General features: G+C 38.4%; 5 protein-coding genes and 1 non-coding gene across 6 annotated transcripts; 4 read left to right on the plus strand and 2 right to left on the minus strand.

The window, feature by feature from the left end:
- Nucleotides 1–2005: 2005 nt before the first annotated feature.
- On the plus strand, nt 2006–27482 carry LOC130963080 (putative receptor protein kinase ZmPK1). The gene is made up of 3 exons (XM_057889230.1): nt 2006–2625; nt 19804–19892; nt 25174–27482. The coding sequence occupies exons 1-3, from the start codon at nt 2006–2008 to the stop codon at nt 27480–27482; spliced, it is 3018 nt and encodes a 1005-aa protein (XP_057745213.1).
- On the minus strand, nt 10544–10647 carry LOC130965116 (small nucleolar RNA R71). The gene has a single exon (XR_009081169.1). It is a non-coding gene; the product is annotated as a small nucleolar RNA R71 (small nucleolar RNA).
- A 1042-nt stretch (nt 27483–28524) lies between the features above and the next one.
- On the minus strand, nt 28525–32656 carry LOC130960326 (cytochrome P450 72A397-like). Its single transcript, XM_057885705.1, has 5 exons — nt 32079–32656; nt 30229–30446; nt 29797–30041; nt 29259–29646; nt 28525–29165 (listed from the first exon to the last, which is right to left on the minus strand). Exons 1-5 carry the CDS (start codon nt 32362–32364, stop codon nt 28740–28742), a joined length of 1563 nt encoding a protein of 520 aa, XP_057741688.1. The 5' UTR covers nt 32365–32656; the 3' UTR covers nt 28525–28739.
- A 2275-nt stretch (nt 32657–34931) lies between these two features.
- On the plus strand, nt 34932–36911 carry LOC130963081 (uncharacterized). Its single transcript, XM_057889231.1, has 4 exons — nt 34932–36129; nt 36235–36439; nt 36539–36669; nt 36754–36911. The coding sequence occupies exons 1-4, from the start codon at nt 34932–34934 to the stop codon at nt 36909–36911; spliced, it is 1692 nt and encodes a 563-aa protein (XP_057745214.1).
- An 11866-nt stretch (nt 36912–48777) lies between these two features.
- On the plus strand, nt 48778–50174 carry LOC130963082 (protein FAR1-RELATED SEQUENCE 5-like). The gene is made up of 3 exons (XM_057889232.1): nt 48778–48810; nt 49271–49330; nt 49434–50174. The coding sequence occupies exons 1-3, from the start codon at nt 48778–48780 to the stop codon at nt 50172–50174; spliced, it is 834 nt and encodes a 277-aa protein (XP_057745215.1).
- A 626-nt stretch (nt 50175–50800) lies between these two features.
- LOC130963083 (protein FAR1-RELATED SEQUENCE 1-like) lies at nt 50801–60513 on the plus strand. The gene is made up of 3 exons (XM_057889234.1): nt 50801–51263; nt 51308–51741; nt 60130–60513. Exons 1-3 carry the CDS (start codon nt 50801–50803, stop codon nt 60511–60513), a joined length of 1281 nt encoding a protein of 426 aa, XP_057745217.1.
- The last annotated feature ends 11248 nt before the right edge of the window (nt 60514–71761 follow it).

The following is a 71761-nucleotide window of genomic DNA, read 5'->3' on the forward strand; positions in this document are numbered from 1 at the left end:
ATAATGATTATTTCTGTCCATTATAAGATTGGTAAAATAAGTTCAAAAATTATTAATAATAAGATAACTATGCTACGAATGTAATATATACTATTTGTTACGATGGGTAACCGGAGATTAATAAGATGGATGGCTTTGGTTGGCCCAATCGTCCGCGGATGGTGGCTTCCGAGCTGGTTTGCGTGTTGGAGCCTCCTTCCGACTTGTGATCGTGCGTGAATGGGGGGTGGTACCTGCAAAGACACTACTCCGATGCCTAAGTTAGCAAGGGTGTGAGCAGGTCAAGAGAGTATTGGGCTTAGAGATACCTGAGGGGTGTCAGTGTATTTGTAGTGGTGAGCCAATAACCACCGTTAGAGTAGTGCCATATTTTTAGGGTGTTAACCGTCCCATTATCTTAGGGAGGTTAAGATATGGCTTGATTAAAGTAGTTAGAGAGATTTTAGGGGCAGTTACTCATTTGAATGAGTGCTTATCTGCCAACTATTTTCCGTTCCGACTTCTTGGGAGTAAGTCGGGTTTGACACCGACTTCTAAGTGTGAAGGTTGGTGTTTAGTAAGGCTCAATCCTCTGGACTAGGCCTCTTATTTGGACCTGGGCCTTTATTATTGGGCCAGGGTAGGAACAGTGCCCCTACTTGAGCCCAAGATCTTTATAGGACTTGGGTTCAAGTATTTTACTCGGGATCGTAGCCGACTTGTTGGAGGACCGACGTGATTTTCTGAAACCGACGTGACTTTCCGTGTCTCTTCGGTTCTGACGGTTACGTCTAATCGAGCGTCGTGTCCGTTAGTGATGTGTGTAGACTTTGGTAACGGTGCATTCTCATTAATGACTGCCCCGCTTTTACCATTATGCCCCTTAGTATGTTTATAAATACTTTCCCTCTCTTTCATTTTTTCGTTTCTGCAATTTTTCAAATTTCTTCTTGCTTTGTTCGTGCTTCATTCTTGCATTCGGAGACCTCTGCTTCTTTCAACCTTCGGATAAAGGTTAGCGTTTTACTTTTATGACATGCTTTGTGATTGCATGCTTTTATTTTCTTTGGAGAGGGAGAAGTGACGTTGTAGGCTTTCGTATCCCCTTAGGGACTCTCATTTTTTATTCTTTTTCCTTTTTCCTTTGTAGGTTTTCGTCGTGTTTTTAGAAAATGTCTTCTGTAGAGGCTCTTTCTCAATGGGTTGATGTCACAGTCCTAGGAGAGGAACCTTTGGTTGATGCGGAGTTTATTACTCATCTTCGTACTCAGCACAGGATTTGTGTTTCTGAGGATGACGAGCCGAAGTATGAGTTGGTAGTCCCGGGTCCAGAAGACCGGGTTTGCTTTGGGAGGGCCAATGAGGCGTCTTCTCATTTCTTCTTTATGTATGAATGTATGATCACCCGTCTGGGTGTCTTCCTTCCTTTTTCAGATTTTGAAATGTCTGTTTTGCACCACTGTCGAGTTGCCCCTACCCAACTTCATCCCAACTCTTGGAGTTTTCTGAAAATTTATCAATTTATTAGTCAAGCTCTGGATTTTCCGACTTCTTTGAGGATTTTCTTTTTTCTTTTCCACATGACTAAGCCCTTTAGTGGGCTAAACAACAAACAGCAATGGGTGTCCTTCCGAGCCATACAAGGTCGGAGGATTTTCACCCTTTTTGACGAATCCTTCCATGACTTCAAAAATTATTTTTTCAAAGTGCAAGCTGTAGAGGGTCACCACCCCTTTTTTCTAGATGATAACTCTTCCCCTCGCTTTCCCTTATATTGGCTGGAAGCCTCCCCTTGTGAGAAATATGGTCTGGATGACCTGGATGAAGTAGAGGCTGCCATTGTGGGGTTCCTCCGAGAAGTGTGGGGGAGGGCCCCATATTTGGATACTAAGAAGTTTTCTCTAAGGGTCTCCGACCTTTGTCCAGGCGCAGCTAGGTAGCTTTTTCTTTGTTTTTGAATTTCCGACTTATCAACTGATCATTCCGACTTGTTTGATTCTTTAGCTATTGTTTTTCTCTTTCAGAAATGGCTAAGACAAATGCTCAAGAATCTTTCCAAAGAGTCCAGGAGGCCAAGGCCAAGTCTCGCGCTCGGGCCGGTGGTGCCAGGGTTATCTCTCCTCCTCCTCTTCCTCGGAACGTTGGGACTCTTTCCAAGCCTATCGTAATTTCTTCTTCAGCTCCCCCTCAGTCGCTCCCCGTTGTCCGACCTTCCCCTGATCCAAAGAAGCGCACGACTTTAGAGTATGGTGCTTCTGAGGTTAAGGCGGATGCTATTGAGTTTGTCCGAAAGAATATCTATCCCCATGTTCGTATAGGCATGGATGATATGTCTGTTCGGGGCCACCTTACCACTATGGTCGAGGAGAGTCTCAAGGCGGCGGGGGTTTGTGGTAAGCTCTTGGATATCTTTGAGAAGGCTCCCCTCAGCTCTTTAGGGACGACCTCGAAGGTCGAGGAGCTAGAGGGAAGGCTTCGCTCATATCAGGAGCATGAGGGAGAGTTGAAGAAGGAGATTGCCAAGCTGAGGGAGGAGAGAGATACCTTCCGGGAGAAGGGGAAGGCTTTGCAGGCCCAGTACAACATGGAGATGGAGTTGAGGAAAACGGCGCAGGCCAGCTATCAAAGCTTATTCAAGGATCTTGTGTCTGTGAAGAATGATCTGCTGAATTCTCGGAAGGCATATGATGAGTTGGAGGACTCAATTGCTGATGGCGCCGAGGAGTCTTGGAGGATTTTCTTGGAGCAAGTCAGGGTGATTGCTTCCGACTTGGATCTTTCTCCTTTACATCCTGATAAAGTTGTTATTGATGGTGCCATCGTGGATCCTCCTGCCCCCGTAATTGTTTCCGAGTCAGATTTGAAGACTCGGGGGCAGAGGATTATTGAGTCCCCTCCTCATTCCAAAGACGCTCCGTGTTCTTCAGCAGTTCCTCCTATCTCTTCATCTCCCATGGATACCTCTGGTGGCGCTCCTCCTGATTCCGGTGGTGGTGATCCTTCTAAAAAATGACTTGTGGCTATTTGGGTCCGGCCTGTGGGCCCCCATTTTTTAAACTCTTTATTTATTTCTAGTTTGAACAATTTCCTTTGGCCCTTTGAGGCCGTAAACAAAATATTTTACGCGTGCCCTAATAAGGGTTTTAACTTAACAAAATAAACACCCTTTTTTGGATAAGGGTTTAAGTTACCTTATACGTGTATGATTTTCTGAATTCCCCTTGACCTTTTCTTGAAAACCTTTCTTTTTGCTTTTTTCTGAGCTTTTTTGTTTAAGGGCTTTTGGGACAGCCTTTAAACTTCTTCCTAGGTTTTCCTATCTCTTTTCGTTATCCCTCATACTCAACTTAGTTTTAGTGAGTTCTTATGACTTAGGTTATTTTTGCGATGCGTTTTTCTTCTACTCGGTCCTTTACTCCGATTTATGGATCGAAATATTTCCGAGCTTTTCTACCCGGGATCTCGTTTCGACTTATGAGTCGGATTTGTTCCCGAGTTTTTACGATCGACTTCTTATAACCTCTTTACACCGACTTGTACCTCGTCGTTTTATCCTGACGACCTTTTAGGTCGGTTCATGGGATTTTCACGTTTTGTCGAGCTTAAGTCGGCGCGTTTCGTAGAAAGACTTAAAAAATAAAAAATGAAAAGGATTTTATAAGAGATATCGTAGATGAAAAAATATCTTTATTAATCGAGGAGGTACCTTTTTTGCTACTAAGGGTTTTGATAATCTATTTCCCTTAGCCTCTACTATGATGCCTCGTTAAAAACCCTTCTCCAGAAAAAACCCTTTTGGGAAAAAATCATGAAGTTGGGAAAAGAGTACATCAGGGAGTAGAGTTCGCTTTTAACTATAGTAACTTTTCATATTACAAGCATGCCATGACCTCGGGAGCTCAGTGCCGTTTAGGTCGATTATTTTGTAATAACCTTTTCCTAAAACTTCATTGACTTTGTATGGTCCCTTCCAATTTGCGGCGAGCTTTCCTTCTCCTGATTTGTTGACTCCAATGTCGTTTCTGATTAAGACCAAATCATCTGGAGCAAATGTTCTTCGAATGACTTTTTTGTTGTACCTTGTAGTCATCCTTTGCTTTAACGCTGCTTCTCTTATCTGGGCATCTTCTCGGACTTCGGGGAGCAGGTCGAGCTCCTCTTTGTGCCCCTGTATGTTTCCGATCTCGTCGTGGAGAATTACCCTTGGGCTTTGCTCATTGATTTCTATTGGTATCATTGCCTCCACACCATAGACTAATCGGAAGGGTGTTTCTCCAGTGGCAGATTGGGGTGTTGTCCTGTAAGCCCATAGCACTTGAGGGAGTTCTTCAGCCCAAGCCCCTTTTGCTTCTTGCAGTCTCTTCTTTAGTCCTGCCAGTATGATTTTGTTGGCTGCCTCGGCTTGCCCATTGGCTTGTGGGTGCTCCACCGAGGTGAACTGATGTTTGATTTTCATACTGGCTACTAAGCTTCTGAAGGTAGCGTCGGTGAATTGGGTTCCATTATCTGTAGTGATGGAATAAGGTATCCCATATCTTGTGATGATATTTTTGTAGAGGAACCTCCGACTTCTTTGAGCGGTGATGGTGGCCAATGTTTCTGCTTCTATCCACTTTGTGAAATAATCTATTCCCACGATCAGGTATTTGACTTGTCCAGGCGCTTGGGGAAAAGGACCTAACAAATCCATTCCCCATTTTGCAAAAGGCCATGGAGAAGTGATACTGATAAGCTCTTCTGGTGGAGCCATGTGGAAATTTGCATGCATTTGGCATGGTTGACATTTTTTAACAAATTCTGTGGCATCTTTCTGCAAGGTCGGCCAATAGAATCCGGCTCGGATCACTTTCCTGGCTAGTGACCTTGCTCCGAGATGATTTCCGCAGATTCCACTATGTACTTCCTCCAATACCTCGGTGGTTCACGAGGTCGGTACACACTTTAACAATGGTGTTGATATCCCCCTTCTGTAGAGGATATTTCTCACCAAGGTGTAGTGTTGTGCTTTCCTTCGGATCTTTTTAGCTTCTTTCTCCTCGTTAGGGAGGATGTCGAATTTCATGTATTCAACTAAGGGGTTCATCCATCCGAGGTTTAAACCGCCTACCTCAAGTACTTCTTGTTTATCTTTTATTACTGAGGGTTCTTGGAGGATTTCTTGGATCAGGCTTCTATTGTTCCCTCCTGGTTTGGTACTTGCTAACTTGGATAGGGCGTCTGCTCTGCTGTTTAGATCCCGAGTTATGTGTTTGACCTCGGTTTCTGCAAAGCGCCCAAGATATTCCAAAGTTTTTTCCAAGTACCTCTTCATATATGGGTCCTTTGCCTGATACTCTCCACTTATTTTGGAGGTCACCACCTGCGAGTCGCTGTATATCATCACCTTTGTTGCACCGACTTCTTCTGCTAGTTTTAGCCCAGCAATCAAGGCTTCATATTCTGCCTGATTATTTGAGGCTGGAAATTCAAATTTTAGAGAAACCTCTATCTGGGTTCCTCTTTCATCTACCAATATTATGCCTGCGCCGCTTCCCGTTTTGTTGGAGGATCCATCTACATAGAGTTCCCATGTAGTTGGTTTTTCCTCTTGATCACCTGCGTATTCTGCAACGAAGTCGGCAAGGCATTGAGCTTTGATTGCTGTCCGAGTTTCATATCTTAAGTCGAACTCGAAAAGCTCTATTGCCCATTGGACCATTCTACCTGCAATATCCGTCTTTTGGAGGATTTGCTTCATGGGTTGGTTCGTTCGGACTCTTATTGTATGGGCCTGAAAGTAGGGTCGTAGCCTTCGTGAGGCTATTACTAAGGAGTAGGCAAACTTTTCCAGTTTGTGGTACCTTAGTTCAGGGCCTTGTAGAACTTTACTGCTGAAATAGACTGGATGTTGTCCGACCTCGTCTTCTTTTATCAGGGCTGATGAGACAGCCTTGTTTGCTACGGATAAGTACAGGACGAGGTCTTTCCCAGGTACTGGTCGGGTTAGAATAGGGGGTTGGCTTAAAAACTTTTTGAACTCCTGGAATGCCTCCTCGCATTCAGGAGTCCATTCGAATTGGCATCCCTTCCTTAATAAGGAAAATAGTGGAAGGGATTTCAGTGCCGATCCTGACAGAAATCTGGAGAGGGCTGCGAGTCGGCCATTTAGCTGCTGGACTTTTCTCAAACAAGTCAGACTTTTCATTTCTAGAATGGCTCTACACTTGTCGGGATTGGCTTCGATCCCCCTTTGTGTTAGCATAAATCCTAGAAATTTCCCTGCTTCCACTGCGAAGGCGCACTTTGCGGGATTTAGTCTCATCCCGTGCAGCCTTATAGTGTCGAAGACTTGCGAGAGGTCTGTCAAGAGGTCGTCTTCTTTCTTTGTTTTTACCAGCATGTCGTCGACGTATACTTCCATTAGACTCCCTAGGTGAGGGGAAAAAACTTTATTCATCAACCTTTGATATGTGGTCCCCGCATTCTTTAATCCGAATGGCATGACCACGTAGCAAAAATTAGCTCTGGGTGTGATGAATGATGTTTTCTCTTGGTCTGGCTCGTACATTGGGATTTGATTATATCCCGAGTAGGCGTCCATAAATGATAAGTATTGGTACCCCGAGCTAGAGTCTACTAGGGTATCGATACTTGGCAAGGGGTAAGGGTCCTTAGGACATGCCTTATTTAAGTCGGTGTAGTCGACACACATTCTCCATTTGCCATTCTGTTTTTGACTAGCACTACATTGGCTAGCCATGTTGGGTACTTGACTTCTCTGATGAAGCCAGCTTCCAGGAGCGCCTGTACTTGTTCTTCCACTATTAGGGCTCGTTCTGGGCCGAGTTTGCGTCTTCTTTGTTGTACAGGTCGGGATCCTGGATAAACCGAGAGCTTGTGGGACATGAGTGATGAGCGGATAATTTGTATGCTTTTTGGCATTGTTTTTAGTATGTTTTTAGTATCTTTTAGTTAGTTTTTAGTATATTTTTATTAGTTTTTAATTAAAATTCACTTTTCTGGACTTTACTATGAGTTTGTGTGTTTTTCTGTGATTTCAGGTATTTTCTGGCTGAAATTGAGGGATCTGAGCAAAAATCTGATCCAGAGACTCAAAAGGACTGCAGATGCTGTTGGATTCTGACCTCCCTGCACTCGAAGTGGATTTTCTGGAGCTACAGAAGCCCAATTGGCGCGCTCTCAACGGCGTTGGAAAGTAGACATCCTGGGCTTTCCAGCAATATATGATAGTCCATACTTTGCCCAAGATTTGATGGCCCAAACCGGCGTTCAAAGTCACCTACATAAATCCCAGCGTTAAACGCCGGAACTGGCACCTAAATGGGAGTTAAACGCCCAAACTGGCATAAAAGCTGGAGTTAAACGCCAAGAAGAGTCTCTACACGAAAAATGCTTCATTGCTCAGCCCAAGCACACACCAAGTGGGCCCGGAAGTGGATTTTTATGTCATTTACTCACCTTTGTACACCTTAGGCTACTAGTTTTCTATATATAGAACCTTTTACTATTGTATTTTCATCTTTGGACATCTAGTTCTTAGATCATTTTGGGGGCTGGCCATTCGGCCATGCCTAGACCTTGTGCTTATGTATTTTCAACGGTGGAGTTTCTACACACCATAGATTAAGGTGTGGAGCTCTGCTGTACCTCGAGTATTAATGCAATTACTATTGTTCTTCCATTCAATTCCGCTTGTTCTTTATCCAAGATATCACTTGTTCTTCAACATGATGAAGGTGATGATTGACGCCCATCACCATTCTCACTCATGAACAAGGTGACTGACAACCATTCTTGTTCTACAAGCATCTGAGGCTTAGTGAATATCTCTTGGATTCTTTAATCGGAATCCTCGTGGTATAGGCAGGACCTGATGGCAGCATTCAAGAGAATCCGGAAGGTCTAAACCTTGTCTGTGGTATTCTGAGTAGGATTCAATGACTGAATGACTGTGACGTGCTTCAAACTCCTGAGGGTGGGGCGTTAGTGACAGACGCCAAAAGAATCAATGGATTCTATTCCGATCTGATTGAGAACCGACAGATGGATTCCGCTATGCTGTGACCAGAGCATATGCAATCGTTTCCAATGAGAGGATGGGAGGTAGCTGCTGACAACAGTGAAACCCTACACGAGCTTGCCATGGAAAGGACTAAGAAGGATTGGATGAAGACATTAGGAAAGCAGAGAGACGGAAGGGAAGGCATCTTCATATGCTTGTCTGAAGCTCTTACACCAATGATATACATAAGTATCTCTATCTTTATCTTTATGTTATTTTCGTTCATCATCTATACCCATTTGAGTCTGCCTGACTGAGATTTACAAGATGACCATAGCTTGCTTCATACCACCAATCTCCGTGGGATCGACCCTTACTCGCGTAAGGTATTACTTGGACGACCCAGTGCACTTGCTGGTTAGTTGTGCGAAGTTGTAGTGATCACAATTTCGCGCACCAAGTTTTTGGCGCCGTTGCCGGGGATTGTTCTTGTGTATGGACAACTGACGGTTCATCTTGTTGCTTAGATTAGGTATTTTTCTTCAGAGTTCTTAAGAATGAATTCTAGTGTTTCAAAGTGATGTTCTTATCATCACCAAAGCTGATTGATTCTCATCAATTTAGCTCTTGAATGCAATGTCCTGCTGAAGCTTAGCCGGCCATGTCTAATTCCTTTAGACTAAAGCTTTAGACTAACATTGCATGATTCCTGGAATTCTCATTAAGAATTTTGATACCTTTATTTTCCTTTTCACTTAATTTTCGAAAAAGCACAAAAAAAAATATTTTACAAAATCATAAAATCCAAAAATATGTCTTGTTTGAGTCTAGAGTCTCATCTTAAGTTTAGTATCAATTGCATGTTTCTGTTCTTATTGCATTCATGCATGTGTCCTCATTGATCTTCAAGTTGTTCTTGATGATTTTCTTGTTTTGATCTTTGAATTCTATTGACTTGAGTGTTTTGTGTTTCTCATATGCATTCTCATGTAGTTAGTGTCAATAGTATACAAACTGCTAAGTTTGGTGTCTTGCATGCATTGTTATTTGATTCTTGTTGCATTTCAATTATTAAAAATCCAAAAATATTTTTAATTTGTGTCTTTTCAAGTCAATAATACAGAGAATTGAAGATTCAGAACATACTGCAGAGGAATCACACAGAAAAAGCTGGGCATTCAAAAATGCCCAGTGAAGAAGACAGACTGGCGTTTAAACGCCAGCCAGGGTGCCTGGCTGGGCGTTTAACGCCCAAAAGGGTAGTAGTTTGGGCGTTAAACGCCAGAATGTGCACCATTCTGGGCGTTTAACGCCAGGATGGTGCTAGGGGGAAGATTTTGTTTTCAAAATCAATTTTTTTCAAGTTTTCAAAGTTTTTCAAAATCAAATCTTTTTCAAATCATATCTTTGCAATCAAATGTTTTCAAATTCAATTTCTTTCCTTTTTCAAAGATACTTACTAACAATTAATGATTTGATTGAACATTTTTGCCTTTTCTGTTAAGGAAGGTTTTATGTTTGAATCATATCTTTTCTTGTTAGGCAAGTCATTAATTTTTAAAATCATATCTTTTCAAATTGTTTTCAAATCATATCTTTTAAAATTGTTTTCAAATCATATTTTCTCAATCACATTTTTTTAAAAAACCAATCATATCTTCTTAATCACATCTTTTTCAAAATAGTTTTCAATCAAATCTTTTTAACTTCTAATTTCAAAATCTTTTTCAAAAATCACTTGATTTCTTTCCCACTCTTATTTTCGAAAATCAATTAAGTGTTTTTCAAAATGTTTTCAAAATCTTTTACTTAAATTTTCGAAAATTACTTCCCTTCTTCTCACATCCTTCTGTTTATGGACTAACACTATCCCTTAAGGCAAAATTCGAACTCCATCTTTTTCTGATAAGTTCGAATTTTCTACTTCTGTCTTCTACTCTTCTTTTCCTCTGACACTTAAAGGAATCTCTATACTGTGACATAGAGGATTCTACATTTTCTTGTTCTCTTCTCTTTCTTATGAGCAGGAACAAAGACAAAGGCATTCTTGTTGAAGCTGACCCTGAACCCGAAAGGACCTTGAAGAGAAAGCTAAGAGAAGCCAAAGCACAACTCTCTTTAGAGGACCTGACCGAATTCTTCAAAGAAAAAGAAGACATGGCAGCCGAAAACAACAACAATGCCAACAATGCAAGGAAGGTGCTGGGTGACTTTACTGCACCTACTCCCGACTTCTATGGGAGAAGCATCTCTATCCCTGCCATTGGAGCAAACAACTTTGAGCTTAAACCTCAATTAGTTTCTCTAATGCAACAGAATTACAAGTTCCATGGACTTCCAATGGAAGATCCTCATCAGTTCTTAGCTGAATTCTTGCAAATCTGTGACACAGTCAAGACTAATGGGGTAGACCTTGAGGTCTATAGACTGATGCTATTCCCTTTTGCTGTAAGAGACAGAGCTAGAATATGGTTGGACTCTCAACCTAAAGAAAGCCTGGACTCTTGGGAAAAGCTAGTCAATGCCTTCTTGGCAAAGTTCTTTCCACCTCAAAAATTGAGTAAGCTTAGAGTGGAAGTCCAAACCTTCAGACAGAAGGATGGAGAATCCCTCTATGAAGCTTGGGAAAGATACAAACAATTGATCAGAAAATGTCCTTCTGACATGTTTTCTGAATGGAGCATCATAGGTATTTTCTATGATGGTCTCTCTGAACTATCCAAGATGTCTTTGGATAGCTCTGCTAGAGGATCTCTTCATCTGAAGAAGACGCCTGCAGAGGCTCAAGAGCTAATTGAAATGGTTGCAAATAACCAATTCATGTACACTTCTGAAAGGAATCCTGTGAATAATGGGACTAATCAGAAGAAAGGAGTTCTTGAGATTGACACTCTGAATGCCATACTGGCTCAGAATAAGATATTGACTCAATAAGTCAATTTAATTTCTCAAAGTCTGTCTGGAATGCAAAATGCACCTGGCAGTACTAAAGAGGCTTCATCTGAGGAAGAAGCTTATGATCCTGAGAACCCTTCAATGGAAGAGGTGAACTACCTAGGAGAACCCTATGGAAACACCTCTAATTCTTCATGGAGAAATCACCCAAATTTCTCATGGAAGAATCAAGAGAGACCTCAACAAGGTTTCACCAATAATGGTGGAAGAAACAGGTTTAGCAATGGCAAGCCTTTTCCATCATCTTCTCAGCAACAGACAGAGAGTTCTAAGCAAAATACCTCTGACTTAGCAACAATGGTCTCTGATCTAATCAAAACCACTCAAAGTTTTATGACTGAAACAAGGTCCTCCATCAGAAATTTGGAAGGACAAGTGGGTCAGCTGAGCAAGAAAGTTACTGAACTCCCTCCTAGTACTCTCCCAAGTAATACAGAAGAAAATCCAAAGGGAGAGTGCAAAGCCATAAATATGGCCAAATATGGAGAGGAAAGAGAGGGGGTGGACGCCACTAAGGAAGACCTCAATGGGCGTGCACCAATCTCCTCTGAGTTCCCCAATGTGGAACCATGGGAATCTGAGGCTCAAAATGAGACCATAGAGATTCCATTGGACTTACTTCTGCCTTTCATGAGCTCTGATGAGTATTCTTCCTCTGAAGAGGATGAGTATGTCACTGAAGAGCAAGTTGCTCAATACCTTGGAGCAATCATGAAGCTAAATGGCAAGTTATTTGGAAATGAGACTTGGGAGAATGAACCTCCTTTGCTCACCAAAGAACTGGATGACTTGTCTAGGCAGAAATTACCTCAAAAGAGACAAGGTCCTGGGAAGTGCATGGATGAATCCATCATCCTTGGCAGACCCTTCCTAGCCACAGCAAAGGCTGTGATTGATGTTGATGGAGGTGAACTGATCATTCAAGTGAATGAAGAATCCTATGTGTTTAAGGCTCAAGGATATCCCTCTATCATCATGGAGAGGAAGCATGAAGAGCTTCTCTCAAAACAGAGCCAAGCAGAGCCCCCACAGTCAAACTCTAAGTTTGGTGTTGGGAGGCCACAACCAAACTCTAAGTTTGGTGTTGAACCCCCACATTCAAACTCTAAGTTTGGTGTTGGGAGGTTCCAACACGGTTATGAGTATCTCTGAGGCTCCATGAGAGTCCTCTGTCAAGCTAATGACATTAAAGAAGCGCTTGTTGGGAGGCAACCCAATGTTTTATAGTTAACTATTTTCTTTGTTATTTTATGATTTTTGTAGGTTGATGATCATAAGAAGTCACAAAATCAATTGAAAAAGCAAAAACAGAATGAAAAACAGGAAGAAAAACAGCACACCCTGGAGGAAGAACTCACTGGCGTTTAAACGCCAGTGAGGCTAGCAGTTGGGCGTTTAACGCCCAGTCTGGCACCATTCTGGGCGTTTAACGCCAGAAAGGGGCACCAGACTGGCGTTAAACGCCAGGAAAGGGCTAGAACCTGGCGTTAAACGCCAGAAATGGGCACCAGCCCGGCGTTTAACGCCAGAAATGGCTCAAAACGTGGATTTTGATGCCATTTGGTGCAGGGATGACTTTTCCTTGACACCTAAGGATCTGTGGACCCCACAGGATCCCCACCAACCCCACCACTCTCTCTTCTTCTTCACCCATCCACCATTCACCTCAATACCTCTTCACCACCTTCATCTCCTCCATCTCTTCTTCTTCTACTCTCTTCTTTCTTCTTTTGCTCGAGGACGAGCAAACCTTCTAAGTTTGGTGTGGTAAAAGCATTGCTTTTTGTTTTTCCATAACCATTTATGGCATCCAAAGCCGGTTCAACTGAGAAGGCATGACCTCAAGCCCATCACTAAGAAAAAGATGGAGCAAACAAGAGACCCCTCTCATCATGAGATCCCTGAGATGCACTTTCCTCCACAAGACTATTTGGGAGCAACTAAACACCTCCCTAGGAGAGTTGAGTTCCAACATGGGACAACTAAGGGTGGAGCACCAAGAACATGCCATCCTCCTCCATGAAATTAGAGAAGATTAAAGAATCATGAGAGAGGAGCAACAAAGACAAGGAAGAGACATTGAGGAGCTCAAGCACTCCATAGGATCTTCAAGAAGAAGAAAGAGCCGCCATCACTAAGGTGGACCCGTTCTTTAATCTCCTTGTTCTTTATTCTTCTGTTTTTCGAAAATTATGCTTTATGTTTATCCATGTTTGTGTCTTATGATCATTAGTGTCTTAGTGTCTATGCCTTAAAGCTATGAATATGAATCCATCACCTTTCTTAAATGAAAACTGTTTTTATCACAAAAGAACAAGAAGTACAGGATTTCAAATTCATCTTTAAAACTAGCTTAATTAGTTTGATGTGGTGACAATACTTGTTGTTTTCTGAATGTATGCTTAAACAGTGCATATGTCTTTTGAATTTGGGGTTCATGAATGTTAAAATTGTTGGCTCTTGAAAGAATGATGAAAAAGGAGACATGTTACTGAGGATTTGAAAAATCATAAAAATGATTCTTGAAGCAAGAAAAAGCAGTGAATACAAAAAAAAAAAAAGAAAAACAAAAAAAAGGGAAAAGAAAGAAAAAGAAAGAAATAAAGTTGTGATCCAAGGCAATAAGAGTGTGCTTAAGAACCCTGGACACCTCTAATTGGGGACTTTAGCAAAGCTGAGTCACAATCTGAAAAGGTTCACCCAATTATGTGTCTGTGGCATGTATGTATCCGGTGGTAATACTGGAAGACAGAGTGCTTTGGGCCACGGCCAAGACTCAATAAGTAGCTGTGTTCAAGAATCATCATACTTAACTAGGAGAATCAATAACACTATCTGGATTCGGAGTTCCTAAAGAAGCCAATCATTCTGAATTTCAAAGGATAAAGTGAGATGCCAAAACTGTTCGGAGGCAAAAAGCTACTAGTCCCGCTCATCTAATTTGGAGCTTAGTTTCATTGATAATTTGGAGTCTATAGTATATTCTCTTCTTTTTATCTTATTTGATTTTCAGTTGCTTGGGGACAAGCAACAATTTAAGTTTGGTGTTGTGATGAGCGGATAATTTGTATGCTTTTTGGCATTGTTTTTAGTATGTTTTTAGTATCTTTTAGTTAGTTTTTAGTATATTTTATTAGTTTTTAATTAAAATTCACTTTTCTGGACTTTACTATGAGTTTGTGTGTTTTCTGTGATTTCAGGTATTTTCTGGCTGAAATTGAGGGATCTGAGCAAAAATCTGATCCAGAGACTCAAAAGGACTGCAGATGCTGTTGGATTCTGACCTCCCTGCACTCGAAGTGGATTTTCTGGAGCTACAGAAGCCCAATTGGCGCGCTCTCAACGGCGTTGGAAAGTAGACATCCTGGGCTTTCCAGCAATATATGATAGTCCATACTTTGCCCAAGATTTGATGGCCCAAACCGGCGTTCAAAGTCACCTACATAATCCCAGCGTTAAACGCCGGAACTGGCACCTAAATGGGAGTTAAACGCCCAAACTGGCATAAAAGCTGGAGTTAAACGCCAAGAAGAGTCTCTACACGAAAAATGCTTCATTGCTCAGCCCAAGCACACACCAAGTGGGCCCGGAAGTGGATTTTTATGTCATTTACTCACCTTTGTACACCTTAGGCTACTAGTTTTCTATATATAGAACCTTTTACTATTGTATTTTCATCTTTGGACATCTAGTTCTTAGATCATTTTGGGGGCTGGCCATTCGGCCATGCCTAGACCTTGTGCTTATGTATTTTCAACGGTGGAGTTTCTACACACCATAGATTAAGGTGTGGAGCTCTGCTGTACCTCGAGTATTAATGCAATTACTATTGTTCTTCCATTCAATTCCGCTTGTTCTTTATCCAAGATATCACTTGTTCTTCAACATGATGAAGGTGATGATTGACGCCCATCACCATTCTCACTCATGAACAAGGTGACTGACAACCATTCTTGTTCTACAAGCATCTGAGGCTTAGTGAATATCTCTTGGATTCTTTAATCGGAATCCTCGTGGTATAGGCAGGACCTGATGGCAGCATTCAAGAGAATCCGGAAGGTCTAAACCTTGTCTGTGATATTCTGAGTAGGATTCAATGACTGAATGACTGTGACGTGCTTCAAACTCCTGAGGGTGGGGCGTTAGTGACAGACGCCAAAAGAATCAATGGATTCTATTCCGATCTGATTGAGAACCGACAGATGGATTCCGCTATGCTGTGACCAGAGCATATGCAATCGTTTCCAATGAGAGGATGGGAGGTAGCTGCTGACAACAGTGAAACCCTACACGAGCTTGCCATGGAAAGGACTAAGAAGGATTGGATGAAGACATTAGGAAAGCAGAGAGACGGAAGGGAAGGCATCTTCATATGCTTGTCTGAAGCTCTTACACCAATGATATACATAAGTATCTCTATCTTTATCTTTATGTTATTTTCGTTCATCATCTATACCCATTTGAGTCTGCCTGACTGAGATTTACAAGATGACCATAGCTTGCTTCATACCACCAATCTCCGTGGGATCGACCCTTACTCGCGTAAGGTATTACTTGGACGACCCAGTGCACTTGCTGGTTAGTTGTGCGAAGTTGTAGTGATCACAATTTCGCGCACCAATGAGCTCGGGGTCAATCCCAAGCATGTCAGAGGCCTTCCAGGCGAAGAGGTCGGAATTATCTCTTAGGAGCCTAGTCAACCCTTGCTTTAGAGTTTCCCCTAGGTTGGCTCCTATATGAGTGTTCTTCCCTTCCTCTTTGCCAACCTGTATCTCCTCGGTTTTTCCTCCCGGTTGTGGTCGCAGCTCTTCTCTGGCCCTTGCGCCACCGAGCTCTATTGTGTTAACTTCTCTGCCCTTTCCCCTTAGGTTTAGGCTTTCATTGTAGCACTTTTTTGCCAACTTTTGATCTCCCCTTACTGTTGCTATTCCCGCTGAGGTCGGGAATTTCATGCAGAGGTGAGGAGTAGATACCACTGCTCCGAGTCGATTGAGGGTAGCTCTGCCGATTAGAGCATTATATGCTGACCCCACATCGATGACTATGAAGTCTATACTCAGAGTCTTTGATTTTTCCCCTTTTCCAAAAGTAGTGTGAAGGGGTAAAAATCCTAGTGGTTTTATTGGCGTGTCCCCTAATCCGTATAGGGTGTCGGGGTAAGCTCTTAATTCTTTCTCATCTAACCCTAGCTTGTCGAAGGCGGGCTTAAAAAGGATGTCCGCCGAGCTTCCTTGGTCCACCAGGGTTCTGTGGAGATGGGCATTTGCTAGGATCATGGTTATCACCACTAGATCATCATGTCCAGGGATTATTCCTCGCCCATCTTCTTTTGTGAATGAAATGGTAGGGAGGTCGGATGGCTCTTCCCCGACCTGATAGACTCTTTTAAGATGTCTTTTGCGAGAGGATTTGGTGAGTCCTCCTCCCGCGAACCCTCCTGAGATCATGTGGATATGTCTCTCTGGTGTCTGCGGTGGTGGGTCTCTTCTATCCATGTCGTCTCGCTTTCTCTTTCCGTGACCGTCCGACCTTTCTATGAGATATCTATCAAGCCGACCTTCTCTAGCCAGCTTTTCTATCACATTTTTAAGGTCGTAACAGTCGTTTGTGGAGTGACCATATATCTTATAGTACTCGCAGTAATCGTTGCGGCTTCCCCCTTTTTTATTTTTAATGGGTCTAGGGGGTGGCAATCTCTCAGTGTTACAAATCTCTCTGTATACGTCCACTATAGAGACTTTCAGAAGAGTATAAGAGTGATATTTTCTTGGCCTTTCGAGACCGAGTTCTTCTTTTTTCTTGGTTTCCCTTTCCCTCTCTTTTGTTGAGGGAGGGGGTCCGGGTCGCCAACTCAGTTCTCTTAATTTAGCGTTTTTCTCCATGTTGATGTACTTTTCAGCTCTTTCCTGTACATCACTCAAGGAGGTGGGGTGTCTTTTGGATATGGACTGCGAGAAAGGGCCTTCCCTAAGTCCATTGACTAACCCCATTATTACTGCTTCGGTGGGTAGGTCTTGAATCTCCAAACATGCTTTGTTGAACCTTTCCATATAGGTTCGTAAAGATTCTCCGACCTCCTGTTTTATTCCCAGGAGGCTCGGTGCATGTTTCACTTTGTCTTTCTGGATTGAGAACTTCATCAAAAACTTCCTCGAGAGGTCTTCAAAACTAGTAACCGACCTTGGGGGGAGGCTGTCGAACCACTTCATCGCTGCCTTTGATAGAGTGGTCGGGAAGGCCTTGCATCGTGTGGCGTCGGAGGCGTCAGCTAGGTACATCCGACTTTTGAAGTTGCTCAGGTGATGCTTCGGATCCGTGGTCCCGTCATAGAGGTCCATGTCAGGGCTTTTGAAGTTTCTCGGAACTTTAGCCCTCATGATGTCCTCGCTGAAGGGATCCTCCCCACCTAAGGGTGGTTCTTCTTGTTTATCGCGGGAGTTGCGACTTTTGAAGGAGGATTCCAACTGTAAGAACTTTCTTTCTAACTCTTTTCGTCGTTCCATCTCCTCTTTTAGGCTCTTTTCAGTTTCCTTTTGTCGTTCTCGCTCTTGCTCTAATTGTTCCAGGCGGCTATGGACTAATCCTATGAGTTCAGTTACATGGGGTGGTCCTTCTTTTTCTGATTCGCGCCCTTCTGAGGAGTTCGCCTTCGGATTCTTTATTCCGGAAGTGCCTTCCCTGTGTTGATTATCGATTTCTCGGTGGAGGGTGAGGTCCACATCGTTGTTGCCTGTGTCTAGATTCTCTTGTTCAGAGTCTGTCCCCACATGGCCTTCTTCGTGGGATCTATCTGCCATCGTTGGATGATCTCTCAGGTCCCCAGCAACGGCGCCAATGTTACGATGGGTAACCGGAGATTAATAAGATGGATGGCTTTGGTTGGCCCAATCGTCCGCGGATGGTGGCTTCCGAGCTGGTTTGCGTGTTGGAGCCTCCTTCCGACTTGTGATCGTGCGTGAATGGGGGGTGGTACCTGCAAAGACACTCCGATGCCTAAGTTAGCAAGGGTGTGAGCAGGTCAAGAGAGTATTGGGCTTAGAGATACCTGAGGGGTGTCAGTGTATTTGTAGTGGTGAGCCAATAACCATCGTTGGAGTAGTGCCATATTTTTAGGGTGTTAACCGTTCCATTATCTTAGGGAGGTTAAGATATGGCTTGATTAAAGTAGTTAGAGAGATTTTAGGGGCAGTTACTCATTTGAATGAGTGCTTATCTGCCAACTATTTTCCGTCCCGACTTCTTGGGAGTAAGTCGGGTTTGACACCGACTTCTAAGTGTGAAGGTTGGTGTTTAGTAAGGCTCAATCCTCTGGACTAGGCCTCTTATTTGGACCTGGGCCTTTATTATTGGGTCAGGGTAGGAACACTATTGATCAACATACTATTAATATAATTTTAAAAATATTTTTATAAAAAATTATATTAGATAATAATATCTTTAATAAAAATAATTAATTAATAAATTTTGAATATAATAATCTCGTTATTTATCCAGTAATATAAAATAAAATTTTAATTCTTTTATATTTTTATGTTACAATTTAAAATATCATTTTAATATAATTTTTTAATATTATAAAAAATTTTGTATTATAATTAATTTTAATAAATAAAAAATATTCAGATATTCTGTATTTATATATTTTATATTTAATTATTTAAAAATAAAAGATTTTGTTGTCATTTAAAATATTGTGTATTAAAATATTGTCATTTAAAGTATTTATTTATGTATTATGATATTCTGTATTTATTATAACCCATCAATACTCTTCTTTTATATTAGCCTTTGATTTTAATCTAATAAAATCTAATGGTCTATATAAATATGGCATATTCAATAAGCACATAAGGTAGCGTTTGTTTTCGGGGGCAGGACACGGAGACATGGACAACACTTGTTTAAAAAGTGTTTGGAAGCAGAGACATGGACAGCGGACATATTGTCTCCAAGATAATTTTTTATACTTTTGTGTCCACTCTTTCATGAATGACAATAATGGACACGGGATTTGGAAGAGTGGACATGGACAATTTTATAAATTTTGTTTTCCTTTTTTCCACTATTACTCCTTCTTCTTTTTCCTTTTGCGTTGTTCAGAGATACTCTTTTCTTCCTGTTCTTTCTCTATCTCTTTCTTTTCCAGGTACTCTCTCCTTTCTGTAGAATTTGTTATTGGGGGTAGATAATTCTTTTCTTTTTATCGTTTTACTTCAATACTATTTTAACCTTATATTATATTATTTGATTTGTAATAAAAATAATAACAAAAATAATTAATCTTAAAACTTTTGAAAGATAAATATTATTAAAAGTAAAATTGATCTTTTAAAATGTTAAAAAATAATTTATAAATTGTAATTGATTTTATATAATTTAAAAAAAACTCAGTTTTTTATAAAGAAAAATCAGTTTTTAGATAAAAAAAATTAATTTTTTTAAATAAAAAGAGATTTTTATATGCAAAAACTAATTGTTTTTTCATATAAAAATGAATTTTTTTTAAATTAATTTTTTATTTAAAATTAATTTGGCTTATTAACTTAAACAAAATTTTTTATTAATCAAACTCAAATTTATTTTTTTTGTTAATCTTAACCATATGTATTCCTACATATTAATAATAAATTTTAAAATAAAATAATTATATTTATAAATTTTATTTTAATATAAATACTAATATATTTTTTTATTAAAATTTTTTATCTCTTCAAATATTTTTTTCAAGTTCCATCTGTACTTCTACGTACTCTCATTTTTTATTAAATTAATTTGTGTTGATGTAGAAAATTTGGAATTACAGGGTTATTTTAGTCATTTTATATAATATTTTAGTCTTGTCCATGTGTATCCAAACATAATACTAGACATTACATTAGTGTCTTGTCCATCGTATCCAAACACAATACACAAAAGATAATTTTTAGTGTCTTCGTCCTATTATCTCCGTTTCAGTGTTATGTTCTGTCTTGTCTCTAAAAACAAACGCAGCCTAAGTGTTGAGCTCATTTTAGACATATCCATTTTGTACCATTTTGTGTTTCTTCTTCTTCTTTTGTTTGATTTTTTTCACTTTTATTAAAACAAAAAAAAAGATGATGATGATAAAAAAGAAGAAGAAGAAACAACAGAAGATGAGGAGGATGGAGAAGAAGAATTTTGATTATGCAGAATTTATCATCACACATACACTGAACTTTCTTAAACAATACACTCAAATATCTTTCATGTTATACCCAAATATTTTTGTGTTACACCCAAATTTGTTGCAAATACACAAAAATATTTTCTCTAATGCAGAACTTTTACATTATATTCAATTTAAACCATCAACGATGAACAATAATTTTCACAAACAAAAATAATTATTTAAAACAATAATTAATTTCGTTCCGGTTCAATTAACAATCTGAACTTGAATTATTCATTATCTTCAACAACGAGATAACTGATGATGGAGGATAAGGAGAAAAAGAAGAAGGAGAAGAAATTTCAATATAAAAAAAGAAGGAAAAAGAGGAGGAGGATGAGGAGGTGTTGTTGGTAACGACGAGAAAAAAATAACAAAGAAAAAGAAGAACACCAACAACCTGTAAAAGAAGAACAACATGCAGTAACAGCACGAAGAAAAATATGCGCACGTAAATATAAATAATTTGTATAGACTTATATAAAAAAAATGACTTATAGCGGAGAATAATCCACATTCTAAAATCGTATTACAAAAATTTATAATTAAACGCACATTTTGGATATGTCTAAAACGAGCTCAACAATTATGTGCTTATTGAATGAGCCACATTTATATAGGCCATTAGATTTTATTAGATGAAAATCAAAGGCTAATAAAAAAGAAGAGTATTGATGGACTCTAATAAATATAGAATATCCTAGTACATAAATAAATCCTTTAAATGGCAATCCTTTAATACACAATACTTTAAACGGTAATAAAATCTTTTATTCTTAAATAATTAAATATAAAATATATGAGTATTTTTTATTTATTAAAATTAATTATTATGCAAACTTTTTTTATAATACTAAAAAAGTATATTAAAATAATATTTTAAACTATAACTAACTTAAAAATATAAAATAATTAAAATTTTATTTTATATTACTTGAAAAATAATTAAATTATTATATTTAAAATTTATTAACTAACTACGTTTATTAAATATATTATTATATAATATAATTTTTTATAAAAATATTTTAAAAATATAATTTATTTAAAATATTATATATAATACATAAAAATATTAATTTTTTAGTTTTTTCAATTTTTTTAAAAATAGAATAAATAATATAATTTTAAATACATACCCAAATAAAAAAATTAATATTTTTATGTATTATATATAACTTTTTAAATAAATTTTACTTAATATTTTGATAAAAAATTATATGATATAATAATATATTTAACAACGTAATTAATTAATAAATTTTAAATATAATAATCTAATTATTTATCAAGTAATATAAAATAAATTTTAATTATTTTATATTTTTATATTATAACTTAAAATATCATTTTAATATTATAAAAAAATTTTGCATAATAATTAATCTTAATAAATAAAAAAACTTATAATTTTTAGAACAAAAAGTTTCTACCTTTATATAGTAAAATATGTGATAATCTTCTTTATATATATATATATATATATTAGGGGTGGCAAAACGGGTCGAGTCCGTCGGGCCGACCCGCCGAACTCGCTAAAAAATGTGGGTCGGACTAGGATTTAAAACCTGTTAAATTAAAAAAATTTGCCAAACCCGCAAAATTTTTTTATAATATTAAAAAATTATATTAAAATGATATTTTAAATAGTTATACTGTAACAGATTTAATATGTTTTCTGATTTCAATGTTATTATATGATTATAATTATTTAGTATATAAAAAAAATTACTAGATAGTATATATATTAGGGGTGGCAATGCGGGCCGGCCCGCCCCGCCAACTAAAGTGGGTACAAAATGCTAGCCGTTTGACTTTGTTTTTTTTAAATAAAATTAATTAAAATTAAATAAAAAATAATAATTAAATAATTAATTACAAATAAAAAAAAGTCAAATTATAATATAACTTTTTATTATTTTTTTAAAATTTTAACTTCAATAAAATTGTTTAAAATAATATTTGTCAATAGAACCATCTTTATTTTAAAAAATAAGTCTCATAATTTGAACATATATACGAAATTGTAAAATAAAATAAATAAAGTCACATAATTGGAACATATATACATAATTTGGCGAATTTTTTTTAATTTGACAGGTTTCAAATTCTAGCCCGACCCACTATTTTAGCGGGTTCGGCGGGTCGGCCCAACGGATTCGACCCGTTTTACCACCCCTAATATATATATAAGAAGATTATCACATATTTTATTATATAAAGATAAAAAAATTTTGTTCTAAAAAATATAAAATAAATAAAAACAAAAAAATATAAGTTTTTTTATTCATTAAGATTAATTATTATACAATTTTTTTATAATATTAAAATGATATTTTAAACTACAACATAAAAATATAAAATAAATAAAATTTATTTTATATTACTTGACAAATAATTAGTTTATTATATTTAAAATTTATTAACTAATTACTTTGTTAAATATATTATTATATAATATAATTTTTATCAAAATATTTGTAAAAGTAAAATTTATTTAAAACGTTATATATAATACAACATGAAAATATTAACTTTTTTATTTAGGTATGTATTTAAAATTATATTATTTATTCTATTTTTTAATTAAAAAAATAAAAAATTAATATTTTTATGTATTATATATAATATTTTAAATAAATTATTTTTTTAAAATATTTTTATGAAAAATTATATTATATAATAATATTTTTAATAAAAGTAGTTAGTTCATAAATTTTAAATATAATAATCTAATTATTTATCAAGTAATATAAAATAAAATTTTAATAATTTTATATTTTTATGTTATAGTTTAAAATATTATTTTAATATAATTTTTTAATATTATAAAAAGTTTTGCATAATAATTACTTTTATTAAATAAAAAATACTCATATATTTTATATTTATATATTTTATATTTAATTATTTAAGAATAAAAGATTTTGTTACCGTGTTTAAAGTATTGTGTATTAAAATATTACCATTTAAAGTATTTATTTATGTATTAGGATATTCTATATTTATTAGAGTCCATCAATACTCTTCTTTTATATTAGCTTTTGATTTTCATCTAATAAAATCTAATGGCCTATATAAGTGTGACTCATTCAATAAACACATAATTGTTGAGCTCGTTTTAGACATACCCCACTGAAAATAATAATTAAACTCTAAATCAAAATTTAACCTCATCATATATTTATATTATAATCAAACCCGCTTCAAAATTATTTTACAAAATTCAGCTATAATAAACGCGTTTAAAATAATAATCAAACTTAAAGTATGAAAATCAAAATTAAAAAAAGCTGCGAAACTTTCTTAATTAATTTGAAAAAACTCAGCTTTTGTGGCTCAATTTTTCAACTTACAAAAACATGCGCTCTCTCACACTTTGTTTTATTTTAAATTCTCAATTCATAATAAGCAATTTTAATTTTCATATCCACTGTTAGCTGCATGAACATGTTGGAACAGAAAAGGAAAAATGGACTAATATTAATTATTTATTTAATTATAGATCAAACTCATTATGTTTATTGTACTTACTATATCCCATATGGAGAAGAAAATAATAAAATATAATAAAAAGTCTTACATCAACTTTAAAAGTTGAAATAAATAGTAGAATAAAATAATAATTAGATATCTGAAAATTTTGATTTTGGACTAATTAGTTCTGGAAAAAAAATTAATTTGGTCTTTTATTATAGTAAACAATGAATACGTTATGTCTTTCGATTAATTTATCACGTAAAATTGAGTAGTGATATTTATATGTACTATTAACTACTGTGAGTATTTATTTATAAAAGATTGTTATGTAAATAATAATTTTTAGAATAAAACTTTACTTGTTTTAATATAATTTGTGATAAATAAATAACAATTGATAAATATTATATAAAAATTCAAAAAATAATAAATATTTCCTCGTCCAAAATCATATAGTTTCTATGTTCATATGATAATATGAGAACAAATATCACTATAAATAACAAAATAAACAATTCCATTTTGTTTTACATTATTCATTAAGAAAAGAACATATATATTCATTATTTATTATTATAAAAGATCAAATTAATAATTTTTTTTCAAAAATTAATTAATCCTTGGTCAAAATCATGAAAAATTTAATTGTCATCTTACTCTCCATAGTATAAGGAAATTTTTTGAATGTGAACATGATTATATTTCCTTATTTCTTCTTCTATAACAAAATGTAACTAAGCTTCACTGCTCCATCAGTGCTAACAAAGCAACCATCGTCGCTTTTGGATTTCAAGGAGAATCAGAAGTGCTGAGAAGAGAAGAGTGAAGCTCGCCGTGAACGAAGAGGAGGGCGAAGGACGGTGATCTGCAAAAGAGAAGAGAAGAAAACTTTCTGATTTTACGTGCTGAGCGTTGCGTTGTTGGTGTGGGTGTTGAGTGTTGTGTTATTTGTGCCGGTGGCGTTGATGCTATTCTTTGAGGGTGTTCTGTTCTGGCGCATGAATGATTGTCAGAATAGTTATGAATTATTTTATATACATACATATAAAAATACAATGGTTAATGGTTGATTTAGTAAGTGTTGCATCTGGTTGCTCTCTGAGTTTCATCACTGAAGATAAAATTGTTTCGGTTCCTCCACGCTGTATTGCCAACAACTAAATGAATATGTCACTATGCCATCAACTAAATTACATTTTCAAACCAAAAACCTGACGACATTAAAATCAATCTACCAATGGTGGAAAACAAAAGCCATCCAAGATTGAAACTTAAATGGTTGAAAAGCATGGGCATCCATATATGTAGGTATATATCATAAATAATCAGCGGAGTCAGCCAGCAATATTTTTATTTATCGATTAGTCTTCTACATTAATTAGCCACCTTCACAACACAAGCACCTATTTGACTATATATACAACACTAATAAATCAACCAGAGTATTAACAAAGCAATTCCTTCATAACCTTTCTCTATAGCTTGCATATCATGAACATGGCTTCCTCAACCTTAATGTTATTCCCTCTAGTCTTGTATTTTTCATTTCAATTCTCATCTTCTTTAGATGCACTGAACAAAGGCCACTCCTCTCTCTCAGTGGAGAAAGCTGAACAAGACGTCATTGTTTCAGAAAATGGCATGTTCTCCGCCGGCTTCTTCGAAGTCGGTGATAATGCCTTCTCCTTTGCAATATGGTTCACCACAACGGCTACCGTTGCTTGGATGGCAAATCGCGACAAACCCGTGAATGGAAAGCGCTCAACGCTTTCTCTCTCGCGCACCGGTAATCTTATTTTGGTAGATGCAGGTCAGTTCCAAATATGGTCTTCTGAGACGGAGTCAACTCTTCCAACCGAGTTACGTCTTGGAGATAATGGCAATCTTGTTCTACGAGAGTTGCAAGGAGAACGTGTTCTGTGGCAAAGTTTTGATTTCCCAACGGACACTCTTCTTCCCGGACAACGTCTTACCAGAAGAACACAATTAGTTTCTTCAAGAACAGAGAGTAGCCATTCCTCTGGTTTCTATATGTTGTCCTTTGATGATAGAAACGTTCTTAACCTTCTTTACGAGGGCCCTGACGTGTCAAGCTCTTATTGGCCCGATCCTGATCTCACAGTTTGGAACGCTGGAAGGTTTATTTACAATAATAAAAGAATTGCGGTACTAAATTCTCTTGGAGATTTTAATTCAACGGATAAATATAATGCAAAAACATCTGATTATGGCGTGGTGCTGCCTAGAAGGTTGACAATCGATCATGATGGAAATCTTCGAGTGTACAGTCAAGATCTATCACAAAAATGGTACGTGTCATGGCAAGCCATTTCTGATGGTTGCATCATTCATGGGATCTGTGGTGCTAATAGTGTTTGCAGATTTGATCCTCAAAATGGAAGGAAGTGCTCATGTGTTCCTGGGTACAAAGTAAAGAATCAAAGTGATTGGTCTTATGGGTGTGCATCCACATTTGATGCTACGTGTGATGGAAGTAACTTTACTTTCTTGCTACTGGACCAAGTTGAGTTCTATGGCTATGACTCCGATTACGTGGCCAATTGTACCTACACTGATTGTGAAAGTTTGTGCTTGAATAGTTGTGAATGCAAAGGATTTCAGCATTCATATGACAAGGATGTGGGCTATTTCAGGTGCTATACAAAATGGAAATTACTCAACGGCCATTGGCCAGCAGATGCAGGAAAACTAACCTACTTGAAAGTACCCAAAAGGAAGAGCTTCCCCAACAGCTATGGAGACACTGCCATCAGAAACAATGGTTGTTCTGTGAAAATTCATAGAGAGTATTTGAAGAAAAATGTAAGCCGTTTTGTGAGCTTCCTTTTGTGGTTTGCCACTGCAATTGGAGTTCTTGAAGTGGCTTGCGTTTTGGTTGTTTTGTTCTTAATCAGACGCCGGCATAATTCTCGCATAGATCCACATGGCCGTCATCTCGGAACAGTGGGATTCAGAAAATTTAGTTATTCGGAGCTAAAAAAGGCAACAAAAGGATTTAGCCAAGAGATTGGAAGGGGTGCAGGAGGCATTGTATACAAAGCTCTATTGTCGGATCAAAGAATTGCTGCAGTAAAGAAACTCAATGATGCTAAGCAAGGAGAAGGTGAATTCCTTGCTGAAGTGAGCATCATTGGAAGGCTCAACCACATGAACTTGATTGAAATGTGGGGTTATTGCGCTGAGGGAAAGCATCGGCTATTGGTGTACGAGTACATGGAAAATGGTTCTTTGGCAGATAACCTCTCATCCAATACACTTGATTGGAGCAAGAGGTATAACATCGCTCTCGGAACAGCAAGAGGTTTGGCATATTTACATGAAGAATGCTTGGAATGGATTTTGCACTGTGATATAAAACCCCAAAATATTCTCTTGGATTCAAATTATCAACCCAAGGTTGCAGATTTCGGATTGTCCAAGTTATTGAACAGAGATGTTCTCAACAATAATCCAAATTTCTCAATGATAAGAGGAACCAGAGGGTATATGGCGCCTGAGTGGGTTTTCAACCTAGCAGTTACTTCCAAAGTGGATGTTTATAGCTATGGAATTGTTCTCTTGGAGATGATAACCGGAAAGAATCCGGCAGCAGATATTCAAGCAATTAATGGAGAAGAACCGTACACTGGGAGGCTAGTAACATGGGTGAGAGAGAAAAGGAGAGAATGTGCATCTTGTGTGGAGCAAATCATGGATTCTACAATAGTGTCAAATTATGATGAAAATAAGATGGAAGTTTTGGCTAGAGTGGCATTGGAGTGCATAGAAGAGGACAAAGAAGAAAGGCCTACCATGAGCCAAGTCGTTGAAATGCTTCAAAGCCAAGATTATGATCCTAATAATGGTGGAGCATAATATTAATAGAGATTTTCTTTTGCATGTCAACAAGATTATTGTTACCAATTGGTTTGTCAGTTAGTTTTGCATGCCTAAAAAAAGCCTTATCTCGGCTACATGTACCATGTATGTAGTTTAGATTGTTCACATAGAGATCTCGCTAGCCGCCTAATGCAGGTTCTCTAATTTGTACATTTTAATGCAGGATCACACAGCAATGTAGAATCATACTCTAATCTAGAGAACTTGTGACTTAGTTGTGTGTGTGCAAGGTATGTTTTGAATTGTGATGTATTCTTGATGCCCTTTTTAGGTTGAAATGAGTAAATTATCAATTAGTGACGAATAAGCAATTCCAAAAATGTTTAGCCTGAAATGTCTCTGTTTGAGTGTGGCTGAATGATTGTACATTGTGTTTACATTTGCATGGTATGATTGTAAGCATTCAAATGATGGAACAGAGGAGGCAGTGCTTGCTGAGTTTATGGCTTTGGATATACATGTTAAGATCAAAGTTATGAAAGTGAAAATGATTGATAGAATGTGGCTTGAAGACTCATGCTTAGTAATATTTAGATGTTTCTTAATATAGTTTAGGAAGAATATGGGTTTTACGTTGTTCATGAACTCTGCAATTCTTCTCCAAATTTTGGCCATTTTAGTTGCTCATAAATCGCAACAATAGCCATGTTTTATGAATTTTTTATAAAACCGTATATGCTGTTGCAATTTATTATCAACTCCAAACTAAAACTCGTTTTGTTGATGCAATTTATGAATAGCAAAAAACATGACACGAATTTAACTTATTGGTTTCGAAATACATATAAAAATTGAGCCTACAATATATTGAAAAATTTTTAAATGAGCATAATACGGTTGGAAATACCACTTTGATAAATTTGTTGAAATATCATTTTAACTTTTTTAAATAGATGTAAAATAATTTTCAACGTTAAATTGCAAAGGTACGTACGTCCAAAGAACATACTCATATTTATGTTCTCATCACTTTGCTCCCCCAAATACATTAATTCAGTAATTCTCTTAGGCAAATTGTCATGACAATGCACAATAAACAGAGCCTGATTCAAGCCAAGAGATTCCATGATACAAAATCAAACTTTTATTACAAGACATCAAATCAAAGTATTCCAACATTTAAGATTCAGCGAATCAAGTTATTTTAGCTTCATAAACAAAAAGCACAAGTAAACATAGGAAGCAAATAGTGTGTGATGAAAATCACAGTAAGAGACATTTTTGTTGTGATGTTTATAATCTATGTAGCAAGATTTGAGCACCATATTGTGGCCTAAGAGTTTGTGAGGTGATTGGAGCATGAGTATAGGCCGGAGAAAGTTCGAAAGAGAAACGCTGCAGAATAAGTGCCAAAGCCATCTTTGCCTCCAATAACGCAAAGTTTTGCCCAATGCATATTCTAGGACCCCATCCGAACGGAAGGAATGAAACTTGACCTTTTGTTGCCTTTAAAACTCCTTCAGAAAACCTGTCCGGTTTGAACTCGTTCGCGTCATCTCCCCATAGATTAGAGTCATGGTGAATCATAAGACTTGGTATGGCAATTTGAACTCCTCCTGGTAAAGTTAAATTTCCAAGTTTCATATCCTTGTGAACCATTCGAACAACTACAGTTGCCGGAGGGTATAACCTAAGAACCTCATATAAAATCATTGTAACCTACAGCAAAAGATTTATGGTAACATTAAGAAATCATTAGAATAGGTGTAGTTTTCAACATATTGATTCAAGAAAATAATACATAATACTTACAATCTTAAGGTGACTTAGACCATCAAAGTCTGGTTTTAGGTTGCCAAAGAATTCTGTGACTTCGTCTCTAGCCCGAGCTTGCCAATCAGGGAACCGACTTAGTAACACGATAGTCCAAACAAGCAAATTGGAAGTGGTCTCTTGCCCTGCTACATAGAATACCTTGGATTCTTCAATCACATCTTTTAATGTCATTCCAACATCCTTGTTGTTTCCATGTTCTTGAATTTCCTTGTGATTTGACTCCAAAAGTATTCCCAGTAAATCGTTCTTGGTAGCTTCACCTGCCTCCAATGCTTTCTCTCTTTTAGTAATCATATCAATAAGCAATGCTTCAATCTCCCTATCAATTTGCACAATCCTCCTTTTTGTACTTGTTGGAAAAAACCTACAATGCAAGATTGCAAGTAAACATGATTTAACAAACATTGATTTAACAACAATAACAAAACCTTATCCTACTAAGTGGAACTGGCTACATAGATCAAATGATGCTCGTTGATTCATTAAAAAAAAAAAAGAATCAAAGTAGTCTTACCTCCAACCCGGAATGCTAACTTTTAGTATAACTTTCGATATGAGTTGAATTTGCTCCTTTTGAAGTTCCGATATTCTTCTTCCTTCTTCAAGATTTCCAAATGATGTTTGAGAAATAATTTCACTAGTCAAATTCTGAAGAGAGGGCCATACATCCATTTCGCATGATCCTCCTTCTGACACCAACTTCTCATCCCATTTGTCGATCATATCATTGCAAATTTTGAAGAATGTTGGTAACATACTCTATACAGCATAAGCAAATAATTAAAAGATGAGTTAAAATTACCTATGTTAGGCTTAGCATATATCTATGAAGAAAATATTCCATAAAGAAATAAAAGTATGTACCATTATATCAAGTTGAACAAATGTAAGTTAACTCATTAATACAAGATATTGCTGGAGTAATAGTTAATAAAGGGTAAGTAACCTTCAATTTTTCTACATTGAATGCAGGGTTGATAATCCTTCTGTGCTTGTTCCACTTCTCACCCTCAAGGTTAACAAGACCAGTAACTAGTATCCCAATAAGTGGATTTACATTAGGTTTTGGGAAGTCATGGTTGTTATTCAATACATCTTTGACAAGCTGAGGATCCGTGATGATAACCCTTGGTGTTGGTCCAAACCAAGTAAACGAGTTCTTGCCTGAATAACGTGTTATAAGCAACATTATAAGTATGAACAAGTTAGAAAGGTTGAAGAGAATAGGCTTCATGTATGCTGTTCGAAATTGTCATGAATTGCAAATCAAATATGCAAGTAAGTTATGGATGAAATGCTTCAATTGTTCTAAGGGGCCAGGTGAGAATCTCAGATAATGCTTGCTGTGAGATACGAATTACTTGCCCTTGAGTTACAGCTTAATATCATATAAGGGTTAAAATGTAATTATGTAATAAGCCATGTCCAATGTGTTGCTTTTTCTGTTTTAGATCTCATTTTCTGTTATAACTGCTTTCCTCTTCCGGAAACTGCTTTCTGTTTTCTGTTACAGAACCATGCCTTATAAACAAGTTCATATCCACAACTTTTGTTGAGTTATCCAGACTCCAATCATATCCAAAGGCATATAACAAAGCTTCTTTTTTTATTAATCTATTTGATATGCCTGAATACCAAAATGATAATACCAACTTCACCTGCATTATTGCTTAAGTAACAATATTAAACATAATTCATGACTATAAAAGCAGTAGTAGACATACATGCTACCCACTTTAAAAAGAAATAATATAAAATTATATTGTTTTCTTTTTAAATTAGGTTATAAAAATGTAATATTTCTTTTATGATAGGGCCAACACATAGGGTCATCAGATATGAAGTGACATTTTTCATATTGGCTTCATCCTAATTTGGATAGTTGTGTGGTGGTGGTGGTTGAATTATGTGGAGCCATGAAATTTGACTTTATGGCTGCGGTGTTTTGGTTCATTCTGATCGAGTCCATTATCACCCATTTGGATCTCTAATTTAAAAATTAAAACTCTTGTAATTTGTAATTGAAAAGTTTAAATTTCGTAGATTTATGACAAGTTAAACAAAGGATGTTTTTAAGATATGGGACTTCATACACTACTTACACATTCACTCACCCACACTATGAGGAACGATGTAATATTCCACAAATCACATTTTTTAAGAACAATGTCACGTAACAAATAAATATTATTATGTTTTGTTAGTATTTGATTAGTTATAATTTATATTTATATTTATATAAATTTTAAAATTATATACATAAATTAATATAATTGTCATTCATATTTTTTAGAATTTACACACATAAATTAATTAAATTTATTTATTAAAAAAATTTAATATTTATATTAATTAAAGAATGACAAAAAATAATATAAATTACTCAGTCGAAAAATTTCTCTTTTCTTTAATCGAATTTCAAATGCCCCCTTCCCCTCTCTTTTCTAGTGCTTCAGACGTTTGTCCTATATGTGGTAATCAACAATGAGAACAATAGAGAACCTTCTATAGCTTTGTGAAATCACACAAGATGAATCTAGGTTTCCAGAACATTGAAATCAAATAATTTGTAGATGGGTTAACTACAATTACGTATTAAAGACGAAATACAAAGGATCAAATCATAGGAGAAAAAGATACAAAAATACAAATAAGAGCACAAGTCAAGTCATTTCTACTCACTAAAGGGTGAGTGCTTGATAACTCAAAAATAAATAAAAATAAATATATAAATAAACAAAAAAAATTAAAATTAAAAAAAAAAAGTAGAGAGAGAGAAGCAGAGAAGATGCATACCGTGTTTGTTGATGGTGTGACAGAAGAAGGAAAAGATACGAGGAACAATATTATCTGAGAGTTGGTTCATGGGTTTGGAAGTGGCTTCTGTTCCCATCTTCACCATTTCCAAAATATCCCCAACAAAGGGCCTGTATGAATTACCATTGAGTCCTTGCTCTCTTAGCAGCCTCTCAAGTCTCATTGGCCTCAGCCATAACCAGTTCACCACCTTCCATGCCCAATACACCACAGCAACTGTCAGTGCTATTCTTGCACCTGTGATCATGGCCCATGTTGCTTCCATTTGGTTTTTTCCTTTGTGATTCGTAGGTTGAAGAATGCAACAAAAGTCAGCGACCACGAGAGAAAATATAGAGTGATTGTCTCTGTTTTTTTTTTTTTTGGGTCTGGATTGTCTTTGTTTAGATAATGAATTCACCTTTCAAATTTTAAGAAAATAATAAATGCTTCATTTAATTTTTGAGTCAACAGTCAAATTTTTTGTTTTCCTTCCGTATCCCTCATTCAGGCAGAACAAAACCTAATCTACGGGGACGATGACGGTTGCGGAGAGACCGGCATCGTTGAGGAGGATGGTAAGGTGCAAAACATACGATATGTGAATATGTAATCATACTTATTAGTGATTTAGTTGTTAATACTAATTTTTTTATTTTTAATTTAATAATAATTATTTAATTAATTAACAACAATAACAAAGTCTTGTCCCACTTTTATTAGGTGAGTATTTAATTAATTAAAAATTTGATATTTAATTTTAAATTATATTTTGTTAAGTAAACAATGATTTTTGTGAATAATAAACTCTAAAATTGACCCAATAAAATATGAATTTTGTTAGGTAACTGTTCATACCCTGAGTCGAGCTATCCGACCTGGGATGATTCGAGATAAAGCGACCGACCTCTTCAGGTCAAACTATCCAACCTCTTTTCAAAGAGTTCGGCCAAATTGACAGGAGAGCCCAGTTAAGGGCCCAAATAGAGGAGTGCGACCCGAATCCTAAGGCAGCCCAAGCCTATAGGATAGAGGCAGTTCCGTTGAAGACAATGTTCTGAAAACCGGTTCGAACTGGCCGGTCGAACCGATCGAACCGTGAACCAGACACTAAAGCGGTTCGGGTCAACAAAGAAAACCGCAGAAATTGATAACCGGCATTGAACCGACGAACCGGCCGGTTATCGGTCGGTCGAACCGAACCGGGACCCGGCCGGTTTTTTAACCTGAAAACAAAACGCGGTCGTTTTGCAATGTGGGAAGCCCTAATTCCCATTTCTCCTTCGTCTTCGTGCTTCAGTGCTTCAGTAATCACTCTTCGTCTTTCTCCTTCGCCCTAATTCCAGCCTCAGCGTCCCACACCCACACTCCCACTCCCACACTCCCACTCCCACAGAACAACATCGACGAGGCCACCAGGCCACGACCCACCGGCCACCACTGTGAGAGACAGAACGCCTGAAGCCCTCAACGCCCTCAGCCTCCGTCACGCCCTCAGCCTCCGTCGCGCCTTCAGCAGCGTCGCGACCTCAGCAGCTTCGCGGCCTCAGCAGCGTCGCGCCCTCAGCCTCCGTCGCGCCCTCAGCCTCCGTCGCGCCTTCAGCAGCGTCGCGACCTCAGCAGCTTCGCGGCCTCAGCAGCGTCGCGCCCTCAGCCTCCGTCGCGCCCTCAGCAGCGTCGCGCCCTCCGCAGCGTCAGCAGCGTTGAAGAACTGAAGTCCTCATTTTCAGGTAATTTTTATTTTTTAATTTAGTTATGATTTATGAACATGATTTTGTGATGAATTCTACTCTGTGAACTCTGTGAACAAAGAATTTTGATGAAATTCTGAGTCTCTGCAACTGATATAGTGATATCAACTCTGTGAACTGACTGAACTCTGATGAAGTCATGAAACTGTGATGAAATATGATTATGAACTGATTCTGTGATGAAATATGAATTGATTTTGTGAATTCTGATTTTGTGAAATCTGATTGTGTGAACTCTGATTTTGTGACATGATTTTGTCATTGTGAACTCTGGTTTTGACGTTTTGTATACTCTGATTTTGAGAGATGATTTTGTGAATTGAATTCTGAATTTTATGAACCTGAGATGTTGTTTGTATACTCTGATTTTGGAATTTGGATGTTGTTTGTTCAATGTTCATTTGTTGTGAACTTGAGAGTTGAGATTATTGGGTTGGATTGCTGGTAATATTTAGGTATGGAAGAAAGTATCAACCAAGACCTACCTAGGAATAATAATGCTGAAAATAATTCTGCTTCGAATGAACGTTCTCTTCCTCCCGCGAGTAACGAAAATCAGTCACAAACTTCTAGTGTTCGGGGGAAAACTGATCCTGCTTGGAGATACGTTGCTTTACAGAATATAAATGGAAAACCGCATTACCAATGCTTATTTTGTCTGAGTACTTTTGGGGGCGGGGGAATTAATAGAATGAAAAAGCATTTGGCGAAGATAGGTGGAGACATTAAGAAGTGTTCTAAAGTCCCGTATGATGTAGAAAAACAAATGGAAGGTTTGTTGAAAGAGATTCAGAAAAGTAAAACTAGTAAAAGGAAAGTAAGTTTCAACGAAGAGGGTACCGATGAGTGTGAGGATGCAATTGATGAAGCAATAGCGCAAGAGGAACAACAAACTCCGAGTCAGTTACCAACTAAGGAGGTTGTTGGAGGCGATCCAAAAAAGAAAGCAAAAGTCATTATTCCTCCTATGTTTGCACCAAGAACAACTCCGGGAAGTCAACCAAGTCTGAAAAGCGTGTTTCAAAACAAAGAGGCGCTTCATGAAGTTGATAAGTGAGTGGCTAGATGGCTTTTGGATTGTAGGATTCCTTTCAATGCGGTTATGTCACCTTTTTTTCAAGATATGTTGGATGGTGTAGCTGGCTTTGGGCCTGGTTATAAAGGTCCTTCTTATGACTCTTTGAGGGTTAACTTATTAGCCGATCTCAAAAGGGAGTGTCAAATGGTCGTTGATAGCTATAGGTCTGCTTGGAAAGAAACTGGATGTACTCTCATGGCTGATGGTTGGACAGATCAAAGGCAAAGAACATTGATTAATTTTTTGGTTTATTGTTCGAAAGGGTTGTGCTTTGTGAAATCTGTAGATGCCTCAAGTATGGTTAAAAATGCTTCTAGCTTGTGTGACTTGTTTTCAGAGGTGATTGAATGGATTGGACCTGATAATGTTGTCCATGTAGTGACCGATAATGCTGCGAATTATGTTGCTGCTGGTAGGCTTATTAATAAGAAATTTGAAAATATTCACTGGTCACCTAGTGCTGCTCATTGCTTGAATCTTATTCTAAAAGATATAAGCAACATGCCACATATTTCTAGCCTTGCAACACGTGCTTCGAAGATTACCGTGTTTGTATATAATCATACAGTGCTCTTGTCCTGGCTAAGACAAAAAGAGGATTGGAGGGAGATTGTTCGTCCAGGTGCAACTCGTTTTGCCACTGTCTTCCTCACATTGATGAGTATCTTTGAGCGCAAATCGGAATTACAACAATTGGTTGTTGATACACACTTTACCGGACACAAATTAGGAAGGAGTGCCAATGGGAGAGCTGTGAGTGCAATTATCCTAGACAATAAATTTTGGGATGATTGTTTTACTGTATGCCAAATTGTGAGTCCGTTGATTAAATTGCTGAGGTTGGTAGATGCCGATGATAAACCATCATTGGGAATTGTTTATGAAGGTATGCTGAGGTCAGAAAATGGAATCAAAGAAATGTTCAAGCATAGGAAGAGTGCATATCAACCTTACACAGAGATTATCAACTCAAGATGGGACAAACATTTGAAAAAAAATCTTCACGCAGCAGCCTATTTCTTGAATCCTGATTGCTTTTTTTCTGAAAATTATAGAGAATCACCTGATGTCATGCGAGCTTTACTTGATCTTGTTACATTGCATTGCAAGGTTAATAATTTAGATTCAGTTGAGGCAATGAAAGAAATACACTTATATAGAGATCGAAAGGAAAGCTTTGATAGGCCTGAAGCTGTTCCAGCTGCAAAAAAACTTCAACCTGGTAATAATATCTGTTTGATAATAAGCTTTACTTATTTACTTATTTTATGTTTTGATTTCCTTAATTTGATAACTAATACTTGAGATATGGGATTGTAATTTATAGATGAATGGTGGAGGTTATTTGGTAGTTCTGCTCCATGTTTACAAAAAATGGCAGTTCGCATTCTTAGCCAAGCATCTGCTTCTTCAGGGTGTGAAAGGAATTGGAGTCTTTTTGATCAAATTCATACAGCAAGAAGGAATAGATTGGAGCATGATAGGCTAAGTGATATTGTGTATGTTACATATAATTTGCGTCTTAAATCCAGGTAATTTATATTTCATCATTTCATTTCATATCATTAGATTTTGTATAGCTAATATACTAGGCTTATCATATATTGTATTTAATTTGTTAGGAATGAAAGAAAAAAAAGAAAGCAAAAGTCACAATATGATCCAATCGATATTGAAACTATTGATAAGGTTGATTTTTGGGTGACGGAAGAGGTTGTTGAAAAAGAGCCTGATCTTCCAAGTAATATTGAAGACTTGCTTGGTGAGTATTATAGTTTATTGAACATACAATAAATTACAATAGTTTTGATCTTTAATTTATTGATAATGTGTTATATTTTCTTAGATGAGATTGATGCTGATTTAGATCAAGGTGGTGGTGGTGGTAGTACTAGTACATTTTATGCTGCACCACTTGCTTTTTCTGGTCCAAGTAGTGGAAATGAAGGTGATGAAATCAATGACGCAAATCTGCAACAAATTATGGAGGATTTTGATGGTTGATGACAAATTTGGCTCATTTTGATGCTGCTATGTTATGTTTGGTTGTTTGTTTGTTGACTTTTGAACTTTGAATTTGTATTTGAATGAGATTATAACATTTGGTTTATGTAGTACTTTTAATTTGAATGATATTTTCAAGTTTAGATTAGACTATAATTATATTTTTATGTGCTTATTTATATTTTATTTATTATTTTATTATAAAACGGTTTTTACGGTTCAACCACGGTCGAACCGATTGAACCTATGAACCAGTGAACCAGTACCTAGAGCAGTTTGATGACCGGTTCGGTTTTCAGAACCTTGGTTGAAGATACGCTGACCTCAACTCAAAGATAAAGATAAGATAAGATAACTAACTTATCTTATCCAAAAAGGTCACGTCTCACCACTATAAATACACTGGAGCACCCAGGTATAACTTATACTCTGATTCTACTCAATACCTGCTTAATATCCTTGCTAACTTAAGCATCGGAGTCCCTTGCAGGTACCCCCCACCCTCCGGGGACGAAGGATCAGCACCATCACCAGGTCCAACAAGTCGGACACACCAGCTCCGGCCGCTACACACCTGCCGGACACGTCGGCTCCGACCAGCACAGAAGATCTCGTCTGAGATCGACCTACAGTTTCAGGTAACCCCCGGAACATTGGCGCCGTTGCCGGGGAACCTGGACGTCATCCCATCACCATGGCGGACAACCATGACAACGACCACGATTCAGGTCTGGAGGATCGAACACCGCACAAAAACGCGGATGTCACGCTACAAGACACTCTGGAGACCAACAAAGACAAAGACGCACCAAATTCAGGGACAATAGAAGTACTCCTGGATCGTCTAAAACAACTGGAAAAAGAAATCCAACTGCAACGGGAAATCGGAAGAGATCTCCAAAGAGAGGTGCGGCGACGTCAGGAGTTGGAAGAAAAACTACAGCAATTGGAAGCCGATCTCAAATCAAAAGCACCTCGGGATAATCCCGAGAAAAATTTACGCAAAGAACAAGACCCGTTCACCAGGGAAATCATGAGAACCAAAATTCCAAAAGACTTCAAGCTCCCGGATATGACCCTGTATGATGGCACCACAGATCCCAACCATCACCTCAGCAACTTCAGAAGTAGAATGTACCTCACTGACGCCCCAAATGCTGTTCGCTGCAAAGCTTTTCCAATAACTCTAACAAAAACAGCGATCCGATGGTTCGACAACCTACCCCCGAAGTCCATCTCAAGCTTTGATGACTTAGCCAAAAAATTTCTAGCCAGATTCTCCATTCAGAAAGATAAAGCCAAGCACGCCCCCAGTTTACTAGGGACCAAACAAGGAGATCGGAAAAGCCTCCGAAACTACATGGAGAGATTCAACAAAACATGCATGGACATACAAAATTTACCAACAGAGGCTGCCATTATGGGACTCATCAATGGCCTACGAGAAGGACCTTTCAGCCAATCTATCTCAAAAAAGTACCCGACCTCCTTAGACGAAGTACAGGAACGAGCAGGAAAATACATCAACATGGAAGAAAATGCTCGGTTAGGAGAGACCTCAAAATCGGGAGCCTCCTACCGAGACAGAGACAAGGAGTCCAAGAGAAAAGAAGATCGACAAGGGGAGAAAGTCAAAAAATACCATAATTTCACTCCTCTCAGGGCATCCCTGGTCGAGATATACAAAGAAGTCTGCCATATAGAAAAAATTCCCCCAGCACGGCCACTCAAAGGCAAAAGAGGAGGAGGAAACCGAAAGGAATATTGTGAATACCATCGAGTCCGAGGATACTCCACAAACGAATGCTTCGACTTAAAAAATATCATAGAAAAATTGGTGAGAGACGGAAAATTAGATCGATTCCTGGCCACCCGGGATGATGATCAAAGAAAGAGACGAAGAGATGAAGACACCGAACGAACAGAACGATCACCTCGGACACCAGAAAGACATGTCCACATGATACACGGCGGATTCACAGCAGGTGGGATCTCTAAATCCTCCCGCAAAAGATATCTCAAAGAAGTATATCACGTTGAAGGAGAGGAGAAAACACTCAACATTCCGGCAATTACATTCACTAAAGAGGACGCATCCAACATCATCACAGAACACGATGATCCCGTGGTTATCACCATCATATTGGCGAACGCCAACCTGCACCGCATATTAATAGACCAAGGGAGTTCTGCCGACATCTTATTCAAAACAGCCTTTGATAAACTCGGCTTGGAAGAAAAAGAACTTAAAGCATATCCAAATAGCCTGTTTGGGCTAGGAGATACCCCGGTTCGACCACTCGGATACATACCGCTACACATAACCTTCGGAAAGGGGGATCAATCCAGGACCCTCAAAATAGACTACATCGTAGTTGATGTAAGTTCAGCTTACAACGCTCTCATAGGACGGACAACACTTAACCAACTCAGCGTAATAGTCTCGACTCCACACCTATGTATGAAGTTCCCAACCCCAAAAGGGATAGCCACGATAAAAGCAGATCAGAAGACGGCACGTCGCTGTTATAACGAAAGCCTAAATCTCAGAGGCAAAGGAGAAGAGGCCCACACAATCGAGCTGGGCGGAGTTCATCGACGAGAAGAACTTCGTCCCCAGCCAGAAGGCGAGATAGAAAAGATTCAGATCGAGGACACCTCAGAAAAAACAACCAATATCGGCACAATCCTAAAAGGAGATTTAAAAGAACTACTAATACAATTCTTGCGAGATAACGTCAATCTCTTCGCGTGGAAAGCCGCAGACATGCCAGGCATAGACCCTAAACTAATGTGCCACAAGTTGGCAGTGTACCCAGGATCTCGACCGGTGCAGCAGAGGCAAAGAAAACTTGGGCCAGAGCGATCCCAAGCTGTGGATGAGCAAGTACAGGCACTATTGGAAGCCGGATTCATAAGAGAAGTCAAATACCCGCTATGGCTAGCCAACGTTGTCTTGGTGAAAAAATCAAACGGGAAGTGGCGAATGTGCACCGATTATACCGATCTCAACAAAGCTTGTCCAAAAGATCCATACCCACTCCCAAGTATTGACGCTCTAGTAGATGCTTCCTCCGGATACAAATATCTCTCGTTTATGGACGCATACTCGGGGTACAATCAAATCCCCATGTATCCACCAGATCAAGAAAAAACCTCGTTCCTAACACCGAAAGCAAACTACTGCTACATTGTGATGCCTTTCGGTCTCAAGAACGCAGGAGCAACATATCAAAGGCTAATGAATAAAGTCTTCTCAGATCACATCGGAAAAATCATGGAAGTCTATGTGGACGACATGTTGATAAAGACACAAAGCGAAGATACATTATTATCCGACCTGACTCAAGTGTTTTACACTATAAGGAAGCACAACATGCGGCTCAATCCCGCAAAGTGCACCTTCGCAGTCGAAGCAGGCAAATTCTTAGGCTTCATGCTCACACAAAGGGGAATTGAAGCAAATCCAGACAAATGTCAAGCCATACTCAACATGAAGAGCCCAACCTGTGTTAAAGAAGTACAACAACTCAATGGGAGGTTGGCCGCCCTATCCCGATTCTTAGCAGGAGCTGCGATAAGATCTCTCCCCTTCTATGCTACTTTAAGAAAGGGAAAATAGTTCGAATGGACGACAGAATGTGAGCAAGCCTTCCAAGACTTCAAGGAGTTCTTAGGACGGCCACCTATCCTATCTCGACCACGAGAAGGAGAACCGCTCATATTATATCTCGCAGTAGGGAGTCGGGCAATAGCCTCAGCACTAATCAGAGAAGACGAAAATGGGCAACAACCCGTCTACTTCATTAGCAAAGCGCTACAGGGATCCGAGTTGAACTACCAGAAAATAGAAAAATTTGTCTATACCCTCATTCTAACATCTCGACGACTCCACCCGTACTTCCAGGCTCACACCATTAAAGTTCGAACTAACCAGCCCATAAAAGGAATATTACAGAAAACAGATCTGGCTGGCAAAATTCTACAATGGGCAGTCAAGTTGTCAGAGTTTGACCTCCAATATGAAGCTCGGACGGCAATCAAATCATAGTATCTGGCCGATTTTATCGCAGAATTCACAGATGCCCTAGAAACCCCGACAGAATGGAACCTTTACGTGGACGGTTCTTCAAATAAAACTGGAAGCGGCGCAGGCGTGATAATAGAAAGCGACCAAGGAACCCAAGTTGAGCTTTCCCTCAAGTTCGGGTTCCCGGCCTCAAACAACCAGGCAGAATATGAAGCATTATTAGCCGGTTTGAAGCTGGCCAAAGAGGTCGGAGCTCAAAAACTAAACATTTACAGCGATTCACAAGTAGTCACATCACAAATAACAGGGAGCTACCAAGCCAAAGATCCCACCATGAAAAAATATTTGGATAAAACCAAGGAACAGTTCGGACAAATCGGGGAGTACAAAATCTGCCACATACCTCGCGAACAAAATGCCCAGGCTGATGCGTTCTCAAAAATAGCCAGCACCAAACCGGGGGGCAACAATAGGAGCCTCATCCTGGAAATGTTGCAAAACCCGTCAATCTCGGAAGAAGAAAAAGTCTTGACTATAACAAGTCAGGACCAAGGATGGATGACCCCCATAATCAACTACCTCAAAGCAGGAACACTTCCCACAGAAAAAAAGGAGGCAAAGAAGTTAAAAAGGGAGGCACAGTACTACACTATCATAAACAACATCATGTACAAAAGAGGAATCTCAACACCTTTACTAAAATGCGTGCCAACCTCCAACACAAGGGAAGTGCTAGAAGAAGTACACGGCGGCATTTGTGGTAATCATCTCGGGGCACGAGCTCTCGCTAAAAAAGTACTCCGGGCAGGATTTTATTGGCCAACTCTACAGAAAGAAGCTACAGAATTTGTAAAGACATGTCCACCATGTCAGAAACATGCCAACTTTCACATCGCCCCGCTAGAAGAGCTCATTAGCGTGACCTCGCCTTGGCCGTTCGCGAAGTGGGGACTCGATCTTCTCGGTCCCTTCCCACAGGGATCAGGACAAGTTAAATTCCTCATAGTAGAGGTAGATTACTTCACAAAGTGGATCAAGGTAGAGCCCCTAGCTAATGCCACCGCTCAGAGAAGCCGGAAATTCTTATATAGAAACATTGTCACAAGGTTCGGGGTTCCATATTCAATAACCACGGACAATGGCACTCAATTCACAGATGCAGGCTTTAGAAAACTAGTAACTGACTTGAACATAAAGCACCAGTACACCTCCGTTGAACATCCACAAGCCAATGGACAGGCTGAGGCTGCTAACAAAGTCATATTAGCCGGATTAAAATGGAGATTACAAGATGCAAAGGGAGCCTGGGCGGAGGAGCTTCCACAAGTTCTATGGGCATATCGAACAACGGCACATTCCTCCACGAAGGAATCCCCCTTCCGACTAGCATACAGAATAGAGGCAATAATTCCAGTAGAGATTGAGGAAAGGTCGCCTAGAGTAGTTCACTACAATGAGGGAGCAAACTCCCAACTTCAGAGAGAAGAGCTCGACTTATTACCCGAAATCCAAGAAAGAGCTCGGATAAGGGAAGAAGCTCTAAAGCGCCGAATGGTCTCCAGATATAATCAAAAGGTAGTACCGAGAAGTTTTGCAGAGAATGATCTCATCCTAATCTGAAATGATATTGGAACAACTCGACCAAGAGAAGGAAAGCTGGCAGCAAACTGGAAAGGACCCTACCGAGTTGTAAAAATACTTGGAAAGGGCTACTACAGACTGTCTGAACTCGACGGACGAGAGTTTCCCAGATCATGGCACACCTGCAACCTAAGAAGGTACTACAGTTAGAATAAACAAAGATCTCATCATTGGATGCACTCTTTTTCCTGAAAAGGTTTTTTAATGAGGCACGAAGTTGAGATTCAAACAATCCCATATGTATATATTTGCACTTTTTCTTTTTACAAAATATATTTTAGATATTCTACAAAGATTCCAAGACGCATTAATCTGAAGCATTCATCGTCCAATTATAAAGCAACAGATCGGCAGAAAGTGAAAAACAAATTTCACTACACGATCACGATAAAGACAACCGTCCGATAAAGGTGAAAACGCGATTCACCCAAAGGACGATCTAGAGATGACAACCACTTTCTACAAATCGGCAAAGATGAACACAGAATAATGTAAGAAGTTATCGAAAGTGATCTAAGAAAGAACCTGACGAGGTCTTACGGATCGCTAAAATAATAACTTAAGGACTGGTCGAACATTAAGAAGTCGAACCAAGTCAACCCAAGTTATAAGTAAACCCTGGAAAGAGGTCTGGCCAACCCAATTAAAGAGGATTACTTTAACTTAGAAGGGCCTGACATAATCAAGTCGGCCCAAAACAAAAAGTTATGCAAAGTAGTCCCTGAAAGAGATCTGACAAAGATCCAAGAAAGAGGGCTACAAAAAATAACTTAAAGGAGACCGGCATAACCAAGTCGGACTCCTACCACTTAAAAGTTATGCGAAGTAGTCCCTGAAAGAGATCAGACAAAGATCCAAGAAAGAGGACTACAAAAAATAACTTAAAGGAGACCGGCATAACCAAGTCGGACTCCTACCACTTAAAAGTTATGCGAAGTAGTCCCTGAAAGAGATCTGACAAAGATCCAAGAAAGAGGACTACAAAAAATAACTTAAAGGAGACCGGCATAACCAAGTCAGACTCCTACCACGTAAAAGTTATGCGAAGTAATCCCTGAAAGAGATCTGACAAAGATCCAAGAAAGAGGACTACAAAAAATAACTTAAAGGAGACTGGCATAACCAAGTCGGACTCCTACCACGTAAAAGTTATGCGAAGTAATCCCTGAAAGAGATCTGACAAAGATCCAAGAAAGAGGACTACAAAAAATAACTTAAAGGAGACCGACATAACCAAGTCGGACTCCTACCACTTCAAAGTTATCAAAGTAATCCCTGAAAAGAGACCTAACAAAGGTCCAAAAAAGAGGATTATAGAAATAACTAAAAGAGGGACCAGCGCAAAAGACCCATCAAGAAACAAGTTGGACCCCTGAGTCACAACCTCAAAGGATCAAAGCTACAAACAATAAAATAAAACAATCCGAGGAGGTCAAGCTGCAAAATTTCAAACATCAGCAAACAGAAGAAGATGCCAAGTCAAAAAACCACTTTTTTTTAAAAAAAAAAAAGGCCGTAAAAGGCCACCAAAACTTACCACCAAAAGACAGTAAGCTATTGTTCAAAATATAAAAGTTGCTAGATAAAGCAACTAAGAAGTGTCAGCGATTAAATAAAAAAGTTTCAAAAGCCCACAAGCCGGGCCAGCTACAGATCAACAAGCTTCAGGAACTTTCTTGGCATCATCAGGACAAAGAGAAGGAGGATGAGTCTGAATAGGCATGGCATCTACAGTTCCATCTTCCCGGTTCAGAACCTGGCAATCCGAATCAGGCGCAACCGGAAGAGCAGAAGAAGTCGACACTTTGGCAGAGGACACAGGAGGAGGATCAGCATCATCATCACCATCGTCATCAGGGACAATCTTGCCATCCCTGACAACATTGTCCAGGCTGAAAGGGGTGAGATCGGCCTCGGGAGCAATGACCCGAAATTGCTCCTTCAAGTTCTCGTAAGCAGCAGTCACACTGCCCACGAGATGACCTTGGAGCTCAGAATAATCCTCCCGGGCATTGTTCAACTCCTCCCTCAGGCGCATCACCTCCCGATAAGTCATGACGTAACTCTCCTTATGCATCAAGGCTGTGTCCTCGGCCAACCTCAAAGAAGCCGCCAGCGAAAGGGAACTCGCCTTCTCATTTTCTAGATCCTTCTCTAACTTGGTCACCTTTAATTCGAGCTCCTCCTTCAGCTCCTTCATCCGGTCGAACTCCTGCTTTGCCTCCTCCATAAATGCCTTGGTGGCATGAAGAGGGAGACTTTGAGCAGTCCGGTGTATAGCGGCCGCCATAAACGCCATCTGCACGTAATTCCGGGCCATAAATTCCAAATGATGGAGGATGGACACATCGTCCATTGAGAGAGTACCATAGGGCCCAATTTGTTGATCTATGAACTCGATGGCATTGAAGTCAGGGGCATTGAAGTCGAAGGGCTCAACCGTCTTTTGCTTCTTACTTGGAGGGGCAACAGATGGAACGGCAGAAGTAGGGTTAGGATCCACCAAGCGGACCCGAGGTGTCGGAATCACTTTTTTCACCTTGGGGGAACTTGGTACTGCTGGTTTCTCACGCACTTGAGAGGACCCCTCCCCAGCCGCCTTGGCGGCAATATTCCTGGCAGCAGTCGCCCTCTGCGCCCTCTTAAAAGCCTTCATAGATTCATTATTCTTCTTTGCCTCTGCAAATAAAACAGAAGTCAAGCAACAAATCGAACAAGTCGGAAATACAGCTACAAGTAACATAAACAAACAGCAAAGAAAACACAAGATACCCAGTTTAGTTTGAAGAAGAGAAGGATTGGTTAGAAATTTCTTTGTATCAAGATGGGGAGGTTGACCCCAGCGTTCTTCCAAAACAGTCACAAAGGCTCGCTCAGCCTCGTCCAACATGTCCCAAGAATACCTGGAGACCCTCACATCTTTTTGCCATTCCAGGGGAAAGGCAGGCTCATCATTTTTGTCTAGAAAAAAGGGCCGAGTTCCTTTAACAGCTCGGACCTTGAAAAAATAGTTTTTAAAATCGCGGAATGACTCGTCAAACATGGAAAAAACCTTCTTTTCCTGGGTGGAACGAAAGGAGACCCAAGCTGCCTTCTTTTTCACCACTCCAGGCTTAGTCAAGACAAACAAGTAGAAGAAGAGAGATTGGGAAGCAGGAATACCAAAGCCATTGCACAACAATTGGAAAATTTTTATAAAACCCCATGAGTTGGGGTGAAGTTGAGAAGGGGCAACATTACAAGACCATAACAAGTCAATTTCAAATTGAGTAAAAGGAATGGTGATACCCAGCTGACCAAAGAAAAAGTCATAAGCATAAAAGAAAGGGCGACCATCAACAACCCGAGTTGAAAAACAGACTCTCTCGTCAGAAGAAGGAGGGACAAGTTCATAGTTCTTCTCATCACCAGAATTGCTACAGACACTATGAAACTGCCTAAGCTGAGCACAAAACTCAGAGTCAGCCAGCGAGACACACAGGAGAACCATGGAGTCCACCCAATCGGCCATACCCGCAGGAACCTGGGAAGGCATCTCTACAATGTTATTTTGGGAAGACATGAGGCCAACTAAATCCTACAAAAAGAAAAGAAGAGTGGATTACTTAAAAACATCTCGGACATGGGTCAAAACATCTCGATGGACGAATAAACCAAAAAGGGAAAAACCCCAAGACTCAAGAGAAGAAGTCTTGGAGCATCCCTTGGGGGCAATAAACAAGAAGGGTCTTCAAAATCATTTCTACAATCTACATCTCGGCACTCATCAAAATAAAATCCAGAAAAGAAAGCAAAGGAAGCAAAAACGCAGAGGGTCCACCCTTCTACAGTTTATCAGGAAAAGCATTGCTCCCACAGTATACCAACACTACTGCTACAGTTTATCAGAACACCAAGAAGGCCAAACGGAAAAACAGCAAAGGCACAAAACTTTTCAAAATCAAGCAAAATCATCAACCAAGGCACCAACAGAAACGGCGGCAACATGCAAAAGAAAAAGATTCAAGCAACAAGAAAAAGGTTCACACCAAAAAACGAAGAAAATTCTAGAGCATGCAACAAAGTCAAGCACGATAAAAACAGAAAAATCCAAACTTTCTCCAAAAAGAAGATCAAAAGGAAAACTTCATCGCAAAAGCCGAAAACAAAATACGAAATGGGACTAACCTGGAGACGAAAGAAGCTTCGAGGAAGAGTGGAAGCGCAAAGATAAAGGCTGCCCAGAAGACCGCCAAGCGACACCGCAAACACAAGAAAGTAGAGGCGCAAGCGAAAGACAGAGAACAGATGAGAGAAATAGAAAAACAAGAGAGTAAAGGGAGAAGTTACGCAAGAAGAAATGAAGAAGAGAAACCGTTTTTTGATTGAAAAATTCAAAATAAAAGCCAAGAGAAAATGAAGGGCAATTAATGCCAATTAAATACGGATATCAAAACCGCTTGCGTTCCCAAAAAATCGCTAATACAAAGGCGCGCGCTTTTAGAGGAAAACGTTCTACATTCAAAAAAGGTCTTTACAAAGAAAAGAATCGACAAGTGCTTGAGTTCGACTTTAAGAAGGACCGAAGTCAAAGACTCGACCTCGAAAAGAAGATCGAGCTCAAGCAAGGGCACTATTCATACCCTGGGTCGAGCTATCCGACCTGGGATGATTTGAGATAAAGCGACCAACCTCTTCAGGTCAAACTATCCGACCTCTTTTCAAAGAGCTCGGCCAAATCGACAGGAGAGCCCAGTTAAGGGCCCAAATAGAGGAGTACGACCCGAATCCTAAGGCAGCCCAAGCCTATAGGATAGAGGCGGTTCCATTGAAGATACACTGACCTCAACTAAAAGATAAAGATAAGATAAGATAACTAACTTATCTTATCCAAAAAGGTCACGTCTCACCACTATAAATACACTGGAGCACCCAGGTATAACTCATACTCTGATTTTACTCAATACCTGCTTAATACCCTTGCTAACTTAAGCATTGGAGTCCCTTGCAGGTACCCCCCACCCTCCGGGGACGAAGGATCAGCACCATCACCAGGTCCAACAAGTCGGACACACCAGCTCCGGCCGCTACACACCTGCCGGACACGTCGGCTCCGACCAGCACAGAAGATCTCGTCCGAGATTGACCTACAGTTTTAGGTAACGCCCGGAACAGTAACCAAAGACTTTTGTGAACAATGTGAACAATAAGCTCTAAAATTAGTCCAATAAAGTAAAAACACACTATACTCCCAAATTATCCACCTAGATCTTAATATTAAGATAACCATCCGCACACATAGTGAATTGAATATCCAATATATCTATTATTCACATTGTTTAATATTTTTATTGTCTACCTATACTTTTCCTTATATTTTCATTGGAAAAGTATAGGGGAACAATAATCCTAATGAACAATATGAACAATAGGGTTACAAATGTAAATTACTCATAAATTTAATTAATGATGTAATTAATTTAATTATACTAATAACCATTTTTCAAAATTTAAAATATCAGATTTTTGAAACTAGGGAACTAGCACACGTTTCATATCCTCACCATATCTCCTCTCTCTTGCGGTGGTCCTTCCCAACAAAAAAGGCTCACTTTCCAGCCCACCTACAACCCACGCTGCCCTCCCTGTTCCAACGTCCGGCAGCCTCCCAAGTGGAGAAATTTTTTTTTTCACCACACCCGTCAACCCGTGCATCGTGCAACCTGTCGTCGGTCACTGTGATCATGCCCTGTGCAGCCCCTGCAGCCCAAAGTCTCCACCTATCACAACCATTTTAATGGAGCACAATTTCGTTGAACCGAGTTGTCTCGTACCAGTTTCTTTTACAGGTGATTCGTTCGACGGAGAAAGTGACAGTTGGACAAGGTAAACAATGTATCTTGTTTCTTTTAGACGTATGTTTATTTTCATATAAATTAGATAGTTATTAAAAGCTCAACATTCTTAATCCATTATGATATTTTGTTACAAACGGAACAATTTGGATGGTGTTCTTGTTCATTCATGTGGTTATTAGTTAAAGTGTAATATATAAGTGAATGATCCCGTGAAAGGATTAGTTTAAATTTTTCAACCTAAAAAGAAAAAATAATTACATTTTTAGAATGGTGGAATGTTATAATACAATGTATTAGTTAGTTGTTACTACTTATTAGTTACAGATTGAGTTCTTGTTAGTTTTTATAACTAGTTTCAATGAACCATGTGAAAAGTTCTAAAGAAGATGAAGTTAGAAATTTATTTACTGGATATGATGAATTGTTACAATACCTCTTTAATAGGTCACCCTGACATGTTTTGAATATATATATAGAGTTAAATAAGAAAATTTTGCACATGGTTGCGACTAAAATTGTTACAATCCCCATCTGTATACTATCAAACCATGCATGCACTAACAAGTTTGGATAAATATGGAAGAAAATTATAGTAGCTAATAACGAGACTTTTTACATGGTAGTAGAAGACTCTATTTTAGTTTGTGTAGTGATACTTGATATGTGGTGGATTTATGCATTCTCTATATAAATAATAATTAACACAATACTAACTGATTAGGTGCCACTTTAGCTTAATTCATTCATATTAATAAATTTTAATATCATATTTTTGGATATAGTATTAATAAAATCTATTTAGTTGATATTTTATTATAGATACTATTTACGTTGTGTATGTTTGATTGTAGGCCATAGAATGTACGGAAATTACTGAGTTGGAATATGATGACACAGAACTTGTTGATGAGGTTTGAACTCTATTTTATTGTTGTTTTTTCGTTAACCGCATATTTGAATAGACCATTTATCGTTGTGTGGCTGAAATGATGTCTATTTTGAACTAATTTGCAGTTACCAGACCATAGTTGCCTTGCTGACGATGAAATACCAAGAGTTAGGATGCGGTTTGAGCATTTGAAGTTGGCCCAGGATTTTTATGCGACCTATGCAAAAAAAGTTGGTTTCATAAGTAAGATAAGGGCCACAAATTTTGATAGGATGACAAAGCAACCGATCAACCAATCTATCTATTGCAATCGGGAGGGTTTCCGGGAGTCTCGTGTCAAGGCACCCACACAGAAGAACACAATGGCAGGTGTGGGATGCAGAGTAAGAATATATGCAAAGTTTGATAGGAAAAAGCATGATTGGGTCTTGTTGAAGGTTGAACTAAATCACTCACACCTGTGTTCAACTAGGAAGGCGGTGCACTACCACGAGAACAGGGAGTTAACAATGCATGTGAAGTGTACCATTGAGGTTAATGATGAGACGGGCATTCGACCCAACAAGACCTTTCTAGCATTAGCCAATGAGGTTGGTGGGCCTTCGAACTTGGGCTTTTCAGAGAAGGACGTCAGGAATTACATTTCATCAAGACTCCGATCCACAAATGTCAACGCAGATGTCAAGGAGATGCTGAACTACTTCATGCGAATAAAGGAGTTGAATTCGAACTACTTTTACGCAGTGAATATAAATGAGGATAACAAGTTTACGAGTACAGTTTGGGTGGATGCAAGGTGTAGGGCATCTTATGAATACTATGGAGAGGTGATTTCATTTGATACCACATACAGCACGAATCGGTAAAATGTATTTAAGTTTACATTGTTTAATTATTTTATTATTTTTATTAGTTTCATGTTTCTAAATATAGTTGTTCGTCCTTTAGGCATGGATTGCCGTTCGCTGCTTTCATTGGTGTGAACCACCATAGTAAGTCTACTTTGCTAGGCTGCGCTCTGCTAGGCAGTGAGGAGATCCCAAATTTTGAGTGGGTGTTCACACAATGGCTGGAGTGCATGGGAACGGCACCGAAGGGCATCATCACAGACCAATGCAAGTCTATGTTTGGGCAATTAAGAAGGTCTTGCCCAATACACGACACCGGTGGTGCATATGGCATATAACACAAAAGATACACAACAAGCTTGGAGGTTATTCTAGGTTCAAAGAGTTGAATCTTGAGTTGAAACACATTATATGGAACTCTAAGTCGGTTGAGGATTTCGAGGATCATTGGGCTGAGTTCATTGATGAGTTCAACTTACATCACAACAGATGACTATCAGGTTTGTGTCTTTTTAGGAAAATCATGTGCCAGAAGTGCTTAGATGTTGTTGTGTTCTTGTATTCTGTTTTGGAAAAACGTTCTTATGCATGGTTTTGTTTTTTGGTGGGTTTATTTCTTTTTTAGATCTGTTTGAGACCGACACATGTGGGTGCCTATCTTTTTCAAGGGTCAATTCTGGGCTTCCATAAGGAGTACACAGAGGAGTGAGGGTATGCATTCATTCTTTGATGGATACTTAAATTGTAAGACTAGTTTGGTCCAGTTCGTCCATGAGTTCGACAATGTCCTAAGAACGAAAGAGCAGAAGGAACTGGAGGACGATGCTACAGACTCGAGAGGTCTAATTCCATGTTCAACTAGATCAGCCATCGAGAGACGATTTCAAAAAGAGTATACCAACGAGATGTTTAAGGATGTCCAAACCGAGTTTGGCAAGAAGGCTGATTGCACTATTTGTGCCGTGGATGAACAGGGCAACTCCGCTAGGATAAAAATGGAAGAGAAAATACTAGTCTATGAGACGAATCGATATGTTACGTTTGACGTCCATTTTGATCGTTCGACACACGAGGTTCGATGTAATTGCAACTTGTTCGAGAGTGCAGGTATATTATGTTGCCACTTCTTGTAGTACTTTCATCTTACAAAGTTAATGAGGTGCCTTCCTGCTATGTTTTACCTCGTTGGAGTAAGAACATAAAGCGCAAGCACACCTACATTAAGAGTAGCCACGACGTTAGACGTTCAAATGAAAGCCACAACATATTCAGAGAGTTATGTGCACATTTCTACAATGTTGCACAGGAATTCGTGGACTGTGATAATGAGGCAGACATGCTGCACAATGTTCTGGAGGATGCAAGGGCCAAGCTAGAAGATTACCGTGGCAAGATGCGAAATAACACTGTCGCTACTGCACACAATAGCATCATCATAGGCTCTTCAATCGTTTTCGGCACAGAGGACATTCAGGCCCTATCAAAGGTAACCATTAAGGGTCGTCCAAAAGGCACAAGGTTAGGATATGAGTTGGATAAATCAATCAGAAAATCCATGCAGAGAAAGCGGAAGAGTGTACGCAAGGTATGTATAAGAATTAAAGTTAAACTTCACTTTTTCAATGGTTTTTATTACGTCGATAGTGGGTTGGTTTTGATTGAGCTTGTTTATTTCAAGATAATCGTGTAGAATCTGGTGCAAATCAAGCTTTGGAGGCTTCTGCTCGGCAGATTGCTAAGCAAAAACTTGGTGGATTCATGTCGCTGTTAAACTCCTTTGACAATACCTAGATTGTTTATGATACTACATCCATTATGTTATATTAGAGGTCCCTTTTGTTAGGTTATTGGTGGACGAAAATTGTGACCCTCTTTGTATTTGCATGAGATTTATTTAATGGCTATTGGCTATGTGTGGACACAACTCCGTTCAACTTAACCAGCAAGTGTACTGGGTCATCCAAGTAATACCTTACGTGAGTAAGGGTCGATCCCACAGAGATTGTTGGTATGAAGCAAGCTATGGTCACCTTGTAAATCCCAGTTAAGTGGACTCATAAAGTCAAATGTGATTAGATTGGATAAATAAAGATAAATAAAATAAAAAGGGATAGAAATACTTATGTAAATCAATAGTAGGAATTTCAGATAGGCATATGGGGATGTTGTGCTCCTCTTGTATTTCTACTTTCTTATTACATTCATCCAATCCTTCTTACTCCTTTCCATGGCAAGCTGTATGTAGGGCATCACCGTCTTCAATGGCTACTTTTCATCATCTCGGGAAAATGGTCCTATGTGCTGTCACTGCATAGCTAATAGTCTGGAGGCATCACCCTTGTCGATGGCTACATTCCATCCTCTCAGTGAAAATGGTCCAAATGCTCCGTCACAGCACGGCTAATCATCTGTCGGTTCTCAATCAGACTGGAATAGAATCCCTTGATTCTTTTGCGTCTGTCACTAACGCCCAGCCTTCAGGAGTTTGAAGCTCGTCACGGTCATTCAATACCGGAATCCTACTCGGAATACCACAGACAAGGTTAGACTTTCCGGATTCCCGGAATCCTACTCGGAATACCACAGACAAGGTTAGACTTTTCGGATTCCCATGAATGCCGCCATCTATCTAGCTTATACCACAAAGATTCTGTTGGGGAATCTAAGAGATATGCGCCCGGCCTAAAGTAGAACGGAAGTGGTTGTCAGTCACGCGCGTTCATAAGTGAGAATGATGATGAGTGTCACGGATCATCACATCCATCAAGTTTGAAGCGCGACGTATATCTTGGAATAAGAATAAAAGAGAATTGAATAGAAAGTAATGGTAATTGTATTGAAACTTGGGGTACAGCAGAGCTCCACACCCTTAATCTATGGTGTGCAGAAACTCCACCGTTGAAAATACATAAGTGAAAGGTTCAGGCATGGCCGAATGGCCAGCCCCCTAAAACGTGATCAATAGCCTCTTAAGATGAAGAATAAAACAAAACTGAGACCAAAGATGTCTAATACAATAGTAACTTATCCTATTTATACTAGACTAGCTACTAGGGTTTACATGAGTAAGTAATTGATGCATAAATCCACTTTCGGGGCCCACTTGGTATATGTTTGGGCTGAGCTTGATCTATCCACGAGCTGAGGCTTCTCTTGGAGTTGAACGCCGAGTTATAGCGTATTTCTGGCGTTCAACTCCGGGTTATGACGTGTTTCTGGCGTTTAACTCCAGACAACAGCATGTACTTGGCGTTGAGCGCCACTTTACGTCGTCAATTCCCGAATAAAATATAGACTATTATATATTGCTGAAAAGCTCTGGATGTCTACTTTCCAACGCCGTTGAGAATGCGCCATTTAGAGTTCTGTAGCTCCAGAAAATCCATTTCGAGTGCAGGGAGGTCAGATTCCAACAGCATCAGCAGTCCTTTTGTCAGCCTTTTTTAGAGTTTTGCTCAAGTCCCTCAATTTCAGCCAGAAATTACCTGAAATCACAGAAAAACACACAAACTGATAGTAAAGTCTTGAAATGTGAATTTAACATAAAAACTAATGAAAACATTCCTAAAAGTAGCTTGAACTTACTAAAAACTACTTAAAAACAATGCCAAAAAGCGTATAAATTATCCGCTCATCACAACACCAAACTTAAATTGTTGCTTGTCCCCAAGCAACTGAAAATCAAATAGGATAAAAAGAAGAGAATATACTATAAATTCCAGAATATCAATAAATATTAATTATAATTAGATGAGTGGGACTTGTAGCTTTTTGCTTCTGAACAGTTTTGGCATCTCACTTTTTCCTTTGAAGTTTAGAATGATTGGCTTCTCTAGGAACTTAGAATTTTGGATAGTGTTATTGACTTTCCTAGTTAAGTATGTTGATTCTTGAACACAGCTACTTATGAGTCTTGGCCGTGGCCCTAAGCACTTTGTTTCCCAGTATTACCACCGGATACATAAATGCCACAGACATATGACTGGGTGAACCTTTTCAGATTGTGACTCAGCTTTGCTAGAGTCCCCAGTTAGAGGTGTTCAGAGCTCTTAAGCACACTCTTTTTGCTTTGGATCACGACTTTAACCACTCAGTCTCAAGCTTTTCACTTGGACCTTCATGACACAAGCACATGGTTAGGGACAGCTTGATTTAGCCGCTTAGGCCTGGATTTTATTTCCTTGGGCCCTCCTATCCATTGATGCTCAAAGCCTTGGATCCTTTTTACCCTTGCCTTTTGGTTTTAAGGGCTATTGGCTTTTTCTGCTTGCTTTTTTTTTTCTTTCTAAATATTTTTTTTTGCCAATTTTTTTCGCAAGCTTTTGTTTTTCACTGCTTTTTCTTGCTTCAAGAATCAATTGTATGATTTTTCAGATCATCAATAACATTTTTCTTTGTTCATCATTCTTTCAAGAGCCAACAATTTTAACATTCATAAACAACAAGATCAAAAATATGCACTGTTCAAGCTTTCTTTCAGAAAACAAAAAGTATTGTCACCACATCAATATAATTAAACTAAATTCAAAGATAAATTCGAAATTCATGTACTTCTTGTTCTTTTGAATTAAAACATTTTTCATTTAAGAGAGGTGAAGGATTAATGGAATTATTCATAACTTTAAGACATAGTTACTACATACTAATGATCATGAAGTAGAGACACAAAATATAGATAAACATAACATAGAAACCGAAAAACAGACAGAAATAAGAACAAAGAATGAATCCACCTTAGTGGCGTCTTCTTCTTGAAGGACCAACAATGTCCTTAAGCTCTTCTATGTCCCTTCCTTGCCTTTGTTGCTCCTCCCTCATTGCTCTTTGATCTTCTCTTATTTCATGGAGAATGATGGAGTGCTCATGATGTTCCACCCTTAATTGTTCCACATTGTGGCTCAAATCTTCTAAGGAAGTGTTGAGTTGTTCCCAATAGTTGTTGGGAGGAAAGTGCATCCCTTGAGGCATCTCAGGGATTTCTTGATGATGAGCTTCCTCATGCATCTCTTGAGATCCGTGGAGGGTCTCTCTTGCTTGCTCCATCCTCTTCTTGGTGATGGGCTTATCCTCTTCAATGGAGATGTCTCCTTCTATGATAACTCCAGCTGAGTAACATAGATGGAAAATAAGGTGAGGAAAAGCTAGCCTTGCCATGGTGGAGGGCTTTTCGGCTATTTTGTAGAACTCATTGGAGATGACTTCATGAACTTCTACTTCCTCTCCAATCATGATGCTATGAATCATGATGGCCCGATCCACAGTAACTTCAGATCGGTTGCTAGTGAGAATGATGGAGCGTTGAATGAACTCCAACCATCCTCTAGCCACAGGCTTGAGGTCCAGTCTTCTTAGTTGAACTGGCTTGCCTTTGGAGTCTCTTTTCCATTGAGCTCCTTCCACACATATGTCCATAAGGACTTGGTCCAACCTTTGATTAAAGTTAACCCTTCTAGTGTAGGGGCGTACATCTTCTTGCATCATGGGCAAGTGGAACGCCAACCTTACATTTTCCGAACTAAAATCTAAGTATTTCCCCCGAACCATTGTGAGATAATTCTTTGGACTCGGGTTCATACTTTGATCATGGTTCCTAGTGATCCATGCATTGGCATAGAAATCTTGAACCATTAAGATTCCGACTTGTTGCATGGGGTTGGTTAGGACTTCCCAACCTCTCCTTCGGATCTCATGTCGGATCTCCAGATACTCATTTTTCTTGAGCTTGAAAGGGACCTCAGGGATCACCTTCTTCTTTGCCACAACATCATAGAAGTGGTCTTGATGGCTTTTGGAGATGAATCTTTCCATCTCCCATGACTCGAAGGTGAAAGCTTTTGTCTTCCCTTTTCCTTTTCTAGAGGATTCTCCGGCCTTAGGTGCCATTGATGGTAATGGAAAAACAAAAAAGCTTATGCTTTTACCACACCAAACTTAAAATATTGCTCGCCCTCGAGCAAGAGAAGAAAGAAGAGAAGAAGAAGAAGAAGAAAATATGGAGGAGAAGGAGGAGTGTAAGTTTCGGCCAAGATATAGAAGAAGGGGTTGTGTTGTGTAAAAATGAAGTGGAATGGAGGGGTTTATATAGGAAAATGGGAGAGGGTAGGTTCGGCCATTTTAGGGTGGGTTTGGGTGGAAAAGTGTTATTGAATTTTGAAGGTAGGTGGGGTGTATGGGGAAGAGAGATTGAAGTGATTGGTGAAGGGTTTTGGGAAATAGTGTTTATTGGGAGGAGAGATTCAGAGATTAAAGTTGTTGGGAAGTGTGACATGGGGAAGAGTGTTATAGGATTAGGAGGTAAGGTGGGAATATGTTAGGTGGGGATCCTGTGGGGTCCATAGATCCTGAGGTGATCCTGTGGGGTCCACAGATCCTGAGGTGATCCTGTGGGGTCCACAGATCCTGAGGTGTCAAGGAATTCCATCCCTGCACCAAATAGGCATGTAAAATGCCTTTGCATACCATTCTGGCATTTAAACGCCGAGGTGATGCATGTTTTGGGCGTTCAACGCCCATGTGAAGCATGTTTCTGGCGTTGAACGCCAGTTCCATGCTTGTTACTGGCGTTCAGCGCCAGCTTTCCTCAAGGCACATTCCTGGCGTTCAAACGTCAGAATGTTGCTTGTTTCTGGCATTCAGCGCCAGATTCATGCTCTGTTCTGGCGTTGAACGCCAGCCAGATGCTTCTTACTGGCATTGAACGCCAGTCTGTCCTTCCTCCAAGGTGTGATTTTTCTTCTGCTGTTTTTGATTCTATTTTTAATTTTTATAATTTTTTCGTGACTCCGCATGATCATGTACCTAATAAAACACAAAATAACAAAAAAATAAAATAAAATAAAAATTAGATAAATAAAATTGGGTTGCCTCCCAACAAGCGCTCTTTTAATGTCATTAGCTTGACAGTGAGCTCTCATGGAGCCACAAGGTGATCAGGTCAATGTTGTATAGTCCCAACACCAAATTTAGAGTTTGGATATGGGGTCTTAACACCAAACTTAGAGTTTGGTTGTGGCCTCCCAACACCAAACTTAAAGTTTGACTTTGGGGGCTCTTCTTGACTCTGAACTGAGAGAAGCTCTTCATGCTTACTCTCTTTTGTCACAGAGGGATGGCCATGTGCCTTAAACACAAGGTAGTCCCCATTCAATTGAAGGACTAATTTACCTCTGTTGACATCTATCACAGCTCCTGCTGTGGCTAGGAAAGGTCTTCCAAGGATGATACACTCATCCTCTTCCTTCCTAGCGTCTAAGATTATGAAATCAGCAGGGATGTAAAGGCCTTCAACCCTTACTAACACGTCCTCTACTATTCCATAAGGTTGTCTCAATGACTTGTCTGCCAATTGTAATGAGAACAAGGCAGGTTGTACCTCAATGATCCCCAGCTTCTCCATTACAGAGAGTGGCATAAGATTTATCCCTGATCCCAGATCACATAGAGCTTTTTCAAAGGTCATGGTGCCTATGGTACAAGGTATTAAGAACATGCCAGGATCTTGTCTCTTTTGAGGTAAAATTTGCTGAATCCAGGTGTCTAGTTCACTAATGAGCAAGGGAGGTTCACTTTCCCAAGTCTCATTACCAAATAACTTGGCATTCAGCTTCATGATAGCTCCTAAATATTGAGCAACTTGCTCTCCAGTCACATCTTCATCCTCTTCAGAGGAAGAATAGTCTTCAGAGCTCATGAATGGCAGAAGGAGATTTAATGGAATCTCTATGGTCTCTATATGAGCCTCAGATTCCTTTGGATCCTTAATAGGAAATTCTTTCTTGCTTGAGAGACGTCCCAGGAGGTCTTCCTCACTAGGATTTTTGTCCTCCTCCTCCCTTGTGCATTCGGCCATATTGATTACATCAATGGCCTTGCACTCTCCTTTTGGATTCTCTTCTGTATTGCTTGGGAGAATACTGGGAGGAGTTTCAATTACTTTCTTACTCAGCTGGCCCACTTGTGCCTCCAGATTTCTGATGGAGGATCTTGTTTCACTCATGAAATTGAAAGTGGCTTTTGACAGATCAGAGACTAGATTGGCTAAATTAGAAGTGTTTTGTTCATAATTCTCTGTCTGTTGCTGAGAAGATGATGGAAAAGGCTTGCTATTGCTCAGCCTATTGCGTCCACCATTGTTAAAGCCTTGTTGAGGCTTTTGTTGATCCTTCTATGAGAAATTTGGATGATTTCTCCATGATGAATTGTAGGTGTTTCCATAAGGTTCACCCATGTAATTAACCTCTGCAATTGCAGGGCTCTCAGGATCATAAGCTTCTTCAGAAGCTGCCTCTTTAGTACTGTTGGATGCATTTTGCCATCCATTCATACTTTGAGAGATCATGTTGACTTACTGAGTCAACATTTTGTTCTGAGCCAATATGGCATTCAGAGCATCAATTTCAAGAACTCCCTTCCTCTGAGGCGTCCCATTATTCACGGAATTCCTCTCAGAGGTGTACATGAATTGGTTATTTGCAACCATGTCAATGAGTTCTTTAGCTTCTGCAGGTGTTTTCTTTAGGTGAATGGATCCACCTGCAGAATGGTCCAATGACATTTTCGAAAACTCAGATAGACCATAATAGAATATATCTAATATGGTCCATTCTGAAAACATGTCAGATGGACACCTTTGGGTCAACTGCTTGTATCTTTCCCAAGCTTCATAGAGGGATTCGCCATCTTTTTGTTTGAAGGTCTGAACATCCACTCTAAGCTTGCTCAGCTTTTGAGGAGGAAAGAATTTATTCAAGAAGGCTGTGACCAGCTTTTCCCAGGAGTCCAGGCTATCCTTAGGTTGTGAATCCAACCATATTCTAGCTCTGTCTCTTACAGCAAAAGGGAAAAGCATGAGCCTGTAGACTTCAGGATCAACTCCATTCGTCTTAACAGTCTCACAGATCTGCAAGAACTTAGTTAAAAACTGATAAGGATCTTCAGATGGAAGTCCATAGAACTTGCAGTTTTGTTGCATTAAGGCAACTAGCTGAGGTTTCAGCTCAAAATTGTTTGCTCCAATGGCAGGAATGGAGATGCTTCTTCCATCAAATTTGGACGTTGGTTTTGTGAAGTCACCAAGCATTCTCCTTGCATTATCATTATTGGGTTTGGCTACCATCTCCTTCTCTTGTTCGAAAATTTTTGAAATGTTGTTTCTGGATTGTTTAGCTTCTCTTAGTTTCCTTTTCAGAGTCCTTTCAGGTTCAGGATCAATTTCAACAAGAGTGCCTTTTTTCTTGTTCCTACTCATATGAAAGAGAAGAAAACAAGAAAAGAAGAGGAATCCTCTATGTCACAGTATAGAGATTCCTTTATGTTAGTAGAAAAAGAAAGGGGAGAAGAGTGAAGAAGAATGGGTTCGGATATTTAGATGAAGAGAGGTGAAGAGAAGTGTTAGTAAATAAATAATTAAATAGAATAAGAAAAGAGAGGGAGAATTTCGAAAATAATTTTGAAAAAGGGGTTAGTATTTTCGAAAATTAAAGATAAGATATAATTAAAATTAAAATTTAAAACAAAAAGAATTTTTGAAAAAGAGATGAGATATTTTTGAAAATTAGAGAGGGAAAAGTAGTTAGGTGGTTTTGAAAAAGATAAGAAACAAACAAAAAGTCAAATAGTTAGTTGAAAAAGATATTAAAATCACATTTGAAAAGATAAGAAGATAAGAAGTTAGATAAGATATTTGAAATCAAATTTTTTGAAATTTTGAAAAAGATATGATATAAAAGATAAGATAAAAAGATATGATTAAAAAGATAAAAAAGATATTTCGAAAAAGATTTGATTTTAAAATTAAAATTAATTACTTGACTAACAAGAAACTAAAAGATAAAATTCTAGAATTTTACCTCGTTGGAGCAAGAACATAAAGCGCAAGCACACCTACATTAAGAGTAGCCACGACGTTAGACGTTCAAATGAAAGCCACAACATATTCAGAGAGTTATGTGCACATTTCTACAATGTTGCACAGGAATTCGTGGACTGTGATAATGAGGCAGACATGCTGCACAATGTTCTGGAAGATGCAAGGGCCAAGCTAGTAGATTACCGTGGCAAGATGCGAAATAACACTGTCGCTACTGCACACAATAGCATCATCATAGGCTCTTCAATCGTTTTCGGCACAGAGGACATTCAGGCCCTATCAAAGGTAACCACTAAGGGTCGTCCAAAAGGCAAAAGGTTAGGATATGAGTTGGATAAATCAATCAGAAAATCCATGCAGAGAAAGCGGAAGAGTGTACGCAAGGTATGTATAGGAATTAAAGTTAAACTTCACTTTTACAATGGTTTTTATTACGTCGATAGTGGGTTGGTTTTGATTGAGCTTGTTTATTTCAAGATAATCGTGTAGAATCTGGTGCAAATCAAGCTTTGGAGGCTTCCGCTCAGCAGATTGCTAAGCAAAAACTTGGTGGATTCATGTCGCTATTAAACTTCTTTGACAATACCTAGATTGTTTACGATACTACATCCATTATGTTATATTAGAGGTCCCTTTTGTTAGGTCATTGGTGGACGAAAATTGTGACCCTCTTTGTATTTGCATGAGATTTATTTAATGGCTATTGGCTATGTGTGGACACAACTCCGTTCAACTTAACCAGCAAGTGTACTGGGTCATCCAAGTAATACCTTACGTGAGTAAGGGTCGATCCCACAGAGATTGTTGGTATGAAGCAAGCTATGGTCACCTTGTAAATCCCAGTTAAGTGGACTCATAAAGTCAAATGTGATTAGATTGGATAAATAAAGATAAATAAAATAAAAAGGGATAGAAATACTTATGTAAATCAATAGTGGATATTTCAGATAGGCGTATGGGGATGCTGTGCTCCTCTTGTATTTCTACTTTCTTATTACATTCATCCAATCCTTCTTACTCCTTTCCATGGCAAGCTGTATGTAGGGCATCACCGTCTTCAATGGCTACTTTTCATTCTCTCGGAAAAATGGTCCTATGCGCTGTCATTGCATGGCTAATCGTCTGGAGGCATCACCCTTGTCGATGGCTACATCCCATCCTCTCAGTGAAAATGGTCCAAATGCTCTGTCACAACACGGCTAATCATCTGTCGGTTCTCAATCAGGTTGGAATAGAATCCCTTGTTTCTTTTGCGTCTGTCACTAACGCCCAGCTTTCAGGAGTTTGAAGCTTGTCACGGTCATTTAATACCGGAATCTTACTCGGAATACCACAGACAAGGTTAGACTTTCCGGATTCCCAGAATCCTACTCGGAATACCACAGACAAGGTTAGACTTTCCGGATTCCCATGAATGCCGCCATCTATCTAGCTTATACCACGAAGATTATGTTGGGGAATCTAAGAGATATGCGCCCGGCCTAAAGTAGAACGGAAGTGGTTGTCAGTCACGCGCGTTCATAAGTGAGAATGATGATGAGTGTCACGGATCATCACATCCATCAAGTTTGAAGTGCGACGTATATCTTGGAATAAGAATAAAAGAGAATTGAAAAGAAAGTAACGGTAATTGTATTGAAACTTGAGGTACAGCAGAGCTCCACACCCTTAATCTATGGTGTGCAGAAACTCCACCGTTGAAAATACATAAGTGAAAGGTTCAGGCATGGCCAAATGGCCAGCCCCCTAAAACATGATCAATAGCCTCTTAAGATGAAGAATAAAACAAAACTGAGACCAAAGATGTCTAATACAATAGTAACTTATCATATTTATACTAGACTAGCTACTAGGGTTTACATGAGTAAGTAATTGATGCATAAATCCACTTCCGGGGCCCACTTGGTGTATGTTTGGGCTGAGCTTTATCTATCCACGAGCTGAGGCTTCTCTTGGAGTTGAACGCTGAGTTATAGCGTGTTTCTGGCGTTCAACTCCGGGTTATGACGTGTTTCTGGCGTTTAACTCCACAGCAGCATGTACTTGGCGTTGAGCGCTACTTTACGTCGTCAATTCCCGAATAAAGTATGGACTATTATTTATTTCTGAAAAGCTTTGGATGTCTACTTTTCAACGCCGTTGAGAGCGCGCCATTTGAAGTTCTATAGCTCCATAAAATCCATTTCGAGTGCAGGGAGGTCAGATTCCAACAGCATCAGCAGTCCTTTTGTCAGCCTTTTTCAGAGTTTTGCTCAAGTCCCTCAATTTCAGCCAGAAATTATCTGAAATCACAGAAAAATACACAAACTCATAGTAAAGTCTAAAAATGTGAATTTAACATAAAAACTAATGAAAACATCCCTAAAAGTAGCTTGAACTTACTAAAAACTACCTAAAAATAATGCCAAAAAGCGTATAAATTATCCGCTCATCAGTCATACAACTCAATATGTATGTTTCATGGTCATTTTCTTTATTTAGGTTTTCTCTGATAAGAAAATTATGTAATTGGTATTTCCATGGCATTATCTTGATGCTACTCACGTATCTGGCCTGTTTATATTTTTTTTGGATGTCGTTTGACTGATTGTAGAATACTGTCTGCATAAATACATCTCGTATAATCTGTATTTTAACTATTTAATAAATTTGGGATGTTGTGTGCTTTTAACTTCGAGTAGCATGTCTAGGATGTTCGCTTTACTATGGTTATTGATTGTTATTTTTCTGGTGTTTGGATGGTTACTTCTTATCGGATTATCTATTTGTTTTTGATTATTTAAATGTCATATAATATGGATGTTCGATTCCTTAGGCTTGTGCATGGTTATTTTTTTTATATACAACGAGTGCCTTAGTAACTAAGATAAATAAAGCGGATGTTCGATTTAGTAGGTTTGCAGATGATTATTTCTATTTGTTTCTGGATGGTTATTTAGTGTGTATGACGAGTGGCATGTTATAAGTCACGAGTTATAATGTGGATGTTCACCTCAATATATTAATGGATGGTTACTTTTAATATTGATTACGAATGGCAAGTAATTAGTTACAGGATTTATAATTTGGATGTTCGCGTCATTAGGTGAGTGGATGGTTACTTTTAGTGTGGATTCAAAATTGCATGTTATTACTTACAATAGTTATATATAGATGTTCACTGGCTCAGGTTCGTGGATGGTTATTTCTATTTGTGCCAATATGATTTTTTAGTGTGGATTGCGAATTGTTTTTTTAGTGTGTATTACGAATGGTGTTTTAGTAGTATATCGCGGATGGTCGGCTTGGTAGGATAGAAGATGGTTATTTCTATAGGGTTCGGGTGTTTATTCATAAAACTTAAGAGTTGTCTGTTATTAGGTACAACTAGTACAAGAAAGATGTTTGATTTATTAGTTGGGTGGATGGTTATTTTAGTTTTAAGTTGTGATTCACCTTGTGTGTGGATGGATCCGCTTAATACCTTTGTTGTTCCTTACTCTTAGCATTTAGGAATCGTTAACTACATGCAACAAAACCAAATGTATTGCAATAGAAATAAACCATATAAATGAATTTCGCCATGATAATGTAGCAACTCTGTTGTAATAAAACTCCAACCCATGGACACAAAAAGAAGCTAAGAAGATTTGAGAGTATTGTTTGAAAACTAAGTACAACTATCGCATTCTCCTTTTCCGGGTCTTCCTCACAGGTAATTCTCTCACTCTTTCCATTAATGACCTTGTGCTTGGTGCTGTGAATGGTAATTTTACCACCTTTTTCTTGTTTCTTTGATAGTTGCGGCGAACACGTCCGTCTTTCTGCTCCAACAAAGATCACACCAGCTGGATTGATTTATTATGGGCTCCCTTGATAATATCTAACATCAGCTTACATCTTATTGACAGAAGCATTTCCTATGTAGTTTTTAAAGATATCATCACGTTGTTTAATGTATCAAATTAACATGAGATGGTAAAAACAACCAAAACATAGACCAACATGTTAACTTACATCATTCCATTCATCTATGTTACAATCTTCATTCCATGTCTCCATGAATTTGATGGCATAGATACTGCAGTCCCAACTAGATAATCAAGTAAAATCGATGCCATCAATAAAATGGTTATGCTAAACCCACTAACGAAATGATCATTTATTGGGTTTGTTAGTTTGAACTACTTATCCATTTGGTTGCATGGGGACTTTGGCATACGCACACACTGGGCCGTTTGGACTCCGGTCATACATCGGGATGGCCACTTTAACCATGTCTTCAATTAGCCGTACCTGAAAATCACTCAACAATATCTCTTTAGCATATGTTTTAAGTGGTTCATGTATTCATTAATAATGCTTAAAGAAGTGTTTGATCTTACCGCATATAAATCTAGTTTCTTTCTTTCATCGTTAGGTGCCTCATCATGAAGACTATCGATTACCACAATCCTTTTCCTTGCCACTTCAAATGCATACAACCACCAGTGTCCTTTTGAACACATCGGAATAAACCACTGTCACAAAAATTTACGCGTCACAATATAGTCAAACATTAAGCGTATGGTGTACCATGAAGCACAAATAGATCAAATTCCGCACAAGTGAAACAATCATTCCGATCTACGGGCACCAATAGGCGATACATCCCCCGTCCTAATTATGATGGATTCTATTCAACAAGCACTACTCAGCTGGTCAATCAAGAAAAAACATCAAGAATTGTGTTACATATGCAACAAACACTTAGCAAACTATGCATACTAATTGACACGGACAACTACATTCTCGTCTAAATATGTTGTGTCATGCAACATGTAAAATACATCAATGTCTCACCCATTTTCCTTTTGCTGCATCCACTTTGTTAAAGAATCTGGAATCCTCTCCAAAGTTTGGACCCAAGCCCTCATACACCGTAACTGGCCCGTTATGGAATGATTCGAGGTTGTGCAGTTACATGACTGTTTCCTGTTGTAAGAGAATCAGTCAGTTATAAAGTGCCGACAATAAGTTGTGAAAATATTATATTATTCATACCAATATGCCTGGATAGACACAGTAGAAATCACGTTTGAATCTCTCGGACTGTGCATCATTGAATGCGTAACACATCCATTGAATGATCTGCGGTGCAAAATTTAAAACCATGATACAAAGTGTACGAAGAATGCAATAAGTGAAGCTAAAACATCGAGATTAAGCACTTACGTTGCTGTTAACCCAACCATGTGCTTTCAATGTTAATATATCCTTCCTCAACAGCCGAAGATATGGCCTATCTTCGTAGGTTGCCAACAGCTCATCTTCATTGAGGGAAGAGTTCAGAATCCAATCTCGGACCGTGTCTTCCTTCTCCTCTCCTAACTTAACATCCTTAAGACTTGGATGTACTACTGTGATGGGGGTGTGATCGGTGGCTTCTCAAGTTGTGTCAAGCCCAGTGAAAAGCTAGGTATTCCGGGACTCGGGGTCTGGCACTGTGACTTATTCGGCATCACGGTCTGTAGGGGTTCTATTTTCAAAGGAATTCAACTTTTACCAATATCTCCTCGACTTCTGGACACCACACAAAGTTCAAATCAAACTCTCTGCATCAAAGTCAACAAAATAAGGCAAGTCAGTTATCACTCTGATGTAAGTCACATGTAAATCAAGATACATCCATTATACATCTACAATAGATGTAAACTGATAGAGCTTACCTGTCAAAATCATATTCAGTTACTTGCCCTGTTACTGTGGAAGGTGTAATTGGATCAAATTGCGGCCCTTCAAACTATTCGGCATCCTGATTTAGGTGCTCACCTGTCAGGCTTGAGCTGTGATCAAATAAACGGCGCTTTGGAATAACATGTGGCACGTGGTCGTCTTCATCGGAGTCAGAAACAACTGCACTCCTCTTCTTGCGCGTCTCGACAACACGTGTTGTATGGCTGCCTTTACCGAATTTGGGTCTGACGACGAGCAGCTTTCTTCGGGTGCCTATCTTGCTTTCCTGAATATGGAATATACACCAAATTATCATGTTCTTAGAAAGAAACAGCTATGGTATATACTCGCATACAAATCCATGACCACAACAGAAAATTCACTTCGTAAGAAATATCAATAGTAGATTGTAGTAATTAATTTATGATGCCAACACATGTAGACACTAAGATGAACTCACCCCTCGTGGTTTTGTAGGGCTTCCAGGAAGTTTTGATTCACATGTCCTTGATGGTGTTTCAGCTGATTTCTTATAGTCTATATTTTTAACAGATGCCTTCTTACATTCCTGTGTACATTAAGCGACAATTCCACATACCAACTTTAATTAGTTCGACATACAAGTACACTGTTGTGGAACCTATAAAGCATCCAAATTCTATAGGAGCATGAGTCCATTTGTGCAATTAAAAATAAACACCAGAAGTTATATTCTAATCTAAACACCTATGACTTTAATGTTGCCCGTGCTTTAAATTGCAAAGGACACATTACCTTTTGAGCCGCTTTACTCCTGCGTTCTCTCTTTTCGCTCTTTTTTTTAGCTGCATATTCTCCCCCCTTCTTCCTGGTTTGTAATTTTGGATCCTCTCGAAATTTGGCCCTCTTTTCGATGGGACCTTAACATCAAAGGGTCAACTGAGCTTACGAAACGCTCATCCAAAAGCCCAAGGTAGAAAATAATAAATGTCTTAGGTTGATTATATTATAATAGAGAATATATCATCCATCCTAGTACCTTATCAATTACATTGTTTGCTTTTTTTCAAGTTCTGATGCAGTCCATGCAGTCAACCATGGCTCCAGTTCTTGACAACGCTCTAGTGGCCCATTCCTTAGCCGCTGAAAGTACAAGAGCTGGATGGAAAGATTGTACGGTTTCTTAGTTCATTATTACCTCAAGTGGGCTAAATAACTAAATGAACAATTAAACTTACCATTAGGGCAAACATGCAGCCGCCACAAGTTTCAAGCTTTTTATTTTGGTGTGTTTCAATCACCTTCCCTAGCCACTTGAATGTCTTTTGTGCCCAGTTAAATTTGCTTGGATCTGAGACATCCAAAATAGGAGGAATGTGCCATGAAGAAATTGTTTGTTGGCTGGTTGGACACAGGAACATCTTTAAGACCACCAATATGAAGTACCTTCTAAAATTAATCCTATCCGCTTCTGTTTCCATAGGACGGGCATAAACAAAGTCGCGCAGCTGAGTGGTTGTCTTCTTTTTAAATTGCTCTTTGATTTCCCAGTGAACCGGATTTTTTTTTCTATTTTCGGAATGTCAACCCCTACATTTCATATTGAAACAAGCAAATAGAATAAATTTAACCATACCTAAGAGCAAAACCCAAAGCAAAATATATGACAACAAATTCACAATTTAATATAAGGAGCTGACCATTGGAGGGTATCCCTAACGCCCTTCCTATTAACTCAGAACTAACTGGAATGTCGCTGACATCCACTATAAGTGTGTCTGTCTCCACATCATAAGCCCTAGCCAGTTGAATCATTATCGTCTGCTTGACTGTCCAGCGAGGAATCTGCTTCACAAAGCCAAACCCAATAGAATCAATCTCAGCTAGCTTCGCATAGGCATTCATTTCTTGCACGTGGGTTATCATCCCGTTGATGTAGCATGGAGAACATCGCGTCTCCACTAATTTCTGTTAAGCAACACAATACAAGTTATTAGAAATAAAAAAAATCAAACATTTGTTAACACAAAGCACTACTTACCTTTTTCTCCATTAAAATGATGTTCAGCAGGTGAAAATCAAAGCAGGTTCTTGCCTGTCAGGAAATATTCAACCATAAGTCTTGATACAAAACACACATTATCATTTGACTATAATTGCAAAAACAACCAACAAAAAAATCACTGGCAGCCCAACAAAACGTCATGTGCAATTCAAGTAAACAGCAAAGAGCCTGACATTGGTCATAACATGCTCCATATAAAATAATGAGTTAAAAAATTGGCCTTCCGATTACAAAATGAACCCACCCAATTACTGATAACAATTACTTATTATTATTAACACTGTAAATTATTAACAAAAAACAAATCCTTCATAATTGCTGTAGGTCAACTCAAAAATGTAAATTGTTTCACCTTCATATATTATATTAGTCTGCTCGCATTATTTAGCAAATCTCAAAAGGAAACAAAAATTGTTTCTGTATAACTATGTATTATTATCTAAATTTTAAAATGATTCTCTATAACATCCAAGATTGATAATTATATATTCATACATACCTAGACATGATACATGATGCAACTATAGTTTTTACAACCAATCGTACTCATATCTACTTAAGCCATCGCTAAAAGCCATCTCATTTTTTGCATCAATCTTTTCGTAAAAATTGAACATCCGTAATTAATTGAAATTAAAGGTCAATCAAATGAACCAGGAAAGATATAAAGAAAAGAATACTAAAATATCAAGCACAGGCTCCATCAAATTTCAAACATGTTTGCTTTAATCCAAGGATCCATGAACCACATGATATTACTATCCATGCTGTTAATTAAAAAACAAAATATGAAAATCACCATCATAACACCCACAGCCGTGTGCAGTAAGAGTACATAGGCAGTTTAAAAAATATCAAGTAAAACAAGGTCCTAGGAAGCATAGATGTTCACCAAAAGAAGTCCTAATATTGCCAGCTTGCTAGGCTCTAATGATTTGCAATGTCAGAAATTACTACCTAAATGATGTAGATCATGTCACATTTTTTCATCCATCATTTCTTACAAAATTGAACACCCGTATTTTATAGAAATTAACGATCAATCAAATGAACCAGAAACAGACAATGAAAACAATACTAAAATATCAAGCATGGCTCCAACGAATTTCAAACATGTTTGCCTTAATCCAAGGATCCATGAACCATCTGATATTACTATCCATGCTATAATTTAAAAAAGAAATATATCAAATCAACAGCATAATGATAAACCCCATTTGTAGGGTTTATCTTGTATTGATTTTAGGGGATTTTATAACTTTTTACCCACATTTATCCAATGAAATAGCATGGTTTTATAACTTCTCCTTTAATTGTGCTTAAGAGTGAAAACATGCTTTTTAGGTCTTAAAATAGCTAAATCTAATTCTCCTTGATTCCATTAGATTCCTTGATATGTTTGTTAAGTGATTTAAGGTTTAGGAGGCAAAGATTGGATCAAGGGAATGAAGAAAGAAGCATGAAAAGTTGGAGAACTCATGAAGAAATGAAAGAACCGGAAAGCTGTCAAGCCGACCTCTTTGCACTTAAACGACCATAACTTGAGCTACAGAGGTCCAAATGATGCGGTTCCAGTTGGGTTGGAAAGCTAACATCCGGGGCTTCGAAACGATATAAGATTTGCCATAGTTTCTACACATATGGTGATGCGCACGCGCATAGTACGCGCACGCGCCGTTGCTGCCACCTGGTTCACTTAAAGCAAAACGTGGCCAGCGAATTCTAAAGCCTTGTGGGCCCAATCCAACTCATTTCTGATGCTATTTAACTCAAGGAGTGAAGAGGGAAATATAAGTTAGTTACCATTAGTCATAGTTTAGTTTAGAATTAGTTTCTAGAGAGAGAAGCTCTCACTTCTCTCTAGGATTAGGATTAAGATTAGGTTTAGTTCTTAGATCTAGATTTTAATTCATCTTCTTCTACTTCTATCCTCTTAATTCCTTGTTGTTACATTCATCTTCCTCTATTCTTTTGTTGTAATTTCCTTTATGTTGTTCTTATACTTTGTTGTAGATCCACTTTTGTTCCTTCCTTTCTCTTTCAATTCAATTTAAGGTAAATCATAATAATTGTGTTCCTTTTGCTTTGTGTTGTTAATTCCTTTCAATAATTGTTGTTAGATTTTGTTCTTGTTGTTGATTTACTATGTTTTCCTTTTATGCCTTCCAAGTGTTTGATGAAATGCTTTGTTGGATTTTAGAGTAGGATTTTATACTCTTGGCTTGGAAAGGTAACTTAGGACCTCTTGAGTTACTAATGTCCAAGTGATTGATGATTGGGAGCCATTGACTCTAGTTCTCACTAATTGAATTAGTGGAGAGTTAGGACTTATGGACTAGGATTGATATAGCTCATTTGACTTTCCTTTACTATTAGTTAGAGGATGATTTAATGAGATTAATCCTTGCTAATTCTCATATTGTGGTTAGTGATTAGGATAGAGATCCTTGACCACCAACCCTTGCCAAGACCTTTTTAGCCATTAGTTTACTTTCTTGCCATTTATCTTTCATGTTTCTTATCAAAACCCCAAAAAAATAACTCATAACCAATAGCAAGACACTTTATTGTAATTCCTAGGGAGAACGACCCGAGGTTTGAATACTTCGGTTTATAAAATTAGGGGTTTGTTACTTGTGACAAACAATCTTTTGTATGAAAGGATTTTTTATTGATTTAGAAACTATACTTGCAATGAGACTTCAATAGTGAAATTCTATACCGTAAAAAATCCATTCATCACATAACACCCCACAGTCGTGTGCAGTAAGAGTACATAGCAATTTTTAAAAAAAAAAATAAATGTTAAACAAGGTCCTTGGAAGCATAGCTATTAAATTTGAAGTTCTAATTACGTAAGTCACCAAAACAACACCTAATATTGATTGCGATGGTTATCAAATATGCTGATCAACATGTAAATAAAGTCTTTGCACGGTTAGACTCAACGCCAATAGTACTTTCACTTATATCCATTCCAATCAAATGGATCAAATGCAAGTGGACATGTGAGGATTAAGTAAAATACACTTTTAGCTAATACTAAAAAATTGTCAATAGATCCCAAATTATACTTACAATTTTTTCTTAAAATAAACCAACAGGATTCCAATTCAAGCCTATCTCTTCTATATCAAATATTCATAATCAGAGTCTTTAACAGTTTCTAAATTTTGACAACCTCTTAGGTTAGGTTTTGGAATGAAAAAAAATTTTTAACATTGTCAACCAACTTGCAAACACCTGGGAAAAATTTTCAACCATACGTTAATGAATAAAATAAGAATTAAAATGTAGTGAGAGTGCATAGGCAGTAAGAGTACAAAGGCATAGCATCCATAGTCGTGTGCAGTAAGAGTACATAGGCAGTTTTAAAAATAATCAAGTTAAAAAAGGTCCTTGCAAGCGTAGCTGCTTAAAAAATTGAACTTCTAAGTACCTAAATCACCAAAACAAGTCCTAATATAACCAGCTTTCGCAACATCAGAAAGTACTACCTAAATGATGTAGATCGTGTCACATTTTTTCAATCCATCCTTTCTTACAAAATTGAACACCCGTTATTTATAGAAATTAACGGTCCATCATATGAACTACGGGTAGCAGCAAAAAAGGAGCGGCTAATGGGGGAAGGTTCTCCTTCGTCAATGCTGTTCGAAATAGCGGTGAAGGAAGGCTAACGTTTCCTTTCCTGAAGGGTGTTCGAAAGTTAGGGAAGGGGAAAGGTTTTGACTGTTGGGTCAAAGAAAGGGGGAGTGGATGGGATGATTACAATGGTATTAATTAAGATAATTAAAATTAGGATTTAAGATAGGGGTGTTTACGAGTATACCTATGTTATTAATCTAATTGGGCTAATTATTAAGGCCTGTTTTTCATATTGTTCACCAAAGTCATTGTCCCCCTAGCATCTCCTATTTCATTATCTACCTATACTTTTCTTTTTAAATTTATCTTTCCTTTTTAAATCGTTATTCACATTGTTCATTGTATATATTA

Source organism: Arachis stenosperma, chromosome 2 (assembly GCF_014773155.1).
Source record: "Arachis stenosperma cultivar V10309 chromosome 2, arast.V10309.gnm1.PFL2, whole genome shotgun sequence".
NCBI classification, from domain to species: Eukaryota; Viridiplantae; Streptophyta; class Magnoliopsida; order Fabales; family Fabaceae; genus Arachis; species Arachis stenosperma.

Bases quoted from the DNA above. Each gene is read 5' to 3' on its own strand.
- LOC130963083 (XM_057889234.1), top strand. From the start codon at position 50,801: ATGTGGGTGCCTATCTTTTTCAAGGGTCAATTCTGGGCTTCCATAAGG. The intron at 51,264-51,307 runs GTATATTATGTT...CATCTTACAAAG, and splicing joins CAACTTGTTCGAGAGTGCAG to TTAATGAGGTGCCTTCCTGC. The intron at 51,742-60,129 runs GTATGTATAAGA...AATGTTGCACAG, and splicing joins AGCGGAAGAGTGTACGCAAG to GAATTCGTGGACTGTGATAA.
- LOC130963082 (XM_057889232.1), top strand. From the start codon at position 48,778: ATGAACCATGTGAAAAGTTCTAAAGAAGATGAA. The intron at 48,811-49,270 runs GTTAGAAATTTA...GTTTGATTGTAG, and splicing joins AAAGTTCTAAAGAAGATGAA to GCCATAGAATGTACGGAAAT. The intron at 49,331-49,433 runs GTTTGAACTCTA...ACTAATTTGCAG, and splicing joins ACACAGAACTTGTTGATGAG to TTACCAGACCATAGTTGCCT.
- LOC130963080 (XM_057889230.1), top strand. From the start codon at position 2,006: ATGGCTAAGACAAATGCTCAAGAATCTTTCCAAAGAGTCCAGGAGGCC. The intron at 2,626-19,803 runs GTCTGTGAAGAA...ACATAATACTAG, and splicing joins AGCTTATTCAAGGATCTTGT to ACATTACATTAGTGTCTTGT. The intron at 19,893-25,173 runs GTTATGTTCTGT...CATCTTCTTTAG, and splicing joins CCTATTATCTCCGTTTCAGT to ATGCACTGAACAAAGGCCAC.
- LOC130960326 (XM_057885705.1), bottom strand. From the start codon at position 32,364: ATGGAAGCAACATGGGCCATGATCACAGGTGCAAGAATAGCACTGACA. The intron at 30,447-32,078 runs GTATGCATCTTC...CACGTTATTCAG, and splicing joins TCACACCATCAACAAACACG to GCAAGAACTCGTTTACTTGG. The intron at 30,042-30,228 runs GTTACTTACCCT...TATGCTGTATAG, and splicing joins TCAATGTAGAAAAATTGAAG to AGTATGTTACCAACATTCTT.
- LOC130963081 (XM_057889231.1), top strand. From the start codon at position 34,932: ATGTCACCTTTTTTTCAAGATATGTTGGATGGTGTAGCTGGCTTTGGG. The intron at 36,130-36,234 runs GTAATAATATCT...TGTAATTTATAG, and splicing joins TGCAAAAAAACTTCAACCTG to ATGAATGGTGGAGGTTATTT. The intron at 36,670-36,753 runs GTGAGTATTATA...ATATTTTCTTAG, and splicing joins TAATATTGAAGACTTGCTTG to ATGAGATTGATGCTGATTTA.